This window comes from Oreochromis aureus, linkage group 11, assembly GCF_013358895.1.
Source record: "Oreochromis aureus strain Israel breed Guangdong linkage group 11, ZZ_aureus, whole genome shotgun sequence".
NCBI classification, from domain to species: domain Eukaryota; kingdom Metazoa; phylum Chordata; class Actinopteri; order Cichliformes; family Cichlidae; genus Oreochromis; species Oreochromis aureus.
In genome coordinates, this window is record NC_052952.1 from 9,068,116 (window position 1) to 9,140,204 (window position 72,089).

The following is a 72,089-nucleotide window of genomic DNA, read 5'->3' on the forward strand; positions in this document are numbered from 1 at the left end:
ACATAGACCATAACAATACAACTAAGTATGTGTCTGTTTTATTTATTTTTTTACTGGCTAGTACTAATTCTTTAACATTTAGCTATATCTACAACAAGCATCCTTCTCTTTTTTTTAACATTTAGCTATATCTACAACAAGCATCCTTCTCTTTTTTATTCATTTTTTAACCAGGAAGTATAAACATTTGAGCTCTGGAAACAGAGAAACATAAACTCGTATTACTTTGCAGTGTAGCCATATAACTGATTTACTTAAATCTAGAGTGTGTGGGAATGTGGTATGGAGTTGTTTAATTCTAAACTTCCGCTATTTGAATGCATTTTAACAGAAAAACTCTTCTTGTCTGTCTTGCTCACCGAGCATTAGCATTAGCAGATCTGTACAGCCTGGTTTTAGCTTGAGAAAGGATTCTGAAATAATAGCTTCACATATACATACGTGCAATGACATCCAGTTATTATCTAGAGAGCAACTCGCCATTAGTCATGGAACTTGCTCATTTCTTCAAACTGGAAGACAAAAGTAAACCTGAAAAAAACAAACAAACAAAAAAACAATGTAAGATTGTATCACCTTGGTTTCATTAGCAATGTTTGATTAGCTCAACTTTAAAATGCCACATGTTTATAAGGTATCAATTTTTTGATTCCATGTTTACTTCTTATTGTAGTTAATGGATGGATAATACATTTCGAATATAAAGTGTTCCTTATTAAAGATTTTACAACAAGTTAGTTGCTCGTGAACAAATGTTCTGCTCTTAAACGTGCAAATATGTCCATCTGGGATGTAGCAAAAAAAAATACTACCAAACTTGAATTTGTGCTACTTTCTTATATCTTTTTAATATAATTGGTGGTGGCAAGTGGGTGGGTGGGGGGGGATGGGGGGTGCTTTTGTTCACAGTAAAAACTTTGGTGAATGAGGACAAATGTTCCTTAGTCTAAAAGTTCCAAAGTGCCAAATATAGGCTTATCAATTATAATTCCACAACAAAAATGTAGACCCCATCATGTAAAGTCTTGTCCTGATCCATGGGAATGCTTCCAGCAGCCAGAAGATGACACTAGATCATTTTATCAGGCCACTGTGCATGCTGGAACCACTGGTCCAAGGTGATGTAAGTGAAAGGGTCTGTGTAAAAGAAGAAGAAAAAAAACTGATTGTCACTACACATTTTTGTAATGGGTGACAGAAAGGCAGACAAGATGACATTGTGGCAGAGAAGCCAGAAGCAAGCCAACAGCCACGCCAGGGGCAGGGACGGAGGGACGGGTAAGCAGATGTTGTTCATCACCCATGGGTGGTGGGGGTAGATTGTGTGGGCTTTTGTGTGTGTGTATGTGTGCGTGTGTTTGAGGAGTCACAAGGTGGAGGTGGTACATGAGTGTATATGAGTGAGCTTGTATGTAACCGTGCATTTGTCTGCATGTGATAATGTGTCTGTGTGCATCACTGAGTGCACACTGTGCCATACTTGTGTCTGTGTGTGAGTGTGTGTTCCAGGATCCACAAAGTGCTTGGGGGCGAGGCACCTACAAAAGGCATCTGGCAAGGAGAGCCAAAACAACAAAGGTAACCTTGCCTCTAGTGATGTACACTGTGTACAGCCACTGGAACGGCAGAGAGGGTGTGTTGTGTGCAGATGTGTGAGTTTTAGTGGCTATGAGTAGTGTGTGCAATTTTGGGCAGCCGTGAACCTGAAACTGAAACTTATAAAATGATTAAACTTATAGAAGTGGCGCACAGATATAGGCTACATAAAAAGAAAGCATTACTGTGAGTACTAAAGGGAAATATGTGGGTGAATTCAGCAATAAGCCCCTGACAACAGCTTAATGTTAGCAGGTCAAACCTTACATTAGTACTTCTGTGGGATAAAGCACCAGATATTGAAAATATAGAGAAAATTCTGCATTTTAAAGCAGTCTCCACCATGTTGCCTCCTTTCTGCAGAGTCAGCTTGACAGGTCAAATGTGCAATCGACCTGACTAATGCACATCCTGATACACAGATAGACTGTACACGACTGGTATAGTTTAATTGCTTTATTGTTTGTGTCAAGTAGATGTACATGAAGTGAATCATCGAGCTGAAATGAAGTGAGTGAATGGATTAGTACTGTTTGGCCCATAGTGAGGTGTGGTGTGGGCAAGATGCATGACTGATTACTCCTGTAGTACAAGTGGATGGCAGCATAGACATACTCCATGGTCATGACTGTAGCGGAGCCACAGCCAGCCTGAGGTAAAGTCAGAGTAGATTAATCTTATTCTAACATTATCTGTACCATCTAAACTGTGCAACGCCGTGTGTGCGTTTCATAGTGTTAGTGCGAAATACCTCTAAGCAGGGCTGATAGCTGACCCACATGCATTTGAAGGGTCAGAAAGCATAATGGTCTTCTCACTCATTAATCTGAGATCATCAATTAATCATTAATTTTCCTTGAGATTTCTGACAGGACCCTGTAAACATAAGGTAGATATAAACAAAAAAGAAGAAAAATGCATTGTAGCAGAAAGATAAAGCATGTTACTGTGACATCAGTGGGGTTTTTTTTCTGTTTTCTTGTTCATGCCTTGCATTTTATTATGTTCCTTGGCTTCAGATCACAAAGTAGAGTTGTACTTTTTCTGACATTAAAGAAAAACGTACTAATAAAATGTAGTTGTTAACCTTTAATTAAGAAAACACAAACCTTCAAATGAGTCATTTTATTGTTTTCTGTGATCATGACCGATGAACAGGTGGAGATCAGACATTTTTATAATGAGGCAGTCCTCCTCTTATGAATCACTGAAGGAGCTGAACCCTTTACTTGTTTGTTAATCTCTTTTAAATAACAGTTTTGAGTAATGTCTTTATTTGATTTTGGATAGCAATCACAGTAAATTCACTGTGTGATGTAAGGTTTACGATCACCTCGAGTACATCATAGTGAGTTTAACATGTTATAATTAACTCCAGACTCCCCTCCTAATGTCTCGCCAGGATCATGAGTGAAATTTGATTTCAGGGAGGTGCAGCCACACAGTCATCAAAATTCCAAAAGTAATTGAAGTGCTCTAGGGACTGACCTGCTGAAGATCACACAGCTTCAAAAAAATCACTTAAGAAAAATGGTGAAAGAAAATGACACCTAACTGTTAACTAATTGAGCATTTGTGATTTCAAAGAGCCTCACTCAAGCTCTCCCCACTCATCTTTCCCCTCAAAGATAGACTGACAGGTATTTCAAGATCTCAAGTGTGGGAACCACTCCTACATCTTTTTCATGTTTCGCCTTGAACGTTTTTCCAGCTACAACTAAAATTTACACTGTAGGGGAAACCCCCCCCCCAAAAAACATGTATCTTAAGCATCTGAGCTTATCTTTCCATCAAATATCCTGCAGGAGGAGTGCTTGTGGTAGAGCATGTGCAGGTGGGGAGGTTATCAAACTCTTGGCGTGAGGCAGTGTTCAACACAGTCAAACTACTCTGATGCCCCGCGCAGCGATTTGTCAAAATGAATTGTGGTCAAGAATCTTATTAATAATTTCACAGGTGGGGAAAAAAAAGAAGTCACTGATCTCTCGTGTTTTTACTTGTCTATCTCTGTCTTACTCTCATCTCTCATGTGTTGTTTTTACTTGTGAGACGAACAAGATTTGAAAGGCAGGGATTGATTTGGAAATTGAGCTTTTACCTCAATTCATGAGTCATTCTTTAAAAAAAACAAAGAAAAAATGTGTCCGTGACTCGTAAATTATTCTCTAATTCAATCAGCCAACAAATGAAGTCGGTCTCACTTTCTGTCTGTTTTTGCTCTTACCAGGCTTCTGTTGTGTTTTTAAAGCAATTCTCGGTGAAATACGCCAAATTCCATCACAGGCAAACGGCACCATCTCAGCTGCAGGGCTTTGATAAATAGCTAGCCAGGTGCTGCTTCAATTTGTCTTCATCATTAATTTTTAGTGGGCTGTAACCTAACTGTCATTGAGCAGAAGCCCTAAGCAGAGGTTTTGATGTGTTCACGAGTGTGTATAAACTTAAACAGCTTGCACTTGCTTAAACCCTCCATTAACGGAAAAGGCCTGAGGCGTTTGGAAGAAAAGTGAACTAGAAATACTTTTTTCACCCATTTTAGTTCTCTTTTGTGAATGTCTTGAGTGTTAGTCGTTGAGGTTAACATCTGCACAATCAGGATGTAGTCACCTGACTTTTTTTTCGTTAGATGAACAGAAGAAACTGACATGATGGCGCTGGTTTTCGTTAAACAGAAGTTGTTGCCAGAGCTTGATCACCAACATGGGACAATGACTACTTATTGCTTGTGCAATCACTAGAATATAATGTTCTCAGTGTGTGTGGTCTATGAGAAAGCATATGCTGTACTTTTGTGTGTGTATTTAAAACCTGACTTGCTGGATTTCAGGACTATGCTGGCAAGCACCTCAACTTTCATGTTCAAAGCCACTGAGTGATCCATTGCACAGTCAACTATGAATGTGTTTGTGGTGGGTGGAGGCCTGCAAGTGTTATGGGGTGAATTAAGGTAATGCCAATTCAGGTACGTAGAATGAAGCAGATGCACTCCACATCCTTGTGGTGTTTGGGTGTGTGCATGTGTTTTTGGATCACATCAAAGATGTGGATTGTTAAGGAGAACAGGAGGAGGAGACATAAGTGGGGGAGGACAATGGCCCGGTAAAAAAAAAGCTGGTGTCACAAATGCCTGTGCACACTTACACACACAATCACACACACCTATACACACACACACACACACACACACACTATTTTGCATATGCCTCAAGAAACACTTTCGGTTAGCTAGAACAGGTTATAAAATGTGTGGATTTGTATGAAGCTGCCAGGGAAGAGGAAAATAGGGAGACAACAAAAAAGATTCATAAATGCTAGGAATAAAGTGAGAGGCAGATGATCCACCACAGAGCAGCTGAAACAAGAACACTGACACAATGGCATCACACAGTTGCTACAGATTTGTCAGCTGCACATCCATGATGTGAATCTCCTGTTCCACCACATCCCAAAGGAGCTCTGTTGAGTTGAGATGACCATATAGGCCATTTGAAAGCTGTTTGAGGTTAGCCTGCTGGAAGCAGCTATCAAAAGATGGGTACTCTGTTGCTAAAAAGGGATGGACATGGTTAGTGAAATGATTGGGTTCGCTGTGGCGTTTAAACAGGCTCAATTGGCACCAAGGTGCCCAAAATCTGAAAAGACAATATCACTCCCACAATTACACCACCACCACCATCTTAGAAATGTTGATAAAAATGGACAAATTCATGTTTTCATGCTGCTTTAGCCAAATTTGGACCCCAACGTCCAAACGTCACAGCAGAAATCAGGACTCATCAGAACAGGCAATTTTTTTCCACTCTTCTGTTATCGTATTTTTATGAGCCTGTGCAAATTTTATCCTATTTTTCCCGCTCTTAGATAATAATGTGTGGTGCCCAGTGTGGTCTTTTGTTACTGTTGCCCATTTGCTTCAAGGTTCCCTCGGTTGTGCATTCAGAGATGGCACTTCTACATATCTTGGTTACAATGAGAGATTACTTGAGTTGTTGTCGCTTTTGGTTGATTTCAACCAGACAGATTGCAGTAGTCTGATTGTTCTCCTTTGACCTCTGGCAACAATAAAGTATTTTCGCCCAGAGACCTGCTGCTGTCTGGATATTTCCTCTTTCTCAGATCATTATCTGTGAACCCTAGAGATGATTGTCCAGGGCAGTTCCAGTAGATCAGAGGTTTCTGATATACCCATGCCAGCTACCAATGACCATGCCACATTCAAAGTCACTTAAATAACCTTTCATCCCCATTCTGATGCTCTGTTTGAACAGGTAGTCTTGTTCATCTACATTTACCGTTGTCTGCATCCGCCAAATGCAATGAGTTGCTGCCATTTGACTAATTACATATTTGTGTTACTGAGCAGTTTAGCAAGTGTACCTAACTGAGAAGCTGGTGAGTCTATATTGTACAGCTTTATACATATAATGCATAACGCTTCACATAATGGGCTGTAGTAAACAGACAAATAATAAAAATTCCATGAACAATTGTAAAGTTTGATTATTTTTAACTTAAAAGAATTGAGTTTTATGGTCGTGTAATATTGATGTCAGCTCATTGTAATGCACATTTGTATCTGGCTCATGTTTTCAATATTACTCGTTAATACTTGGACTGGTATATGTGGTAAACTGGGTTTATTTTAAACTGTGACCTGCTTAACCAACTGTCTGTGAATATGCCTAAACCATGTAGAGAACAAAATAAATAAATACTGAATGTGTGTGATGAAAGCTGAAGGCTGAAGACATACAGGGATATCGCTTTTATAAATATATATATATGAATGCATATATTCATGCATGCAAACATTATCAAAGAGGCAACGTGGCTATATCCAGTTTAATGAACTCAAACAAAAGCATTCTTCCACCATTTTGTTAATCAGGCCTGACGGTTAATGAAGTTTTAATTTACACCTAATCAGATCTTGTAAAGCATGCCCAGTCGCCTAGGACTGTACAGGGACACATAGGATCCAAGAGACTGGCTCTTCAGAGACCACCACTCCACTCTCATTAATGTTCAAAGGTCTCTGTTCCTACTTCTTGGCACAGGAATCTTCAGATGTGTGCTCTGAGCAAGTCAGTGTGTAATTTAAATGTTATTTTATGTCAGATCCTCTTTGTTATATCATTAACAAATGGGGTTGACAGACAAATGGGAAAAAGAGGGGGTACATGCAGAGCCATCAGTTGGATTTGGAATGTCAAATATTTGCACTCCAACCAGATGGGATAAAATATTTTATAGGCTGTTACTTTACACACATTGTTCTCCTGATGTTTGACTGTTGATCCATGACTATCAGATATATGCTAAAATATTAGAAACAGAGCTGGTGAGGAAAAAATTAAATTATGAAACAATGTTGTGTAAAACATATACATAATTTCACACACACTCACAAAAAAATCCCCAATAACAAAATACCTGTTTGTTATTTACTGTAATGCCTTCTTCATACTTTTTAATAAAGCACATCTTTATTATTATAAGATAAATCAAATTTGTCTCTTTTTTTGGAGTCTATCCCCGTCATAGAAGTGAGTTAAACCTTAAACAGATTTCTGGTCGCTCCATAGTTTAATATTACCATGTAATGAAATATCTGGAACAGTTGTTTAATGTGCTTTTTGTCACTACTCCCCTTCAAGAACAGTTCACAGTAATTGCAAATACTTTTTTTTGCTGTCACAACTCTGAGATATTGTTAAATATCAATATTGATCATTAAAAATTTTGGAGAGGCAGTTCTTGTCTGCAAGATGATTTTATGAAGGTCAGATTCAGTTTTTCTCTCATTTACTTTTTTATGGAGAAACAACATTTTCCTCTTAAAATCACCTCCATATGGGAAATTCTCAGGCCTCACTAATTTACTATATTTTACAGTACAGCGGGTTAAAGACTTTTGTGGATTATTCAAAATAACAGCTTGACTTTAAAAGTAAAGATGTTCGAACTTGAAACATATTGCAAAACTGAATGCTTTCAGTTCTTGACTTAAATGTCTTTGTTTTTACATTTACATTTTACTGTTTTCATATTCACCAACTTTCAAAGCATTTGTAAGACATATAGTGAGAAATGCATTAAAACAAATCAGGCACAATATGTTAAATAAGTGTTAAATAACCCCTGTTAAATTGTGATGGAGAGTCTGTTACTTGCATAACATAAGAATATTTGTAAACCAAATCACATTAAAGGAAGGGATGTGTAGTACTGGCTGGTGACTTGTGACTGTAAAGTCCCCCTTATAAACCTTTTAAGAGTAGTCATTTCTATTAATATGTTATATGTTGTGAATACCATAAAAAAAAAAGTTATTATGGAAGACTAACAACTGTGTTATGGAGCATTATTTTAAAATAGAAGTACTCGTCTGGTAAGTGTACATTCCAATCTCTAAAACAACTCAGTCACCTATACTTGAATAACAGTGCATATGTTTCATTGATATTCAATCCACTCTGTGGTCTCTTGCTGATTTTTGGTCTCTTCTCAGATGTGATTCAGAGTATCATGTAAGTCATACCTCTCATAGGCCAAATGTCCTAACTGCATACTTTCTCATGAGAGAGAGAACTCAATCTGTGTATAGTGTGAAATCTGTGATATGTCATAGCAGCTCTATCAGCTGTGCCGTTCATTCACATGCTTTATTGTTGACTTAAAATAAAGAGGTTAGTTTCACTCTTCGTAAAAAGAGGAGGGAGAGCGCCAAGGTCAGGTTCCAGTTAAGATACTGTCAACTGAAAAATGTTCTCCAAGTGTACATGTCCACTGGTGTACGTCTCACAGGTCAAACATATGATATGTGAGATGTGCACTGGTAGAGGAGGATTATCATTATCAAGTGAAATACAACAAAGATATCTTGTCACGGAGATGGGAAAATGCAATTGTTTCTTTACTTATTTTTTAATAGTTGGCTACTTCCCTTCCAATGACCAAACTACCTAACTGTAAAACTCCGGCACCACAGTGATACAGTTATTAGCACTGTTACCTTGCAACAAGAAGGTCCTGAATCCACCAGCTGGCTTGGGCCTTACTGTGTGGAGTGTTCCTTGTTTGCATGGGTTCTTTCTGGGTACTCTGGCTTTATCGCATCAGTGGATTAGATTAATTGTTGATTGTAATTGGCAATAGGTGTTGTGGTTGTCTGTCTTTCTATGTTAGCCCTTTAACACTGTCATACTGGCAGCTCTATGTCAGTCAAGACCATTGAACCTTTCCGATTCTATGGAATCAGCCCATAAAAATCAAAAACCATGCCTGATTTAAATTTCGCCTTCAAAGTCATCTTGTCATGATATCGGCTCAGCAGCTATTTTTTAGATTGCTCCCTGGAAGTCCCCATAGATGAAAGCCTTTGTAATACTCGCTAAATCCCATCTATAACAGGATAACTTCATTTTCCAAATATGAATGTGGAAGAAACTCCAGGAAGCCAAATCTGGCTAGTAGGGCTGGTGGTGAGTGGAGATTATATCAATGTGGCCAAAAAGAACTCCTGTCTTGGCAAATGATGGCAAGCACCACAGTCCTGTAGCTTTCTGCTGAATGTTGTCCTTCAGCACCTCATGATATTAGGGTGAAACTCTCTCTTATGTTTGTTATTTTGTTTTCTTTCACTTGTTTCTGCAAATAAAACATAATTGTTTAAAGTGAGGACTGAACAGCTCGTTTCGGTCATTTGAATAAATGCAAGTTTAATAAAGGCAGTGGTGTTGACACCATGACCCCGATGGCACCGGGGTGCCATTTAAATGACATTTTTTGTACTTTGTTCTTTAAAATGCAAAAGCACTTTTTAATTACCCAGCTAAATGAGCTTCCCTTGCCTTGGCTTTAATAGTCTGAAATAACAATTTTGTTAAATAATAAAATACAAGATTGACAATGTATGCTTTATATCAGTTGCTAATTAAAACACTGTGCCATTGTTCAGTGAGGAAGAACTTAAATAAATTAATACGTCTAAATTCAATCTCAAAGAAATGAGCCAATTTTAGAAGGAAGAAATGAGAATGAATTTCAGTTCTTGAGCCTGTAGGGGTTAAATAATCAGAAAATATAAAATGCCAACATGCTTAATCTTTCAAACTGAAAGCACTTTCGGGCTTAGCTTCTGATAATAAACATAGCTTTAGGACAGTTGAGTGTGGCATCTATCTTTCTCTCGCTCTCACTCTCTCAATTTCTGTTCATTCAAACAGAAGTAACTGCAAGTGCCAGCAACACATTTTGACATCTGCTGATGGTGGCAGTAATTCATGACAAACATCCACACTGCCTGTCTACATCCACATTTGACACAAATGTGTAGCCATCATCACTGCTTCCACAAAACAGATACAGGCCGGTAAGCCGCAAATCCTATTTTTGACCACAGCCGATAATTCTTGCAAAAACCAGAGAGTCAATATTTTATCACAGGGGTACAGCAAACACATGCAGATGCATTGTTGGTATGTTTTCTTCTTAAATATTGATTCCTAAGCCACTCTGCAGCCATCTGGTCTGTGGAATATATTCTGGATGTGAAACACACACACACACACACACACACACACACATACAGCCACGTGTGCAGATGCGTTGTTCTGTCTCTCAGAATATTTTACACACTCAAACATATGTGCACACAAGCAGTCATTACCAAGACTTCAAGTGACACTGCTTTGACTGACAGTTAGTCAGCTCTAACCCTTGTCCTAACTATAGAACCATAAATCAAAAAACAATTCCCAACCCTTTTAAACCTAACTTTAACTTAAACTTAACCCAACCCCAAAGCATATCTTGACCTTAAATTATCGGGTATATTGGTAATACCCAACTGCACAATGACACATAAAGGTGAGCACATACGAGTGAATGTGAAAAACACATGAACACACAAGCATCATCTTTTTTTCTTGCCAGCTCTTACACAAAGACACACAAGGGCAGACACCCTTGCACTTGCCTCTTGCATGCCCTTGCTCAGAAGGGAAACAGATTTCTTTCTAAAAACGAGTAACAGAGACACATGAAAGGACGTTCAATTTGTTTTGTTCTGGATTCCAAATGTAATTTCACATGACTGTCTCAACCACAGTCGCGTTGCCTGCAACAATGGCCTTGTTCCACTCATTTGCCTCTTTCTTCATGTGTCACCGCTGAAGTGCCTTTGGACAGCTTCAAGCTGCAGATGTTGCTAGAGCACCTCCTTCCTCATATACAAGCACTTTATTCGTCAGCGTAATTGTATTAGAATGCACCTCCAATCCTCTGTAACAGAAAGATGTAAGCCGCTTCGCTTGCTTGTGGAGGGATCAACAGTCTGTCCTTTAAAAGCCTTGCAAAGCTGTGTGTGTGTATGTGTGTGTACATATACAGTATGTGCATCTACAGTTCTCTGTGTATACACACTTTGCATCCTTCCACACATATTTCTTCACCTCAGTCACACATGCAGTCATACAGTATAAGCAGAACCACCTCTGTGTAGTGTGATTAGGTATAGCTGTCGCTGAATTGTGCTGAGCACAGCCAGGGCATTGCTGAGGATTGGGTAGCCCTGTCTCCACAGAGAGAGAGATCAAGAGAGAGTGAGAGGGAGACGGAGAGAGAACACACACAGACACGTATACATACACACACACACACAGTCTGTCTGTCTCCACCTTGTCTTTAGCCCGTCGCCAGGAAGCAGCTGGCCTGAATATCTGAGTGCCTTTAATGAATTGACATATTTTGGGTGTGAGACTTTGGTGATTAAAAGCAATAAGACTAATATTCCTGGGTTGGTTTGGAGTCAAAAGGGGATTGTCCTACGAGAGAAAGCAATGGAGGAATGTGAGGAGAGAGAGCAATGTGCTTTGCAATGTGCAGTCTCCCAGTCCTCCCCAGTACAACACTTGGGGAATAACCCCGATTAGAGCGGAGGGAGTACAAATGAAGCTTTTAAAAAAAGGGGAAGGAGTTAGAGAGACATTTGTTGGCTGGTCTTAGAGCTGGAGCCCTAGACTGCTTTGGTTTGAGGTTTGTGTTTCATTTAGTTTTTGATGGAGGCACACTGTAGAAGTCTGGGTTTGACCTTTCAAAACTAATATCTAAAACATTTCTAAAACTCATGTTAAAGCTACAGACTAAACACAACAAGCTAATGTAGCAGTTTAAACTTACAGTACGTAACATTTGACTCCCATTTTCTGGCAGCAAGTACAAAAACACTGATGACCCTTACGATGTATGCCTATGCCGGTAATTTCTGGTGGTCCTGTCTGTTTTTTTGGCTGCAACCCTTTCACTTAATGCAATTTTTCTTTTAGTTATGTGAAGCAAAAGAAACTTTTCTTGCACACTCTAGGTTTTTCCTCCACACCACCACATTTGTTGTTGCTACAGCTTACCTGATCTCCGTGATGATGGTCCACTCTTTAGTTTTGACAAACCAATCATGGCAGTTGGTAAAATGATGATAAAAATTTATAACAACTACTCATAAAAGGCTTAAGAATTTTTCCAATTTGTGTATTTGTGCACCACAGTTTATTTCCTTTTAAATGAACATGATCAGTTATCTTTAAAAAAAAAAAAAAATCACTACCTTACTATCAGTTGTAAAAAACACCCATTATGCCAAGGAACATCAGACATTAAGCTTTATGTCCAATATCAACTGACTGTGGATGTAAGAGTGGTATACGAGAGTACAGCATGTCTTAATGCCACACAAAAGACTGGATTTTGCAGACATTTTTTAATTGTGTGTTGATATGCCTCGCAATTAGTAACATGATACAACTAAAATAAATAATCCATGTTTTCTCTAACCTTAAAAATGCCACCACTTTCATGGTTAAATAAAGGATTATTATAAGCTGGCACAGGATCCAAAACAATCACTGACATTGCAGTCAAGGTTCGAAAATTTAGTTTTTCCAAAGTTGACATCATGTTGCAATGGGGTTATTTTGAAATTTTTATTCATCTGTAAATGCCTCCAATTTAATTTGAAAGGGCAAAAAATGATATTTGGTTTGAACATCCTGCTTTCTCTGACTGTCTGTTAGCAAGGTCATGTTTTGCAGTCAAAATAACTGAAATGGCTCTTTGGTCTTAAAGATGTTTCCCAACCTTTCCAAGAAGCTTTTCAGCTTCCTTTGATTCATAACATCTAGATATAATTTGAAGTGACGCAATATGTTTAAAGAATGCCTAAAGTGAACATTTTGGCAGCTAATATATAGTGCCTCAAACTGTGCCTCGAGGCATGTCTCCCTGGATATTTTCATTAAATGATCATCTTAGGTCACAGTGCTTCTTCAACACATTAATGCTTTTTTTATTTGCACACTGTGCTATTACTCTGTGGAAGCAGTTTAGCTTGAAAGCTACGGTCATGCTAAAAGTCGTGACATTAAATATTATCCTTAAAGCAAAGCTTCATTTAATTAGCCTACAAGTCTGACAGATATTTAACATGAATCACTTCCCTGATATGTCTAACAGAACACGTGATGGGAGCAAGAAGGTTCAGTGCAGACATGTTGTGATTTAAAAAAAAAGAAGCACTTGAAGCATACAGACGGAAAAAATCTATGTTTACCTCATCCAGTTGTTGCACTCAATGGTATGAAAGCTGACAGATGACAGGTCAGGGTGTGGAGGTTTAACTTTAACATATCACAATCTGCAGAGCAGCAGTAACGTACAATGGATAGACAGAATCCTCGAAACCTTACCTTCCCACATGTGCAGACAAACACACAAGTCCAAATTGAATATTAGTTCAATTACATTAAAAATTTTATATAGCATAATGCAAAAGAGCTGCTGCACATGAATAGCACATCACACATACCAGATTTAACCTCATAATTCACAGTATCATCCCTGCTGGCTTATTTTCTTTCTATAAATCTGAAGACATCCTTAGTTCAAACACAATATTGGACTTGAAGAGCTGTACTGGACACAGATTTGTCTATATCTTACAAAAACATGGAAGAAATGTCTTGACCCTACTCTTCTGCATACAGTTTTATCAATATACAGTATGTGTATGAATTCCTAAGACTCATTATATGCATGAATTTGTATTTTAAGGCTATGTTTGTTTCTTCAGCACTCAGCGACTCTTCACAGATTTCTTTCTGTGCCTTTGTTTGTGTGTGTGTGTGTGTGTGTGTGTGTGTGTGTGTGTGTGTGTGTGTGTGTGTGTGTGTGTGTGTGTGTGTGCTGGACCTATTTATGTGGTGTATTGAGAGCGTGAAGCAAAAATGACAAAGTGGGACAGTAGTGGCCCTGACTGGCGACCTGTCCAGGGTGTACGTCTCGACAGCAAAATGCCCCACAAAAAAGTGGGACAGTGGATGGATGGATGGATGGATGGGGACAGTAGTGAGGCTTACGTAACAGTGGCATCTTTTACTGTTCTGATCGTATGCTTCATGTCACCATGTTGTCACTCATTCTGTTTCTTGCGGTTAACAAAGTCCAGCACTGAGTGCACCATTTGTGTTTGTAAACAAGCATGTTGTGTATGTGTGATACTTAGATAATGTGATGTGTATCATTTAATGTCCCACTGTATAACCTAGAAAAATAAAAGGTGTAGCACTATCAGTGGAATTTCAGTTAAAGTATGCATGTAAACGCAATACTTCTCATAGTATTGTTAACAATATATGTTGTCTTCATTATAGTGCATATACTGTATGTAAGTATATACTTAGATATCGAGTTGTGTTAGTATATACAGTATTATGAACTTATTTTTGAACTTATGGTGTAGTTATGAGCAAAACGCTGTCAAATAAATACACCTATGTTGCGTGTGTTTTCACAAACTACTTTTGACAAACACACACACACACATGCACACACAGAGCCTGTAATAGTTCAATAAATTGCATCACATGTATGTTGCACCTTACCTTTTATGTTCAGCTTTGTAGGAGATTTCACAGCCGCCTACCAATTTTTGCATGATTGACAACCTAAAGGTGGAGTCCACTACTGCAAAGAGTTTACTCACCAAAGGCATTAAACATAACTGTCAATTAAGAGTGGAAGTCAAGGCTCCTAATGGCCTTGTTTAGACTTTTGTGTGGACATGTATTAGCGTGTCTCAGTCTAAGAGCGAGTGTGTGTGTGTGTGGAGTGAGACACGTGAGGATCACTATGAAATCCTGCACAACTTACTCTCCCCTTGATCATCCAGAGTAGTGAACATTTCACCTGACACCTTTACGAGAGGACAGGACCCTGGACTCATTTTTAACGTCCCCCCTCTTTCACTTTGATGTGTTTTATTAAACACAACTGCACCTGATTTGTACGCCTCTCTCTTTGGTCTCTCAGTTTTTCCCTGAATATTTGTAGTACTTACCTTTGACTCTGAACATCAGCAGTATTTATGGATAGGTCTTAATGGGTGAGTTTACCATGGAGGGTTTAATAGCATCAAACAGGTTAAAATAAAAGACAGGTTAAATTAAAGGCTAATGGTGCTTTTCATATTATTTTGCCTTACTTTTACACAAGACCTCAAATTTGCTATAAGAAATTAAGTGGTATTGTTTCTGATATAGCTCTATAAAGCTAAGATCACACCTTGGAATTTCAGCTGGTTATTTTTAGTGATTTATATGCGTTTAAAAAAAATGATCTCACTGTATCATGCAAGAGAATGGCTGCATTACATCCTCAACGCAAGAAAAAAGGCTAATTATTCTTGCTTCTGTCTGCCCATGATAGACACAAGTGGAAGTCCATGCATACTGAATCTAAAATAATACGCAAGTGTCAGTTCTTCTTTTAACATATGGGCATCTGTAGCAAATCAGTCAACTGCCTAATAGTCTTCCTTAACATCACGTCAAATTAACACTGCAGCTCCAGTAAAACACAATTGTAAAAGAGTAATTGGCTACAGTGAAACTTTAGCTTCAGCAGGTGTGTATCAGAGATAAACACTTCAGCCATTTTGGAGGAGAAAGTGTTGATAGGAGGATAAAAGATACACAGAGCTCATGAATTATCTGCATATGCGAGCTACTTATTTGATCAGCGATAAGGGGAATGAGTCCACTTGCTCTCAAGTCTGTGCTCGCATGAAGCCTATGAGCCCTGCGATAACATCAATGTAGTTTTCAATGACGACTAGTCCTTAGTAACGATCACATCCTTGTTGGTAGGCTATTTGATGGGATTATGTCTTTATTTGGTATGCAATGCATGGAACTAAAGAATATCTAGATTAGTTTAAATCATTCCCCGACACTAAAACATTGCTTTATGGTACTGAGCAAACCGTCTGTTTTGCCCTTGAGGATCAATATCGAGGCCGTGTCAAGGTTACCCTAGTTTCTTCCACAAATAGTCTGAATGGATGTGGACCAAAGAAGAGCTATTTCAAAAGAGTCAGGAATTCCTCTGCACAATTGTGACTAATTGTGGCATAAATTCACAATGGTTTCATAAGGGGTTTCACAGCTTGAGATTTGTCATGTGCAATGGCCGCCTTGTTCCTATTTTCACCTGCCGTTGCTCTCAGTCAAACAAAGAGGAGGGGTGGAAGTTTCTTTTCATGTGTTCAAAGGTGACTGGTTGCCGAGCACTTTCTCTTTTTTTTTTTTTGAATGAAACAATAACACTTTTTATTGCGAACAAATGTTGACATTTGAAGGGAGCAGCAGCAGGTGACAGAAAGAAAAAGCGAGTGAGAGGCAGGGCCCCTATGTGCTCTCGAGACTGCCTCTGGTGCTATTTGACAACAGTGCCGTGTCCCTGGGGGAGCCCACCTGAGAATAAAGTATGCATTTCAATAAATCAGCTGCTAATGAAAGCATTTGGACTGAGGAAGAAACTGGCCAGGGGCTATAACGTTCATGTCTTCCGTCTACTGCAGCAGTCTGTTAGTGAGGTAGAGGTAAATGATAAAATATTTCAATTCACAGCACTGATGAACCAAAGAACCTAAAAAACAAAAAAACAGTGATGGTTTCAAAAACAATCCAAAAGAGACTTTTACACCATGCTGGCAGTGTAACACTATTTACTCTTAGAGGAAAGTATGCATTTATGTCACAAAGACTTATGTTAACTTAAAAGGTGGTCTAACTGAGTTAAGGTAGGTTTACCCTCCACTGCTCCCTTGGTAGCAGCTAAATATTACGTCCTTGGTATGGGGAGGGGTGGGGGTCCCATGACATTTGGACTCCAAAGCACAAATTCAACTGGAAAATGAAGGATTAGCTTTTAGTCTAGCTGGGAGCAACGATGGGGGCCTCTTCTTGGAGGATGTCAGTATTATATATTTGAGTATTTCATACCTTATATCACAATAAAGTGACAAAATATTTCAATTAATAATAATAATAACAACTAAAGACTACCTTTTTTCTTTCTAATTTGTTCAGTTAGATGTGTCATATAATACCCAGCCATGATGAAAAGCAGTGAAAAGCCTGTCCGATTAGGGCCCATCACACAGCCCATTGGAGCTGGCAGATGCTTAGATAGACTTTTATGGATTGCTCAATGCCGTGCCGTAATGAAGCAGGCAGTGCTGACCCATCCTGAACCAGGCTAAAAAGCTCCAGGGACGGCCCCGCTGGGAGCCCATAATGCCCGATGCGTCCCACGGCTGTATTAATCACACTGAAAAATAAATGTGTGGCAGGGAGAGGGAAGCTGGGAGAAAAATGAAATAAAATAAGCATCTCGTTTATCCCCATCAAGGTCCTGAATATGTGACCGAGGGAGATCCCCTGACCAGACGCTTTAACAGAAAATGATTGTCCATTTAGAAAGAATGGATTGTGCAATCTGTGAGAACTCATAATCTTTATGAAAAGTGAGATTCATCAAACATCTCCCATCTGCAACTGACAAAACAAAAGAATAATGAGCAGAGAGAATAAAAAAAGGAATAAAAAATGCAACAGTGTTAAATGCGCTTCTGTTATGAATAAAAGAAAGACTGCCAAAGATGAATGTAATAGTTGGGAAAACAGTTTAATATTTTCTCATTTGAATAATGGATGTAATACCCCACCAGTATATCTTTACCAGCGAGTTTTGATTTTATTTACATTCAAAGATATAAATTAGTAAAAGTACTCCTGATAACAAGATTGGGTCGCCTTTTCCCCAAATGCGTTTCAAATAAAAACCGTCCATAATATATATATATATATTTATATATATATATATATTTACAAAACAAACAGACGATGTCAGTTTCCCATTTTTGCAATACAACTTGCATAAATTATAGGCATCGTTTCGCCATCCTTTTAAAAAAATAAATATCAAATGTAGGCTATTCCACTTTGAAGTCCTCAAGTTCACTTCAGTTCAATTCGGTCCACTTTGCGTCCCCAAGACACCTCGGTTTCAGGCCAAATTTTAGTTTTTATTTTCACACTTAAATATATACTGAAATAATATACCGTGGCAAATAAGCAAACTAGAGGAACCTGAGAAATAACATGTAAATCACATATAATGGGAGATCGGTTTCAAACCAGCATATGTAATTGTCGTCCAAATTGCCTCAAACAGAACGGCGGAAATAATAACATTCTGACAAACGTGAGCTAAAGAAAAAGTCCCAGTCTGCGTGGGGCTTAGAAAGCGGTAGCAGCTGTCATTCCGACTAAATGGTGGCACCAGATCCGATTTGGAGTAAAGGTTATGTGGGTTAAAACGTGAGGCTAAGGGGGTGGCGTCCTTTGTCGTTTTATAGTCAAAGCAATTGTGACACCTACCTGCAGACCATGGAAATTAAAAAAAAAAAAAGAAAGTCCCACACGATCAAATGATCAATTTCTTCCATCACCACAGAAAACATGAACAAAAACACCTCTATACTGCAAGTGCTCATTAAAAATGAGAGAGGGGGGGGGGGCTCTGCTTATACTGCTACTAAAACGTCCTTAAGCTATTCGTCGGCGTGTAGGGAAAGCTTTAAATGTGCGCAAGGAAAGTAACCACCACAGCTACCTAAGTGACATTTGAAAACGTGAAGTTCCACGATGACTGCACACAGCAAACAAACTCATTTGTTTGCTTTTGGCTGACCCTGTGTAATTAGAATTATTCCAGGCTGAAAGATAAGGTCTCGGGCCCGCTGCGCGCGCGCACACACAGGAAACATTAAAAATAGGATTCCTGCTCAAAACTATGGCAACATTTTGTCTGCTTATTGGATTCACAGGGTGCCCAATGTGTGTGTGTGCGTGTGTGTGTGCGCGCGCGCGCGCGCGTCTGAGCGCATGGATAAGCTTATTTAAGGCCCGTCCTTCATAGTGTTGTTTTAATGTGTATCTGTAGACGCGATCTTGTAAGTTTTGTTTGCAATTGGCTTGTATGTTATATCCCTACTGCTTTGTAAGGCAAGATTGTTGCAAATAGAAATCCCGTCACCGGATTCTTATGATCCCGTGGGATCATCGGAAAGATCAAAATATGCGTAGTTTTTTTTTTAAGCGGGGGTGGGCAATTATAAATTGATTACTCCGGGAGATTACTGCAATGAAAACGATTAACAGGCCATAGTGCGCGTTCATTTCCTTACTGCGCTGAAAAATGTCCAACTTAATAAGTCATTTAGTCTCATATTCAGTCCTAAAAATGTACTCGTCTTAGCACAAGTGAAAAATCACGTAGTGTTAGCTGTTTCTTGTGAAAGATCGCTTGAATATGAAGGCTTCATTTTGTTCTGTTTTGTTGCTATTTGTGTTTTTGTTTTTTTTCTTTCTCGAAACAAGGCTAAAGAATTCAGATCATGCTTTGGTGTCATTGCAGTGACACATGAAAGTGACAAAGAAAACCAGTTAGTTTGCATTGGAAACAAAAGTGAGCTCATTTTACCTGTAGCGTGGCGACATTTCCTTACAAGGTTGAATTAAAATACAAATTTAGGACTCAACACTAGATTAAATAAGTTTTCATAAGTTAGTCTCTCTTTTTTTAATCATAATGATTATTTGTTTACCGCGTCATATTTTACGTACCTTTCTTTGCTTCTAAATTTGCGGTTCTGAAATGCTGTTGCTGCTGCTCAACAACAATCTGGTTTGGATTATTTTTAACGAGGGGAGAGTCTGGCCTGTGTTTGGGGTTTGTGCTGGCCTCCAGAGCCTGCTGAGAAGAACTGAGACCCTCGTTTGCAGCAGCAGCGGCGGCGGCGGCGGCGGCAGCAGCCAGACTCACTCCAGATGAATTAGTGTACCGCAGGATCCCTTGACCCTGCAGGGGGCTGAAGTTGCCATAGTTTGTGTAATTGCTATAAAAGGGTGAAGTGTAATAAATAGGTCTTCCAAGGATAGAGGGGGGCGGGTAGAGGGAGGGCGAACTGGCAGCCGGGGAGGCTGCGGAAGGCGTTGGGGAAGTGAGAAGTCCACCGCTGGAGGAGGGGCAATTTGGTTGCCCAGTTGACTGCCCCAGTTGCTGTTGCTGATGTTGCTGCTTTTGGTCCGAGGTAGCAATTTCCGCCAGCGACCACAATTTGGGTTTGACCGTGGGGTTAGGAGGCGCTCCCGAAGAAGGCCTGTTGTCAAGGCATGAGGAGGATTTATTGGTGTTAATATTGTTGCTACTGACAAGGCTCCGGGCTAAATCCTCGCGTTGGCTGTGGAGGTGGTGGAGATGGTGGAGGTGGTGGTGGTGGTGATGGTGATGGCTGAGAACTGGAGCTTCTACTCCGGTCAGTGGTGATGACGTGACGGGTTTAGGTGAAAGCTGAGCCCGCTGGTCGCGGTTTGGGTCCTCGCCGTCCTCTTCGCATTTGTCGCCGGCTTGTTCAGAGCCAAGCTCGCCCACACAGCTGACCTTCTCCCCGTCTGACTCTGCCGAGCAGGAGTGGTCCGTCAGGGTGTCTACGTGCAAGCTGATGCCTAAGACGAGCATGCAAATAAATGGAAAAGAGTTACAAGTGCTAAAGAAAGTGAGAAAGTCTCAAAATTAAAATGTATAAAACTTATAAAGTCCATTAATCGTTAATGCTTTACAGCCAGCCGCACTTAAATAGTGGCACATGTATAATTTATAAAGTAGGCTGGATTTAATGTATATTTTATACCATAACAATTGTGCTGTCTTTTTTTTTCTTTTCTTTTTTTACATAATCATACACGTCGACGTTTTCATCGTAACAATATTAACAGTCTAGTTTTATTGAGACCACTTATGGCTACTGCTATGCTCGGTGTCTGCTTGCCAGTGACCTGTCATTAATCACGCTAAAGAAAATAAAATGTTCCTTCTAACAGGTCATTACGTGTAGCTTGAGTCTTAGAACCTCGTTTTTCATTAAAAATTGATATCAATCAACGTGGCTACCTAAATAGTTCATGGACTCGACTGTCTTGCAAACATATTTAAATGTTATATATATATGTGTGTGTTTGTATGTGTGTGTGTGTGTGTGTGTGTGTGTGTGTGTGTGTTAGAACTATAATTCACGTAACTGCGTTAGAATTTCATCTTTTTGATATTTTGACAAAAAGCAGCAGTGCAGCACATAACTTGTGAAGTAAATAAAAGGGGCACCCCCCTCCTTCCCATCCAACTCTGAATTGATCATGGCTTGGTCGCCGAATAATACCCCACCTTCATCCTCCGCTGAAGCCTCGCTGTTATCCAGCGTTTTTTCTGAGCGCTCCACTTCTTTTCTCTCGCCGTCTCCGTCCTCTTCGTCCTCGTCTTCGCTCTTATTCCGGGGTGCCCATGTCATCTTATTCTCCTTCTTGAGCCTCCTCCGGGCGTTTGCGAACCAAGTGGAGACCTGCGTCAGGGTCATCTTGGTGATAATTGCCAGCATGATTTTTTCTCCTTTCGTCGGATACGGGTTCTTCCTGTGCTCCTGCAGCCAGGCCTTCAAGGTGGCCGTGGCGTCCCTGGTGGCATTTTTGCGGTAAGCCGGGTCGTTGAGCTGGAAGGGGTATCCTGGGCTCCCGTAAGGGGGATAACTCAAAGCCCCGGCCATGCCTGTGGTGTGTGCGTCGTATGGAGAGGACTGGATAAAAGTTGGAGGAAAAAAGAAAGAAAGAAAGAAAAAGTCAAAAGCTGAGTTCAACTGACATTAAAAAGAATTTAAAAAATCGGCATTAATGTGGCTTGTAAAAAGTGACTTATATAGAAAACCAACTTCCTATACGTTGCACAACATCACAAATGTGTATATATAAACTTCACATTTTGATGAATAATAATAAATGATAAGACAAAAATTACATCATAAGTAGCTATAACTATGCATGTTTTATTCAACAGTGATTTTAAAAAAAAGTAGGCCTATAACCATTCCTTTTTGAAAAACGTGTCCAAACAAGTGAAACATGACGGGACTCAAATATAAAAGTAGTACCAGATTTTATCTTCATTTTATATCAATTATATATTATAAAGTGATTTAAATATCGTCGCAGGATTTCGGACTGCAGTGGACTGCTTCAAATAAACAAAGCATAAATAATAACTAATTGTTTAAGTATTATTATTGTTGTTATGGTTTAACCCACTTGTCGGGTTGAATAAAAAAGGAGTAATTGTAAACAGGGATGCTGAACACATCGCAGGCAAAAGCAGGCCACAGAAAGCCGAGGAGTAATGGTTAACTAATGGTTAGGATCATTATCGGATTAACTAATAACAGGGTTCCCCTTTATATAGCAGTTAAGATAACAAAAAGGAAATTTTAATTTTCTTTAATCACCTATTAACCAACTCATTTCCTTTCAGTGGCTGCTTTTTGTTTATGGTGGCAGCCCCAATGTGTTAACATATCGTCTCTTTGCAGCATTAGAAATCCCATTAGCGAATCACTTGATGTGCACCTTTCCTAGAACGCTTGAGGTGCCCTGTGTCATTAACATTGCGAGTCATGCTTTTCGTGTTAAAATTTAGTTTATTTAACCAAGAATTATACCACCTCATCCATTCCTGATTTTAGTGCGTGGCTGAAGAAGAAAAGGGTCATAGTTTGTATTATATTCAATTTCTATGGCGCATAAAGTCGATGCTTAGAAGCCAGACGCTTAAATGGAAATCCTAGGTATTCCATTTTATACAATTAACTCCGGAAGTGTTAAGCGTCAACAAAGCCATTCCGATCTGCGGCTCACGATCAAAAATCCCATTTAAACCAAGGAGGTCAAAGATTTTTTTTTAGCGAGGACCCCTCTAGGAGGCCACCAGATATGAATGTATAGCACTCAATGGAAAAGTTCCGCAACTACTTTCTGTGGAGTGAATCATGAAAAAAAACGCAAACCGATTTATCGGTGCTGTTTGCCTGCGACTTTAAAACGACGACAATCGCCTTCTTTGAAGCTTTATCATAAAGAAACACATAGAAGATGTTTTACCATGTACGATGGGAATCCCGTGGTTGGATCCGTGGAGTATGACAGTGGAGTGGAGAAGCCTGCACCGGCCGAAGCGGAGAAAGCAGCTGACCCGGGATATGGGCTGAAGGCTGAGCCAGACGACGACCTCGCCAAGTCTTCGTTCCGCGGGGCGGCCAGAGCTGAGGCCCCGTAAGCCGGACATGAATACAGAGCCAGAGAGCCCGGGGGCTGGTAGAGGTAACCCTGAGGATAGGACATTGGTGAGCGCGCGTTAGGTCGCCGAATCCAAAAAGGGGGAGGAAAAAACGCACAAGGCGGCAGACAACAGCGGCCAAAATAATAAACAATCAACTCAATAATCAGCCGTGCAAACAGTCATTAGAGAGTGAAAATAAAAAAAAAGGCCTCCCTCCACTGCCCCCTTACTGGGAAAAACCCCCCGAAAGATCTGTTAAAGTGCCCACATAGAGGCAATGTGGCATGCGTCTTGATCCCCTAGCGTCCGATGTTTTTAGTACGCAGCACTATGAAGTGAGGAGTTAGGAGGGAACGAGCCAGTGGAGTTTCAGACACACAGAGCATTGGGGGAAACAGGAGCTGTCACTCCGGCTCATCTGAATATCCCATCCCCGCCCCCTTTCTGCCTGATAGAAATGGAGCCTCGGAACATAACCAAAGAATCCACACGGCAGAAACGTAGCGTTCGTCCTATGAATAGACGTTTGACTTGGAATGAGGCTATTTAAAACTTTTTTTTTCACCCCCTTAATATCAGACATATCCTCCAACTAAACGTTATAGTGATCTTATTGTTGGCAATGCAAATTACTAAGTCCAAGCTGGGCAGTTATAGCTCATTTTCCATTTGTTTCAAGAGAAATTCACCATGATTATAAAATCGACTCGCAACGTCCGTTTCAGTTTCATTATTTCAAAAACGTTTAAATCCAATTTAATTGGCTTCTTAGGCTGGGTATTTTTGCAGCACATGACATGCGGAGAAAGGGAGGAGAAACAAAAGTTCATCTGTTTTACTGACAGGTTTTTTTTTCCTTGTCGTTTTATTTTGCTTTAAAACTAAGTTGATTGTGGTACATGGTGTCTGTGTGATTAAATCCAATCCAATAACAAAGGAAAGGCTGAGGGGGGAGATCGAACAGGAGCGAGAGTATAAAATCGCCAATGCTCTCCACTTGCACCTGGTTATTTTGCCTGTAGTTCACAAGCCGACACATCCGTGAACGTATGTGGACTCCGATGTGTACGCGCTCTCCTCACGCAGTGCGCGCTCTCGCCGGCGGGAGGCGTACACTGCTCCCCAAGTTTCACTACTTAGCGCATCTACATGGCCTCCGCTTATTATTACAATTTCATTCATCGCCAGTAATAACATAGGCGGTTGTGGGTTGTTGTCGCTTCATCAAGGGTGGTGTTTCCTCTATGCAGACACCAAGATTAACCACCAACTCCAACCAAGCTTGTTTACTTGGTCAGTGCGTTTGGATGCTCACCTGTCTGCGTTGTAGTATATCTGTGTGCACTTAGGCCTGTCTTCTTGCTAATTAATGCATAGTCATTTGTGATTACACGCATTATGACCTCTGTTGGAGAAAAGAGATACAACACGCCGTGGCGACAACCTGAAACCAGTTTTGGAACAGACAGTCGAGGTGGCAGCTGTTGGCGGAAAAAAAGTGTAGCCTGGATTCGTTCAAATGAATGTGTATTCATCTAATAAGTTACTTATTCCTTCGCTGCATTGTGGGGTGGCAGTGTTGTAAAACAGTCTGTTCTGGGGGCATAATAACTGGGAAATAGTGATGTTTTGTGATCTGTTTGTACATTTATATGGGCATCAGTTTAACTTATTTCACTTGTACTAATTCGTCTATAGCAGGTGCCCTGTTAGCATGTGTGAATAATTTATATATAGGCCTCACACCTAATTAACATAAAATCTAATGTAAAATAAGTATAGTTTGATTAATACTATATATGTGGATACTACTACTGGTACTACTACCAATACCAATAAAAAATAATAACAACAATCTGTCATAAATTACTCAAAGTGTCCATATATTTAATCATTAAATATTTTTTTTAAAAGAAAAAAGTGAACAAATCAGTCACTTACACACAGTGTTGCCCAAAAAGTAAAACTAATAGAAAATACTGAATATTGGTTTACAATGCATCTACTGTATTTTCACATTTTGATACTGTTTATAACAGCATATAACTATACCGTTACATACGGTTATAGCATAAGGTAGGCAAGTTACCATTTGTTAATTTTAACCACATACTCTATTATTATCATTTTTTTCAACAGAAAATTACATTTGATTATTCTTAAAATTAACACCACCTAACATTGTTGTCCTTAAATTCCATAGTAGCTGGACCTCTAGAACACTTTTTAAAAACTCTGTTCACGGAAATACATACAAAATAAGGGTAATATAAGTAAAGCTTTACTGTAGGTACCTTTTTAAATTGTTTCATTGTTTGAGGAAGTTTTACATTGTTTTATAGATTACAGAACTACAGATTATTTAATACATCCTTAATTATTTCATGATCTATTTGAATTTTACAGAACAGCTTGTTTTTTTTTCTGCACATGCAGTTGGTTTCCATGTTTCAGGCAGGAGTAATCAATCCCAGAAGAGTAAATGAGTGCTCTCAAAATAGATCGGGTCAAGATATTATTGACCGGGAGTACTGAGTGGCCCACACCAGGGGGCACTGTCTCCTCTACACACAGGGCATGGGCTAACTGTTAGTACTGTACCAACAAGTGTGTATATGTATGCATGGTCTGTGAGGCTTTATATCTGAAGGCATATACACTGGTTAAATTATATGCACGTGCATCTAAATCGTAAATGCAAGTCTGTGCCCATTTGGTATTGTGAAAGCACACCTGTTAGCTGGCTAAAGTGCATAAGTTTGTGTGTCTGTGAGAGTGTGTGTGTCTATGTGGGTGCATGTTAAACTCCACAGTAGTGCATTCCAGGTCTCAGTTTCAGAAAGGCTCCAAAGATATTTTAGTCCCAACTTGATAAAGATACAGGAGATGGCAATGAAGAGATTGACACATAGACAGAGCGATGAGGTAGACAGAGACAGCCAGAGAAAGACCTTATAGATCCAACAGAAATTAAAGTAGTGAAGAGGAACAGAAAAGCATGAGGTCAGACAGAAGCAGAGAGGAAAATGATGTGGACCTTTCAATATGAACTGAACACATCGCCAGTTTACTTGACTCCATTATAAAAGTACCTTGTTGTGATGCCAAGACCTTTACTACCTTTACTTTTATTAATAATTATAAAAGGATAATACACAAAAAATCTGTTTTGTGTTTCTTTTTATTATTCAATGCCTTTTTATAAAAAAAATCAATAGACTTCAGGCCTAACTAACTGATGCTTTTGCAAATGATTGTTTAAAGGCTAAAAGCAGCTGTAATGTCTCTGCTCACTGATGATAGCCTAATATCAGGCGCCATTTTATAAGAAATCTTCTCTTCCCTTATGAATAAAAGAAACAGTTATTGATTTCCTCTCTCCCAGTATTTCTCCTCAACAAAATTTACCTTTAAATAACAATGAAGTGGCAGAGTTGCTTGTAACAATGATTACCAGCAGCTAATTCTTTTCGTAGAGTAAATTGCTCAGAGTTAAACTAAATAGCTAAAGGATAAAGCCTTTATGTCATGATATTTGTTCTCAACACAAATGACTTAATATTGATTTCTAATTTTTCATACACTCTTGAACCTCTGGGATATGGCTGCTGTAAACTTTATTTGTATGGTGCGCAATGAAAGCAACTATTGAGGCTTGTGTTCACAAATTGTGTACATTTAGGGGCAGAGTTAGCTGCAGCTGGATAAATGAAGAAATATGGATGTATCTCCCTTACTGTAATTATCTGTAGCTCTAGGTGCATGGCAAGAGCTAGAAATGGACTTGTTACGTAGTCATATTGAGCTGATGTAAAATCTCAATTGAGACTGGAATATAGCAGAACGATTAAAGGCAGAGTGCACTGAGTTTGTCCTCCCTGAAAAGCGGCTTTTGTCTTGTGACTCGTACTGGTGATTTTGTACTCTGGGCAGTCATTATTGCTCATCTAATCTTGTGTCATTAAAAAAAAAGTGTGTAAAATGCTCTAACAACATTTATAGTCCCAAATTTTGAAACACGTTAAAAAAGCTCAAACTATTTTATTCTCTGTGGGCTGGAGAAAGAATGTTCAGTATCCCAAGCTTGCCCAAAGTACAGCATATGTGTGTTTTTTATGCTCATGTTTGTGCGTGGGTGTGCACAGGAAAGCAGAAAAACTGCATTGTGATCTTTCCTTCAGCAACTTAGTTAGCTGAGCAGACTTGAGCTTTATGTGATCAAAACAACTCCTCAAAACTCCTGAGATCAGTTTGAAAAAAAAAAACAAAAAAAACAAAATGCTGAAGTACACGACTTTGTTTATCTGTCAGTGTGTCACAATTGTTGAATTTTGATGCGCTACTACAGTTCATCTCCTTCCCCTTTTTCTTTTTGTACATTGAGGGGGAGGGGTCAGTAAGGGAGGGGGCAACTCATGGCTGATGTGAGGGGTTGGGTGGCAGGCTGGCGACAGGCCGTCGTCTCTCTCCCCGCCTGGCATCTGCCCACTGCTGCCAACCCTCTTCTAATCAGCAGCCGTCCATGTGCTTGGCAGCAAAGGGGGTTTCAAATCAGCTCCTCGCCCCGAGTTAAAAACCCTAAGCCCTATCACTTTGTAAACGGGTACCTTTAGGGTGACTGAAACAGGGATGCCTCTGATGTGCTGAAGTGGAGAACATCGGTTGCCACGTTGCTTCAAATACATTATGCTGCTAGCGCTGTTGTTGCTGTTCTTCTTGTTTATAAGAAACTAAATCAGTAGAAAGCTCTTTCTTTATAGGTTTGATTTGTCTGACATGCTGCTAACTGACATGCATGTTGGAGGAAACTGTTCTCAGGCAGGAAAAGTGAAGAAGTAAACCGATGGGCTTGAAGTGTAATTCCTCCTGAAAAAAAGAGAAAGAAAAGCAGGGAAACAACAACTGCGCTTGTACTGAAAACACAAGTCTTTATTTTACTTTTATTTTGACATGCTGTCTGAGTTGGTAAGACATGGAGAACAATGCGGCTGCTATCTAATTCATGGGGAAAATGCCTCCCAAGTGCTGTCTTGCAAACTGCAAGAATAGAGGTTCTTCACTAAACCTTGTCTCACCAATTCAGAGTATTCAACATGAAGTAGTATACGATACAGAGTAAAACTTAAAAAAGTTACAGGATGATTAAACCAAAACTGTTAGATATAAAAGTCTTCTTACTATTTGTGTTTGAGAAATGATCATTTCAGAGTATGTTATGTGGTCTATAAAGCGTAAAGCTACAGGGCTCATTCATCTGCAGGCTGGGGGATTTAGGTGGAATGGCTTTTGGCTTCAGAAGTAACAAACACAAAGAATGGGCTATGTGGAAGAGGAAGACGAAAAAAAAGAATCCACAAATTATAGGAATTATGTGCAGCATGGGTTTCAAACACACACACATCCAGACAGACTGATTGATGAACGAAATGAGTTGCCGAAAATCAAAGGGGGAAATAAAGGGAGACACAAAGGGGGAACAATTTGAAATGGACTAACCCTCTCCAGTGGCTCTGTAGCCAAGGGTCGGGCAGATAGGGTTGCCTAGAAAGAGTCTGCTGACAGCCAGTGTCACTGGGCTTTGTAATCATTGTGCTGGACCTGATAGGGTTACTAACGGCTAATCCAGGCTGACCTTGGTTAGGTGCCCTGATTGAGGATGGCTTTGTACAGTTGGGACAGCTAACAGTATGACGGTGATGCTGACATATAATGTCTGCGTGGGGACTTGCCACCACAGCTCTTTTGTTGTGCTATCAAGTTGCAAGTCCCAGTTACACACACACACAGACACACACAAATGTTTTTCTTTGTTTTTTTTGTTTCTCCGGGTGGAAGAAAGGTGGCATTTAAATTGTCACAGGGGAGAAGGTGAAGTTGTATCTCAAAGTTCACGAGGTCAACTCTTGTGTTGGATGGTTTTTGCATGACAAATCCAACTGCGAGGAAAATATTTGTTGTTGCCACATAATTTGTGTGTCTGAGGTGGACATTATGAAAACATCACCACCCATCTGTGACGTTGCTGCAGGAGTATCTCTGAGACATCCCCAGATAGATACAGCATTTTCTGTCCACAGAAAGAGCAAGAAAAGAAAGCGACATCTTGTATTAGGAGAAGGAAAAAGGAAGAAAACACTTCTTTTTCACAACACGAGAAAGTGAGTTTTACATGAAATAGCATACATTTTTTAACAGTCACCAAAATTTTATGTTGAATAAAAACATGAGCGATGCTAGATTAAAAACTTTGAAAAAAATTCTTTATGTATAACTGCTGCCAACTGAATCTGTGCTTATGTAAAATAGATGTAATGTAATCTAATAAGACTGGAAGAAAACTCTAATTAATGTTAAACAACATACACACATCATACACATCCACAAGCATCCATTTCACACACAGAGACACAAAAAAACTCAGGCACACACACACAAACATACACACCTTCAGGCTCCAACTGGTGTGAAGGCAGGGGAGAGAAGGCATCCTTGCCTTTCTTCCTGCCAGGGAGAGCTGTAAACGGGAATGGGATTCCCATCCCCTGGAGCCTGCTACTAATCCACAACAGGCCCACTGCTGGATTACTGGGGACATCAGCTGACATGCCAGCTAGAGCACACACGCGCACAAGCAGGGCTACAAACTAATATGCACGCTCACCTATACACACACAACTAACAGACACACATCAGTGCATGAACACATGTGTGCCAGCAATGCAATATGTACAGCATACACTCGCATGCATAGACAGTGGTACATGTACACACATAATCAAGACCTGGAATGCAGCTCATGGCTTTAATACATTGGCAGGACAATATAGAGATTGCCATATTTCTGCAGTCAGGAATTGGCAGTAATGGCTAAGTCTGTCCTCTATTGTCCCTGCTAGTCTGGTTGTGCATTTACGTATATGCTTGTGGAGTCCCCCACCTTGTAATTATACACATCCATCCTACATTAGGTATGGTCATAGCGAGTGTGAGTCCTCGGACTATTTTTGAACAAAGCAGAATTTTAAAGCTATGATTTTGAAATAGTAATTCACCAGATATGTATTTAGCATCTCCTGTCTTCACAACCAGAAAGAGAAATTTGATCTGCCCAAGTAACTGCATCTGGAAATCAAATTTAGAAGCTTGGTCAGGGACAAAATTTATTGTTGGTGGTCAGTAGTTCGTTCTGCTTATAGCAATCAAGCAGAAACATTATGTATAACCACAGTTAAACACTGTAACTCTGTTTCACCGCTTCATAAAAGAGATAAAATAGTTCAGTAGTGTAGGAATAACCTTTATCAATGTAAAATTTCAAAAAATTTGGTGATTTCATTATATGTGGTGAGAATATGAGCTCCGGGCTCTCAGATGGCACTGTATTTAAAATGCATATACTTCATATATGTCTTAAATTAATGCATAGGATCATGAAAACTTTGAAAAATCATTGCGAGTGTTCACAGTGTCACTCATTTACAAAGAACTGTGGATTAATTCTGGTCTAAAGAATAACAATTCAACATTTTGGAGTAATTTGGATTGATTTTGGTTATGCATTCCAAAAGTCGAATTCAAAAGCCAGTACTTGTGGTTATATTGGGGAACATGGCATGAGCGACTTCCACTTCTATTACAATGCTAACTATTGCCATATTAAAACACAACAGTGCAACAAAGTGTAATTTGATCTTGCCTGCTATGTCTGCTGTTAATGTAACAAAGAGATGCTGGACAGAAATGATAAAATGCAGTCTAAATCTCCAGAACTCAAAAAATTGAACCAAAGTCCCCCATAAATTATGGATATGTGTGATGCTGTGGTTCCCCGTGATTTCTTATTTCTTTTTTTGTTATCATAATAATATATTTAGAAGTTATCATACTATAAACAGTGTTGGTTACTTAAAAAATGAGCATACACAGTGAGAGAACTGCTAGAAATTATAAGCTCCAACACAGAAATAAGCTGTAATGCATTTCAGTGTAGTCAGGTAAATCTCAGCCACTGATTAGGTCAAGCGTGGTGGCAGTATTTGTGGTAAACACTGTTCCGCTCTGGGGGCTAAACGTTTGTGTCAGTAAAGAATAATTACACCTTTCGACACTGTATCTATCATGTTAATCTCAGTCCACAGCAGTCACTTTATTTTCTCATTTGTTTAATAGCTCACTAGCAGCTTTATTGTTTCAAAGTGCTCAATAGTAAACCTGTAAATTCTCTGTTCAACATTTGCCCCTGTGGCATTGTGGTTCACCAGCTCTGAATGCTGAAATAAAGCAAACAGTCATTGATCTGCAATCAAAGATCCAGAACAGGAGGTCATTTACATGTAGAGAAGGGGACTATTAGGGACTTTGCTGCAAGGCATGTGTGGGGTGAAATTTATTTAGCGGCGACTTACTGACACTATTGATTTACCTACATTATGTACATGGGGAAAAAAACACTATTACTCTGCTACTAATACTACTAGGTGTTTTTAAATATCCTATAGTAGTTCTAGATTTGCTAATTAGAAATACATTTGCGTGTGTTGTTCAGAACAAAGCCAAGTTAATTATCTAGGGGCGGATGGAGAGACAAGCTTTATACTATGGGCCTTGATATGAGGAAAGGAATTAGATAGGAGGCAAATGGCTCTTGAAAATTAGGCACAACCACTTATTGGCAGTTGGTCAAGTTTGCAACTGTCCCAGGAGTCCTGAGTGCTTATGCAATGTGTTGCAGCTTCTGTTAAAATTTGATGATTAAATGGGTAAATACTTCCTAGATTTGTAGACTGAGAGCAGGGCCTGTTTATTTTATTTATTCATAGCGTGAATATGAATAATTTAATGGTCAGCAGTTTTTCTTTGAGGAGACTCATGATTGTGTGTGGCAGGCTAAAGGTTTGTGATTTTTACATTTGGCACTCTTCCACTGTATTGACAGCTGGCAGCTTGGGGTGTCTAGAGTTCCTTAAAAAGAAGTCAGTCACTAGAGAAGCTAGTAAAAGAGGATGTCATACACTACCAGTCAAAAGTTTGGGCACACCTTCTCATTTAATGGTTTTCCTTTATTTTTATGACTATTTACATTGTAGTTTCTCACTGAAGGCATCAAAACTATGAATGATCACATATGGAATTATGCAGAAAAGAAAAAAGTGTGAAATAACTCAAAACATGTTCTAGATTCTTCAATTTAGCCACCCTTTGTAGTAAATTTATAAGTAAGTAAGTAATTAATGATGGAGTGTAACACAACTGATGGTCCCAACCTCATTAAGAAGGCAAGACATTCCACAAATGAATCCTTGAAAGGCACGCCTGTGTGTTGAAAACCATTTCAGGTGACTACATCATGAAGCTCACTGAGAGAAGGCCAAGGGTTTGCAGTGCTGTCAACATAGCAAAGAGTGGCTACTTTGAGAAATCTAAAATATATTTTGAGTTATTTATCCATTTTTTTGCTAAACAATTCTCTATATCTTGCTTCAATATATTTGACATCTTCAGTGAGTATCTACAATGTATAGAGCAGTAAATATAAAGGAAAACCATTAAATGTATGTGTGTGTGTGTTTGTGTATATATAGACCAGTTGCTGTATATGTATCTTTATATCATATGGATACTGTGTTGTTTTAGCTATGCTTAATCCTTTTTTTAAAGTATTTTCCTCGAAAGTAGAGACATCAAAGAATGCTTGAATAAATGGTGAATAAATTATACGAACATGTTTGACATCCGAACAGATGCACTGCGTAATGAAATATTTTATTTATGTTTAAGAAAGCACAACAGCATCTCCAGCTTATGTATGGTGAGTGCTGGAATCTGTGCTTTAATTCTTCAGCAGTATTGGAAACTTACGTAGCAATGATGGTTCATACCTGCAAAACTCTTGTAGCACTCAGGATTCACACTGATTAATCTTTGTGTCCCATATATGTAATTGCTAGCTTGATTATCAATAGTGTAGCCCTCCTTGTGGAGTCTGCATGGGTATGAAATACCTTAGATGTTTTTCAGACAGAATACCATAGTTTGCACTTTTTTTGTGAGCTTTGTCTTATAAACTTTGTTTTATTTGGCTTTCACTCTAATTTATTTAATTTTCAACAACTTTTCACTTTCAGTTTTACTTGTTCAAAATGGAAAGTAAAAAAAAAAATGTTTGGGTTTAATCACTGAAAGCAGAAATGGTTAGGTATAGGAAAAGACTGGGGTTTGGGTTAGAATATACCTCTTTGCGGCTAACTCTATATGTTGAAAAATTACTCCTACTCATTGTTTAAATGTGACACCATAAGGTCCTTTTCAAGCACTGATGTGAGTGGAATAGACCCAACTGGCATCTCGCTAAATCTTGTTTGTCAGACAAAGTTTGACAAAACAGTGTATTTAACAGCATGTGAATCAAAATAGCATGGTCAGTTACAATAATAATAATAGTAATAATAATAATATGCCAATTAAATTAAAATAAATAACTACATAAACAGCACAAATTTCATATTATTTTATGGGTGCTATGATATTTAAATTTACCTACCTATCATATTCAGATAGTATGACCAAGTATTCTCAAGTAATGATACCTTAACAGGCTGGTGGTATGGCAAAGAATAATGTAACAAAGACACAATCACCATGTACTATTTGTTGCTGGATGTTTGTCTGACCAAATAGGAGAAACTTAATTAACGCTATAAAAGAATAAAACAAAAACTGATGTAAGTTGGGTTTGAGCTAATCATTAATCAGCAATAGATCATGTTATAACATAAGTTGCATAACATCATCTAAGATTTTTTAGATTGACAGGGGCACTCTATTATCATTTAAAATGTATCGTGTCTAACCTCAAATGATTTCACCAAAAAATGAATCTTAACAGACCCACAGCTCTGTTACAATTACAACAATGTAAGTGTGTCATTTGCAAAAAACAGAATAGACAGACAGTAAGTGTTAACAGTTTCCTTTGCCCTTTTTTCCCCTCAATTTACAAGTGTCTACTCTCCCACACACAGTCAAGGTCAATTGAGTTCTCCAGTCTGTTATCAGCGTGGTTTTTGATGAAATTGTGCAGATAACAGAGTAGGTCTAGTCAGAAAAGATGGAAGGAAACAGGAGATCAAGAGAAGCTGCTTTTCAAATAATTATGGAACCATCGCCACATAGCAACATTTCTAACCTTTAAAATTCCTATTCTGGCATTAATTAAACTTATCTCTGTTCATTAAAATTATGTATTTCAACTGTTTTAATTTTTGCTTCTTTTTCATGGCAATAATCCCTCCATGTCTTAATATGACTACACATATGCAAACTGGCCCAAAAGATGCCTTACAGGACCACAAGTACATGCACAATAGAAGCAGCCCATACTGTCAAAGTTAGTTTTTTTTTAATAAGCAGGAGACAAAAATAAAACCAGAAAATCTGCTGTGACTGAAACCCACTGAACTATGACTTGACTGGAACTGTTCAAGCTCAGCTGCAATCACAATAATTGTATTAAAACTTGCAGAAGTGAAATAAATTGTTGTAAAGTCAAGTAATGTTATCTTCACTTTATCTGTCTCTCCTTGTGTGCCCTTCACTCCATGCATCTCTGTTTTACCATAACACATGAGATGGGAACATAAATTAAGCAAAGAGCAATTGTGGGAGAAACATAGCACAGAAGAGGAGCGAAACAGCAGTAAAATGTCTTATACTAACCTGAAATGAATCGAGTGCACACATATATCATTGTTCTTAGTCTTGAATAAGCTGAAAAGTTAACGTGTTAACCTTGTTACTGATTACTAGCTACTAGTTAGCCCTCATGACTTTATCACAAAAATTCCTGAACCTGCTTTTGGAGCATTTTTAAGTATTTTAATGAAGTTATGCTACGAACAATTGTGAATACATTTTTTTATTTTCTTAATGTGCACTAATTAGCTGGTGCACTGCTCCCATACACCATTAGACTTTATGGATGCAGTCTGTTAACTAGGCTTTATAGCGCTAGCTGATAAATTAGCTCTCCACCATATTGTCACTTCTGGCTCACAGAGTATTCTTGTGGAAGTTCTTGTGCCAACCCTAAAATTGTTATTAAAGGGGATACTATTGACCAGCTGAGGGATGAAGGTGTGATGAAGATACTTATTGCTAGTCCTACAACACACAGAATGGTGGAGGAAGAGGTGGCATCCTTTACTTAACAGAAATGACAGATGGTATATGTGAAAACTACTTTGTTATAAAAATATTGAATGTTCAGTTTGAATGAGTATACCGGTGCCGTTTTAGGCACTATATGGTTGAAAATAACATTTGTTTTTGGAGGTTTTTTTAAGCATATCATGATATATATCATGTATTGTGATATAGCCAAAAAATATTGTGATATATCGCACAGCCCTAAGGACATCCATTTCATATCTAAAGAAGACTCACAAGTGTTAAATCAGATAAAAATAACTTTGAACATATGATAATAATGTAAAGTAATATAGGCCAGTAGAGCTTGATATGATATGACTAGATTACTGAAATTCCAGTTTTTCCTATTGCTGTAATTTGGAGTTCCAATTTTTGTATACAGTAAGTAAAACAAGTAATCTGATAGTAATCTGCTCTTTTACATCCAACACAATACGTAAACCCCTCCCTCACACACCAACATGAATTGTAATCAGAGCCTGGCTCAGCTGATGGATCATCACTAAAAAGTAGCAACAACATCCTGACCGACCTCAATCTAACCAGGTCTTTTTTCTGTCAAAGCAAGATTATGTGACTAGCCCCAAGTTACAAGCAATAAAAGAAATGTCTCTCTTTTTTATTACATCTCCCAATCGTGAACAATGGAACTTTTGCCTCTGAGCCATTTATTCAGCTCTGATGTATGATTAGCACAGGGCAGATCAATACCATGTTGGATGATCTTAAAGGGAAAGTACTATGATTTCCCCTCTGTCAAAGGGCCGAGCGCTGATATTTGTCTGTCAGCAGTGACATGCTATCTCTGGCAGGGGCACTGGGGCCAAAACACAGGTATTGATTCTGTCAACATTGATGGTCCTAATGGTATGGAGGACTAGGGAAACTGCCTGTCACTGGAGATGTAATGCACTGTATGAAACAGCCTCCTCCACCACATAAGGAACATCTTGTTTATATCTTTACAGTGAATTATACTGAAGATCCAGAGTGAACTCTTTGCACAATAAATATAAGTAAGATTAACTTGAAGTTAGCATATATTCTGGAAAACATGCCTTTATCAGAGACTGTTCTCTTCCATTGTTGGGTCACACATGTTATAATTTTATTTCGATTATGGTTATGTAAACAGTGAAGAGAAAAATAAAGACTATTGAGCATTCTGACTCAACTCAGGTTGCTCAGATTGCAGTTAATGAACCAAAAAATATTAGGTTTTAATTTATAAGTATACTTATGGATGTCGGATTCCTCTATGTATTGTATGTTTGTTTGCATGCCGACTTTATCTGTCTTGCAATAAACGACTTTAAAGACAGATGGAACAAAAAAAAATATGGCAGTTGCACTCTGGAGCTGTGATCTACCCCAATCCTACACATACAAATGCACTTCCTGTCATGTGTTTATAAATTCATTCAAGTTAAACTCTGAACAAGTTTGTTGAGAAGTTGGTAGAGAAAAAAAATCAGCAAGGAATTCAGGACCCTTTGATTACTTTAAGTAGTTGGCTTGCTGACCATTAATGTTCTAGTGTGTATGTTTGCGTGTGTGAAGGGGAGAGACTGGAGTGGGGACTGCATATGCAATATGTCTGTGTGTGTGTGTGTGTGTGTGTGTGTGTGTGTGTGTGTGTGTGTGTGTGTGTGTGTGTGTGTGTGTGTGTGTGTGTGTGTGTGTGTGCGCGCCCCTGTGAGTGGGTTTGTGTAGTCAGTGCCCCTGGCTAAGTCTCTTCAGATCTTTTCTTGTTTATGCATTTCCTTTCCTAGACTGAGGCCCCAGGAATATGCTGGGGGCTATACAGACACAGAAGAGTAGGAGGAACATTTTATTTATTTATTGTCAGCATAAATATCAATGCAGCCAAAGGATGGAGAGTTCTGATAGCATGTAAAATGATGAAGAATTGCAAGTTTGTGGGTTTAAGCTATGATGCACGGCTGCACTACTTTACAGACTTGTGTGCTTCTTGCACTATTATGTGTTCATGTAAACGGACCAATAGAAGGTTTTAAGGACAACCTTAGAAAGGAAATCAAACACATTTATTGCATGATTGTGCTTGAATCACGTTTAAGCTATTCCAACATTGGCAGGGTGTTGGTATAAGTCGTCTTACTGATATTAGTAAATGAGATATGTTCAAATTTGGATCCCCAATAGCAAAAATCCTATTTTCATGTTGAGTGCCACTTATCATTTCTGTTGATCAAAATGTGTCACTTTACCATTACTGTTACACTACAAATACAAAGCAACATTACTCATTTTCTTATTAGCCATTGCACCTGTAAATCCAGCTGCTCAAGTTTTCAAGGGACTGCATCATTGAGGTTAAGCTACAGTACATCACAGAGAGCACAATGCCATCAGATAACTTGTCAGTCACGGACAGCTGAAAAAGGCACATACACACTAATGTACACACTAAGATGTGCCAACACATAGTCTGAGTGCTTCTGGATAGAAACAGAGAGTGACAGTGATAGAATTTAGTATGATGGTATCAGCAAAGCAGCCATCACAGCTTTGGCAGATTGGAAGGCCATCAGGACCCATCTCTCTGGCTCTGATCAGTGTTCGCATCCTGACATCGGCCCGCAATGTTAACTCCAGGCCCTGAAAGGGGGCTATGAACCATGATCAGTGATATCAAGCCACCAGAAATAGAAATCCATTTTCCTCCCTTGAGGAGACAGGCAGGCTGAAGGAATATCAGTGGCCTCCTGGTCTGGTCTTAGTTGGGTGTCTGTCTTGCTCCCTCTGCCTCACCACGTGGGGCCCTTCAGCTGTTTTTCCCTCTTCTCTTGTTCTGAAGGTTAAAGGATTAGAGCTGTGTTTTCAAACTGGATTGCTGTCCTGGCATGGATTTAGATTTTGGCCACACACTAGAAACTAAAGCCCCAGCACACATGCAGGTGCACATATGTACATGCAAACACACACACACACACACACACACACACACACACACACACACACACACACACACACACACACAACACACAAACATACAAACCAGCACCACCGCTGAGCAGGAGGTTGTGGGGATTAGCAGGAAATACCACAAGATGGTGGCCAAAGCAATTTTTTTTCTCTTTCTTTATGGCGCTAAATAACAAAATGAGAACAAACCAGAGGTGCTTGTACAAAGTTGTTTTTCAGACACCCCCCGCACTAGTGCTCCTGTCTTCCACTTCCCTTCGTCCCGTCTAAATGTGCTGACCAAGTGTGTTGTGGCATTTCTAGAAAGAAAGAAAGCCTTTAAATATAAACATGACGAGACCTGTGTGCGTGTTTCCTTCCTTAGCTTTCTGCTTTCATTTTATTCTCTTCTGATTTGCTTAGAAACTTATTGAGATGGTTGTATAGCCAAGCAAAGTTGTGATGAATTATTGATCGATGACAGCTTCATCAGAGCGCCATGTTATACACGTTCTTGGCATTTCTCAGCACTGAATTTACAGAGACCCGACACTAATGCGTTCATGTCGTCCAAACGTGTTTACAAATTGGGGCAAGTCAGTAGACCTTTTCCTTTAAAAACAACAACAAAAAAAATCTGACGTCCAGGTACTGACAGAATTGCCCTGAAAGTGCCAACGAGTGCAGAGGAGAAAGTATGTCTATGTGTATGACGGTATGTGTTTGGGTTTGCATGAGGGAACATACACCAGACTTTAAAAAATGTATGAAGAACACAGCCTTTTTCTTTCTGAACACAGAGAAAGAGAGCAAACGGTTCCCAGAATGCCAGGGGAAAACACAGTTCAAATAGTGTGAGGGCGAAGGGAGCAGATCAGAGAGAAAGCTGTTTGCAGTTCAGGCCTACAAGGCAATTCTTCCCCCGACTCCCAGGTGAGAGAGCTCAAAGAGAAATAAACCTGAGGTACCAATTTGCTTAGTTTTGTTCAATAGATGGGAGAGCGCCTAGAGATTTTACCCCGAGTGCACAGGAGCCAGGGCCAGTAAACAAAATTACTTAAGGATGGTTACATATTCTCTCTCTGTCTTCCTTCATGCTTGAAGGAGACAAGCTCTTTGTCTTTGCTCCGGCCAACTTGTGTTTCATGCGAGTGGAAGCAGATAGAGCACAGGCGACATTTACTCTATCGTTTCAATCTTGACAACTTCTGGCCTGTTTCCCTTGTCTCTTTTACAAATCTTATTTTTTCACTCAAATGAAGAGCAGACTCGGAAGCCAAATGGAAAACTTTATCAAAGCAGGTTTAACTTTGGCGGTCTGTGAAACTGCAGGATTAATTTACACTACACGCTGAGTTCTCTGCTGCTTTGCAGGTAGCATTTCTTATCAACTGTGAGGTTTTATGTAGCTGTGTGTTGATTTTCATAATATGATGCTGATTTATGTGTAAAACTATGAATAACTTTTCATGCGCCATATTTTCTCCTCAGTGCACATAAACACAGACAGGCTCTATTCGAGTTTTAAATAATTGCGGCAATGAATATTCCACAGGAAAGATAACACGCAGTGTCGTTTCAAACCCCGGAGACACTTGATTTTCATCATGCTCAAGATAAAACTGACTGTGACATACATCGCAGGACACCAGTCACCATTTTTACATTATGCCCTTCCATGCTAAATAGTGAAATGACTTTCCACACATCACAATTGCTAAACCTTGGACCTCTCTGTATGCACCAGCCCCTTGGAACAATCCATTAATTTACCCAGATCAGACCATCTGCACAGATTTAATTATTCCTGAAACCATAACCATAATACAGAGCTTTGACAGGGCTATATATTCAAACCAATATTTATTTGTAATAATGCCAGCACATTCAGTCAAAGCTGCAGAAAACAGGTCACAGTCCATTGAAAGGCCCCGCAGATTTATAAGTGCTTCCCCATTTAAGAGTGACTTCATTTTTCAGTACCTTATGTCCTCCTACACTATACGTGTGTAGGTTTGTTTTTGTGAATATCCACAGTAGTGTTAACATTTTCCCGTTGGTATGCATGGGCTGTATCATTTCAGCACACAACACAACAAACTAAAGGTTCACACAGATCTGAGGACATGAGGTTTCTATTGCTTAGGTTTAAATATTTTGATGAAGCTTGGATACTGGTGATGCTGGAGAGGCTAGCTCATAGCTGGGCTTTTTTTGTGTGATTGACTGCAAAGGGGGAAAGAGGTGGGGTGGAAAAATAGCTGTGAATAAGAGAGAAAGTGAGTAAATGCCTTAGAGACCCACAATGCAGAATTCAGAAGTATGGTAGCAGATGGCAAACCATACAGAAATCAAAAAATAGTTTTTGTTTTTCTTTGATTTTGCAGTGGTAATATTAGATGCAAATGGAACCCATACTACAGAATGGGTAGTCTCAGAAACAAAGACAAACATTGCTTGAAGTTTGCTTTCCCTGGCACCACATTTTTTTTTTTTTTTTTTGTTAAAATGAGTATTGCAGATTGCTTCACCTGTTTGTGTTCAGTACATTCATTTGTGGGAGCTGGAAACTACAGAGGAACAGACTCCAAACAATCATCTGTCAAATGCAGAGAAGGTCTGGAAAAAAAAACATCATTGTTTACACTTGACCAACATTACCAAAGCCACATGAAGAGTGAACAAAGTAAAAAAAAACAAAAAAATCTTTTAGGACACACGCACACACATGGGCACACAAAGCGATATCACTTCAGCATATAACTCCTCTCCGAGTTGTTTGATCCTAATTGCAATATGTCACCAAAGCCAGGTCCCAGTACCGCATAGTTGTTTTCAGAGTAAGAGAAATTAATTCTCATTGTGTGGCGGTTGTAATGTCACAGATGAGGACCACCCTGACCTGAGCTTGAACTCATCAGTTGAAATGAAGTTGTTCACTCAGCTGTAGAAGACAAACCATAGTTGCTGCGGATTAATCAACCCCATCAGGGCATGTGCAATAGACGGCTTCTGCTGGAAATGACTTCCACTCACTTCCACTTTGACCCCAGGAAATGTTGGATTAGAGGGAGCGTGCATGAGTAAAGAGCAAGACCCTGACGCATGTATGATATACTAAATTATACAGAGACTTAAATGAGATGTCTCACCTAATGTGTGGCTCGGGATCAGTGTGCTTTTATGTGTGAATGTGCTTTATGAAGTGCAGTTCCTGTCTGCCCTCATTTCTTTTGGTTATTCTGTCACTGCGTGCATGTACGGGGGAATTTTTACGATGCAATTTCGGCACTGGGCATGTTATGATTTCCTTACAATTTCTATGGTGTGCCATGTGCGGCACAGCTGTTGAAGAAAGCATCCATGCAAAGATTATATTCTAACATTTTCTACAGTGCTGCTTTCCAGATGTCCTTGAAAATACACTTCACAAGAGAAAAAAAAAGAGGCAAGCTGGTTTTGGAAAGCGTTGTCATTTCCACTGGAGTTTGGGGTTGGTATTTGTCAGTCAGCAGGAAATATCCCTGCTCAATTTGACTGCTTGTAGGACAGCCAAATGGTGGGATTTTATATGTAAGAAAAGGCTATAATGAATCACATTATCTGATGGCGATGTACATTTTTAATTTGTTGTATGAAAATATTTCCACACTTTTCACATTAACACCCACCGTTAATGGGAGATCCATTGAAAGTCCGTTGAAACTTTAAAAGCAGTTGACTTTTGCTTAGCTTACTTTTACCTCAACACTCTGTTTACCTCCTAAAACAAACTTCAGTCCTTTGCCTTCTATCCAATGCAACTGGCAGCGTGTGTCGGTAAATCAGTGTAGCTGTGGATCCACAAGCTCAATACATTATGTAGCTGTCGAGGGATGTTGATTTGTCAGAGTCTTTAGAATTTCCTGGGTATTGAAAGTAGAGGCTTTTTGCTATTGTATGAAACTTTGATAGGCGGAAGAGAATGGAATATGATCCCGTTATTTTCTGGCTTTGCACAAGCCTGACCATATGATTTACTCACCGCCTTCTAAACACAGAAGGAGGAAGCGTGAGCAAAAGAAAAGAAACACGAGAGAGAGAGAGAGAGGGCGAGAGAGAAACAGGCAGCCCGCTCGACTCCTTGCATTTGCACGCATTAGAGTTAGCAAGACTAATGTTTTGGAAAACAAGAATAGGGAAAAGTAGAATGCAGCAAATGGCTCCGCGTGACTGGATTTGCTTTGAAAAGAATATGTTCGCTTCTGAGGCAAGGTTCCCAATGATATATCCAACTGAAAATTTTTAATCTCACAGCTGAAAACTTTAAAAAACGAAATCTGCTCTTTAGGTTCACTCACACTGGCACTGGAATCACAATTGCCACAGCTTACAGTCTTAACAACTGATTATTCATCATCATTCAGACAACTTATAGTAGTGTTTGTGTAAACTTAGACAACATGCTTGTCTTAAAATACTTTTTTTTTATTTTGTAAACCACACAGATTATTTTTTATGCTTATCTTTTCTTTGTCATTCTTTCTGCTTCCAAACAGTTATTTAAGAAAAAAAAATAGTGACACAAACAGTTATTTCCACAAGCTGCTGTAATACAGTATTTTTCCCATTACATGAAAGAATCAGTAAACATTGGCTAAGGATAAGTGCAGTTGGATTGTTGTTTTCCAAAGCTGTTGGGAGATGTTACAATGCAGGGAGCACTTCACGTCTACAATGCAGGGAGCACTTCACGTCTCCATCCAGCACCATATCTCATCCAGTGTTTGTCATACACACCATTGTTGAAGTACTTACAAAGATTGAAGATTATCTCCCCCTCACTGGGCAATGCATGTTTGCAGCAGAGTCTCACATGTATAATTCATTGAGAAAATAAATTGTCACGACTTTAAAGAACACAATGCATTTTGTACTGGGCAAGACTTTGCTTTTTACCCTCCAAATTATTTATTGTTTACTCCACTCCCTTGGGCCCTGGCCTGACCTTATACAACTTCTAATTGGCTCTGCTGCCAGAGTGCTCTGTGTTTACCCACCCCTCTAGTGTAAGAGCTATGAATGTTGGAGTACAAAAATCAACCAAAAAAAAGCCTTTCTTTTTGTTGCTCCAGTATCAGTTGATAGATTACTACGGATTGCCTAAAGGCACAATAGTCACGGCTCATTGCCAGATGAACATTTGACAACTTTAAAAAGTACTTTAGATGTAAATATTGCTTACTGAAAATAATGTCTACTGTGATAAAGAGCAAAAAAGATTTTCTTCTGAAATATTTAACAATAACAAATAATAAATATACAAATACATAATGGTGATTGCTATTGGCATGGGAAAAAAAGTTAGGCAAACGTATAATTCCACACCCGGCAGACAAATGGGCAGCTATTGCATGTTCTATCGCTTGATCTAACTGTTATGATAAACTCAAATTAACTAATCAGTGTTTGGTAACATGCAATAGGGACTGACCTTTCATAGAACCAGTGATTTACTGATTAACTGAAAAATATAATCATTGGATTAGAAAGAAAGAATGTAATGAATAGATTCATACTGTATCTGAGAGAGTGGGAAGGCTGTAGCTGGCATTACACCACAAGGCAAACTAATAATTAGGACCCAGACATGCTGTTGAGATAAATTTATTGATGTATGCAAATGATCACATTTGGGAACAATGCCTGTCCTGAACGTTTTTTTTTGTAGTGCCGGTACACTACACTACATGCTGTACTGTATATCAACACACACACACCAGAAACTTTCTTAGTTAGTTACCTCTGCAGCGACTGGTTAACAGAAACATTGATTCAGCCAGTCACTTTGCTGCTAGCCAGCGCTATTAGCCATGTAGACATGGTCAAGGTGAAGTTCAAACTGAGCATCAGAACAGGAAAGAAAGGTGATTTCAATCACTGTGAACGAGGCATAGTTGTTAGTGCCCAATAGGCTGGTGAGTTTTTCAGAAACTGCTGATCTACTGGGATTTTATTGCACAACCATCTCTAGCGTTTATAGAGAATGGCCTGAAAAAGAGGAAATATCCAGTGAGCAGTAGTTCACTGGATGAAAATGGCTAGTTGACGCCAGAGGGCAGAAGAGAATGGTCAAATTAAGAACAAGTCAAATTACAACCAAGATATGCAGAAGAGCATCTCTGAATGCATAGCATACTGAACGTTAAAGCAGATGATCTACATAGCAGATCTCACTGAGTGCCACTCTTGTCAGCTAAGAACAGGGCACTAACGTTTGTATGGGCTCAGAAAAGAAGATTGGGAAAATACTGTCTATTGCAATGAGTGTTGGTTTCTGGTGCACCGTTCAGTTGGTCAGGTCAGAATTTGGCTTTGATCGCTCCTGCCTTGAATCAGTGGTTCAGACAAGCTGGGCACTATAAAAGTTGGTGGGATATTTTCTTATCACAGTGTGGGACCCTTAGTTCCAGTGCATTTAAATCCTGAGTATTGTTGCTAACAATGTCCATTTCTTTATGACCACAAGGTAACTTCTGGTGCTTTCTTCCTGGAGGGTCACACATTAAAGTGGTGTCTGTGAAGGTTCTCAGTAGTCTAAGGAGCTTGGAAAGAAAAGCATCTGGACTTTTTTAAGTTCCTTGAAGACATTTCACCTCTCATCCGAGAAGATTCTTCAGTTCTAAGACTCTAAGGCTTAAAATCTGGGGCTCTCCACCATTTGACCTCAGAAACTGAAGAAGCTTCTCGGATGAGAAGTGAAACGTCTTCAAGAAACTTTTTTTTCCAAACTCCTTAGACATTAAAGTGGTCCGTCTTCTTAAACATGTGTTCCCTCTACTCAAATGGTCCCCACAGCCACCATGTCTCAGTCCAATAAAGCCCCTTTTGGCTGTGATGGAATGAGAGACTTGCATCATGGACCTGCAGCTGACAAATTTGCAGCAACTGTGTGATGCTATCATGCCAATATGAACCAAAATCTCAGAGAAATCTGTCCAGCACCCCCTTGAATCTACTCCATGAAGAATTAAAGCAGTTCTGAAAGCAAAAATGGGTCCAAACTAGAATGAATAAACTAACCAGTGAGTGTAGTTAGACAATAGGTTTTTTCTGACCAATTTCATGTTAGGAAGTGAGACTACTGCTTGTGTCAGACATGAATTGAGCATTACTTGAGTAAAAGGGAGAAAAAGATAATATTCATAAACGGGTATGCTTCAAACATATCAAACAACCGAGTGAGTAAACTGTATAAGCTAATAGAATTATCTGTGCTATTTTCCATCTATTGTTTGATGTGAGAACTCATCAGTCATGCTGCTTTTATACTATTACAAACACAAGAAGAGCAGGGGGAGATTGGGAGGGATGTTGCTGGAGCATCTCACGCAGCGTAATTACATAAACAATAGTATGTGATATGTTATTAGGAGTGGAGAGGGGGAGTTTGGGGAAAGGGGGGCTGCAGAATCCTCTGAGTTCTTTGTAATTCCCTATTTGATAGTAAGGCTTACAGCAATTAAGATGTTTAATTTAAGGATTTGAGCGCTAAGGATTCAGACAAGAAGAAAAAAAATAATAATCATGGGTTGTGGCTAAAGTTTGGGGTGGATCTGACTACATTTGAATGTTGATAATTCTCTTTCCCCCACTTCATCTCCTCTAATTCTGCTACACTCCCCACGCCCCCAACCCTTGCTGCCACCACCACCACCACCCACCCCCGCCGCTTCATCATCGTCTGTTCCCCCCGCACCCACCCACCCCCCATCCCTCTTGAAGTCTCCAAGGGAGTGAGAGGATATGAGGAGAGTTGATCGTTGCATTGCACTGATAAGCAAAAATGTTTCCAGAGCGTAAAAGAACTCTGTGGTGTGTGAGAGGGATAAACTATAATCTGCAACCACACACTGAACTTGACTGCTAATATTTGCATTGGAAATCAGACAGAAGTTATGCTAAGCTTTCCCCCATTATAGCTCGCCGTGTGTGTGAAAGGTCTTCCCCTCCTTAATTTGAATATGGCCTCTCATGCATCAGAAAAATACACATTGGGCGAGCAGTGGATGGGATGACAATTTATGAGGATGCATTTTTTGAAGTGATCTCTTTAAGAGGTGAATCCCCCCTCCCCACCCCCCACCGCCACACACACACACACACACACACAATTTCTTTCTCTCAGTCCACCTTCATCAAATTCATAGAATAAACCTTCTTAAAAAGCTCAGTAAAATGCCTTATATGCAAAATAAAAATAAGTGCAATTTTCTTTTCACTTACTTGTTTTTTTTAGTATGCTCTTTATGTTTTGCTTTACGTTTTGCTCTCTTGTAAATTGAATTAATCTATTTTACATTTTTGGTTTTGATTTTGTGTAGGGTTTTTTGGGGGGGCGGAGGGGTGGGGGGGTATTTTGTTGGTAGTTGCACACCAGTAAACCAAGGTGACCCGATCTGACCCCTGCAACTCAGAAACCAGCACACCAATTGGAATTCAGACCCACTTCTGTCATATTAGCTTATTTTTTCCCCTGCCTTTTTATTTTCCCTCTTAACTTTTACATTTTCTCAGACTGCCTTTATATTTAATAATCCAGTATCCCCCCCCACCAACCCCCTTTGCTAGACCCACCACAGGAAATGCATTCATTTGATCAACCCTATGTTGTGCAGCATTGATAAGATTAGCTATCAAAAGCCTTAGTGGTTCAAAGCATTATAATTAATGTTCTCATTATACAAAATCTGTGAATTAAAGGCCTTGTTTATGGAGGGGGAATCACACTGACGTCGTCATCATATCTGGTAGCACTAAGAAGCACACAGCACAGCGCGCAGCTGAAGGGGAATATGACGGTATGAAAACTCTTTGATATGTAAACTGTTCTGTCATTGATACCAACCATTTTTCTCCTAATGCTGGTTAACCAACAACTGCCATTTTTCCCCGTGCCACTGCCTTCATCAAGGTGTAAAGAGCACTTACAATACACCTGCATCTAATCACTGTTTATGCCCGCTTTTAAAACTGTCATTGTGCTTTTCTGTCCCTGGTTTTAATGGGGACATTACACGAAGTGACTTTGGACCACACAAGGAGCTTCCTATATGCTATAGTAATTTCCTCAATGACTTACCTTATAATCATTGTTTTCAGTTGCCTGCCCAAAGGATGTTTATAATAACTCGATGTACATTGAATTTAATTATACCATCTGGCCACCTTTCACACTTGAGCATAAACTATTCTACTTTTCTGTTATTAAAGACAGCATTCAATTAGAAAATGTTAAATGATGTCTCAGCCCACTTGAACACAGCACCTAGGTGCATTCAAGCAGCATAAGAACTTTTTCTTGTCATTTTGAGAAAATCAGTTTTCAGCCATAAATTGACCTTTATCTCTTTGGATTCAATAGAGCAATGGATACATATGAATTAGTCTTTGAAATCTCCAAAAAAAGAGGCTTAATAACTGTTTAAAAATGCCAAGTGCCCACTGTTTTTACTGGTCAAAAGTCTTTCATGTCTTCAAAATTCTCTGTGGTAAAATATATCAGGTCTTTTCATGGTTTTATGTACTTGAGTGGACAGGCATTTAGAAAATTTCCACACGATCAGGCATTAAGACTTATACCATCTGAACGTGCTCTGTGCAGGCTTTAAAAAGTGATTAAAAAAATATTTTTATAATGCAATGCCATTTAGAATCACACTGAGAAAAAAAACTGTGTGAAATTGTGCAGATAATCAGCTAAATCTCTCAACATGAAAAGATAATTGCTCCAGAAATTAGCTGTACCTGAGGTCCATTTGTTTGGTCATGGCTAGTTTCATATACTGCAATGATTGGATATGAGCACCAATTAGAGGCAGGTCAGAGTTCTTGAAGGTCGAACATTAATGTGTAGGATAATTGAAATGCTAATTATGAACAGATTATAAAGTTATGGTGCTTTATAGGGGGCTATTTGGTAATTTGAGCATTGGTTTTCATGTAATAAAGGATTATCCGCCAGCAGATGAAAGAGGGCTGCACATTTTTCCTTTTCTTTATGTAATTGATTTTTTTCTTTCCTTGTTTTTCTTTTCTAAAAATGTATATTATGGCAGATAGGCCATACCATTTTTTTTCCAGTTTTGATATCCATATATTATTTGCATTGTGGAAAATTGTCATTGGGTTTAAAAGCACATTTACGATGTACAATGGAAAAAACAACAAACAGAAGTTATCTTGTTTTCCATAGTTATCTGCATCTTGAGACGCTTTTCTGACCTGATTTTAGATGTCGGTGGTGTTGATTCTTGTAATAGCAACACTGATATTACTCAACTGTCACCTTGGCAGAAAACCACACTGGCCCCTCAATTCTTTCTCTCTCTTTCTCTCTCTCTCTCACGCTCTCTCTCTCACCTGCCCTCTTCATCAGCTCTCTGGCTCTCCTTATCAGCAAAGGAACTTCTGATTCGGGGCTAACTGAAAACCGTTTATTCACTGCTTCCCCTAAAGCCCAGTGTTTAGAGCAGAGGAAACCACAGTGTGTCTGTGCTCCTTTTGTCTAGCATGTACTTCCACGTGCACATCCACACACGTACAAAATATGCCACCTATATTTCAGCCTTATTCTGCTGAGGTCACCCAAACAGGCTCTGTCCTCATTTTGAGTAGGATGCTCATGAAATACAGAATGAGGAATAAACAACATGATTAGCATTCATATGAAAGATACACCGTATATTTTGCCTTTCAAACGACTGTTTTGTCAGTAAACTGATCATAAATGCAAAGCACCTAAAACACCTAAATATTGCTAAAATAATGACCTTTGCTTTGTTTTCAAGCTTGGACATTTTTAATCTGATGAATAATCAAATAAGTCTTATAAGCCTGTTTTTTTCCTTTACAATTTACAGTTTACAATACCATAATAATAATAATGCCTCAAGTAAGATTGATTTGGGCAATTTTTTTTCTTTCATATAAAGCTTCAACAACTTTCAAATCATGCATGCAAACTGTCATAGATACCCCGCCGCTTCAACCCAACCAACAGGGTGGAAAACAAAATTAAGAGAAAAAAATTAAAACATCACAAAGGTCTGTTGACTGTCCCCAGACCAATATCTGTCCTTTTTGTACTCTATTTCTCCCATCACATTCTCTCTTCTTCTGCACTCTCTGATATCTAGTAAAGGCAAAACATCTTAAGGGGCTTGGGCTGACTCAGCAGATCAGAAGAGAGAGGGGGAAAAAAAGCAATGCTGGTAGCCGGAAGGCTGGCTGTGTACATGTGTGTACATGTGGTTTGTGTGTGCTTATGACTGTGTGTTGTCAGGGTGGCACCGTGTCTTTTTTTTTTTCTTGTTGCGAATGTCTGTCCACTCGTAGCCAGGAGGTTCGAACCATGCAACCTCCCTCCTTCTCGATGAAATTGTCATCAGGAACATGAAAGCATCAAAACATCAAACAGGACCTTTAATTGTGCTTCTGTGTGTGTGTGTACGTGCATGTGTGGATGTGTGTCGAGAGAAACAGCGTTTGGCATCGCGTGTCTGCAGGCCTTTGATTGTTAGTGGATGTTTCATCAGGCCCGCATGAATTTGTGTTCTTCTAGATGTAATTTTATGTTTTGTACAAACTGATATGAGATGAGCAGCTTCATAACACTAAAAAATTACTGACAACTTTACATAAAAAAATATGACTATTCAGACAAGTTTGCAGCTATTTGTCCTTTTTTTTACATTTTGGATGTGTCTATCAGTAATGCCACCTCATCTGCATTTCCGGCCCCTTGTCTTCCTCAGTGCCTGTTTCTGCCTATCATTCGGTCCCTCTGTCCTTCCCTTCCTCTGCCTGTGCAATCATTTGTCTGCCCGTCAGTATGTCTGTCCACGACAAAGACAGACAAGCCTGTGCATCTCTGATCACACCACTCCCACACACACCCACCCCCTAAACCACCCACCCACTAGTTCTGCCGAGGCGAGATTAAACAACAAAGTGGCTCGATTAATCCATTTGAAGTGATGTGGCATTAGGGCTTGGAAGGAGATGGGCTAACAAACACACTGTGCCGCAGCTGTGTGGGCTGCAGATAGAGAGTGGGGGGGGGAGTGAAATTAATTGACCTCCACGGTAGCAATTAAAAACAAAGAGAGGGGAAAACAAAACAAAACACGGGCTTGTGCCTGTGAAACAACATGCTACTGCTTGGGTGAAGAGATGGAAAGAGACCAGGGAATGAGTCTAAAGAGTGGTTAACTGGTTATGGGGGTTAATCATGACTTGCATAGCTGCGTGTGTCAACGTCCTTTAACCTAACAACTATATAGACATACTGTATTTATAGTAATGGTAACAAACAAATGCACACTCCTCTTTGTCAAAAGAAAAACACAGAATCTGATTACCATCACATAATCACTAAATTTCTAAGAAAGATCTGAACTTTGATTTATAAAATGACAAATAAAGAATTTAAAGTTAATCAGTGAGCATCACCTTCTACCAGGAAACTGTCTCAACAGCAAACCTTGTTCATACCTTTACATCTCAGCAGGTTTTAATGGATCAACAATAAAAAAAGCGCGCTCTTTGAATGCAATGTCAGCGTCTCTTCAGGCCTTTTCACACCAACCTTCTCCCTCAGACTGAGCACTCAAATTGAAGTACAGAAGGCCTCCCACATCTCCAGCTTGTTGTTTCTTGTGTAAATGATGTTGTGAGTTCAAGCATTTGTTTATTCTTAATCCTTACTTTATCTCCCCTGAAATAAACCTAGTGATTTTTTGGCAGCAGGGCCGGCAGCACAGCAGAGGCATGCCAGTGGCAGAGTCTGCCTTTGATCCTTCATCTCAGCCACACACCTGAGTGATGATGGCTGTGCTTGTAGCGTTATCCCCCTGTACTCCAAGTCTTTCATTACATATCCCTCCCATGAATGCTGTCATTGATGAGCAGCGGAGACACCCATGTTTAATTTGCTTATAGGCATTTAGTGGAGATCATTTCAGGAGCTTATGTTTTGTCTTGCAAAACTAAGCAGTGATGGGGGCTCTAGGGGGTTTTCAAACTCTTTAATAGCTTCTGTTTCATAAACAAAGCTCATGTTTGTAATGTACATATGAATAGATTCAATATACTTTGAGCTCTGCCACATAACGTGTCTCATTCTTTTATATCTAGATAATGCTGTCTGGATTTTTCACTAATGACGTAAGTGTTAAGAATTTACAGATATTCTAACAAGCTTGTTTTCAGGCATTTTTTAAAAGGTCAATTCTGTACTGTTACATTAAAGAACAAATTTCTCCCCTAACAGCATAACTGTATAAATAAGTACCCTGTCTGAAGACTACAGTGGTAGGTAGGGGTACTGCCTCACTGCTATTGTAAAAATAAAGGTACAACAGTACACAAATATAAAACGGAAGACAAGGTGCTAATCAGGTTTATGCTCCTATTTGGGTATAATCTGGGGTTTTTGGAAGCCATTTATCCAGCATCAATGATTTTCATTTGTTGGAGTACAGAAATGCTGCACATTTTGACATAAGAAAAAGGGCAACATCTGTTTTCTATTCACATTCTTAATGCAGTTAAGCAAGCCTTATATTATACCCCTTGACTTCTCAGCTGACTCAAATGAGAAATATGTACTGAGCTTTCGCTTCTGTTTCCTCCCATTTAAGATTATGTCATTTTGATATACGCAGAGTGAAATATGGAAAATATCAGCCCTCTCCCTTAACAATTTAAACATTTTTCATTTCTTATGGCCCCTAATCTATCTCTATTTGAGCATCAGGCTATAATATTACAGACATATGTCTTTAGTCTACCCTCTGCTGAGAGGAGGAAATTGGATTTATTATGAACAAAATACTGAAAAAAAGTTTAGAAAATTGTATACATTTGTTCACTTGTTACTGACTGTCATGCTGTGAATGACCTGAACAACATGAAAAAGCATGTTTTAAATGCATTTAATGAGGGTGACATAGAACAGAATTTGCACATTCAATGTGAATTAAGAGTTGAAAATACATATAAATATATATATAAATATATATATTATATACACCGGTGCATAGGTGTGTATATATAACTCTTCACCATGGACAAAAAGCATGTTTTGGTTTTACTCAGCTTGGCTCCTTCTTTGTGAAACAGCACCCTTTAGATATAATCCAAACAGGTACCTCTGCTACCAAATAGCAAATGGTGTGTGCAAGCACTTATTATTTCAGCACTTAATAACAGACAGCCCTAATAGGTCCCAGGTGAATGCTATGTCTGTGTGTGTGCACATGTGCAAATGGGTGGGTGGGGATATGGAATGGGTAACTGACAACAGTCAAAGAGGAGAAAAAAAATGAAAAGGGGTTAATTTGGTTTGGCTCAGGTGAGGTAATTATTCCTTTCCCCCACTTCACTGCACACCCATAATGATTATTAACAAGCTTAAAGTACTTGAGGAGCACTGGGAGCTGGTGGCTAACAACACGGGGCCCAGAAAAAGAGGAAAGCAGGGAAGGAAGGATGGATGGCAGGATAGAAGGAGAGAATAGGGAGGATGGGAAATCATTATGCTAATAAGGCTGGCCTTAATCACACAGTGCCCATGATAATCTGCTGGGAGGAACTCAGGTTACTTGGGTCACTGGTTTGTTCCACACCAGGCACATTTTTTTTCCTTTATGTGTGTTTTCTCTCTCACTAATTTTACCTTCTACTCTTTTCTCCAGGTTGCGGTTTTATCACTTCATTCCCCGTTTCTTAAATTTAAACCCATTTATATTTAGTTTCCTTTCGGAGGGTCACAAGGTTGTACGTTACAAGTATAAACATATATTATAAAATGTGGCAGAAAAACAGTTTGGCTAGATTAGACTTAGCTCACTTGAAATAAAAGCGTATAAATGAAGGTAGGGAAAACATGGACATATTTGAATATGGGGCAAAGGTTTAATGCTCACTCGTATCCCTGGTAACACACATATTCTTGGAAACACAAAGAAAATGTAATTTAAGCTAACGCTGTTTTTGCACATGAATTCAAAACAGTACCAGGAAAATTAGGTACTCTGTTTTTATAATCAATATAACACAACAACAGGAGAAGGTCCACACAGAGTGTTCTCACCAATGCAAATATTCAAGTGGAGGTGCCCAGGTAGAGCTTGCAAGAAATATGACACATTGCTATCGGATTCACATATTCATGACAGCTACCAAAACACTGGCTCGACAGGGCCAATGTGAAATAGACTATCCGTTATGTTAATAGGCCTCCTTGCTTTCTTTCACTCATGTCTCCTGTCATCCATGCAAGGTTAAGCAGAAGAGATTCAAGAAAAAGCCACAAGGTCAGTGAAACCAAGCTGCCAAGCAAGAAATCCTTGGCACTGAATTCACTCATGTGCCACTTGTGGATACATCACACAAGTGAATGCAGATCTATCTTATACGTTAGCATCATACAGGGTGAATTTGCATTTCATCACTTTAAAAGCACATTTAGGAGTCTTCTTTCCTTCTTTACGAGTTATGTTAGATTATCAGGATGTATTTTTGTAAATTCATTGATTGATCCAATTGATCCCTATTTCAAACAGTGTACTTTAAACAAACCTAGCAGGTACATAAATACCAACTGTCATACTTTTTCTCAAATATCACATCATACCAGAAAGAAATTATCCTACATATTAATATATCCTGAATGTCTTTTATCAAAACATTGGGGGGAAAAAAGAAGAAGAAGAAGAAGAAGAAAAAAAATGTTTGTCTCTATGGGAGTTACATGTACTCAAAAGTTTAAAAGAAATAAAAATATGGTTATCTTTTAGAATCTGTTTGTGAATAATAATAATAATAACAACAACAATAATATTATTATTATTAATAATAATATTTTATAATAATAATCCCAAATGTTGTAGGAACACAAAAACCATAAGCTTAACAACACAGGTTTTCAAATCTCTGAATGAAGTCCCACATTTCCAGACGGTACCAGAAGATCCTACGGTTCACCTAATCTGCCTCCATGTGCTTCCTCTCTCTTTCTCACTACTTTTCTCTCACTGGGTTGGTATTTCTTGGACATCTGTTCTTGGCAAGCATAGCGGCAGCACTAGTACTGCACTCGGTCCCTGGAGGACAAGGAGGGATGTAGGCATAGAGGATGGAGGAAGAGAAGGAGGGATGGTGGGAGAACAGAGAACAAGAGAGTGAAAAGGATAGAGAAAAAAGAAGAAGAAGAAAAAGCTCATACCACACACAGAACCATGCAGCAATGAAAAGTGAAAGAGAGAATATGGAGGCAGCGAGGCAGGTTTTGAGTAAGTCTGTTAGCTGTAATTGGGAGACAGGAGACTACCACTGGGGACCAGCCCTCTAGGTCACACAACAGCACTGGGCAAGCTGTCAGGGACCAGCACAGGAGTTACAGGAATTGGGATGATTGAGATTTGTGCAGTATTCCAGAAAAAATACTTCTCATGGAAGGGTGGAGCGGAAATTAACATTTAAAACTTGCAATATCCAGTTCTCACTGAGGAGCCAATGTAACTTACAAAACACTGCATGCTAAAAAAAAAAAGAAAAAAGTAATTGGTATGCTTGTGAAAGTGGAGCTACAAAGAACAGATAGCAAGTGTAACACTTCCTGTTTTTTATTGAGTGCATACTGCTAATTTCCTTCATTTCTTTTTCTTACATTTGGTATTTGGGTTCATTAAAATAAAAAAAATTAAAAAAAAGATCTTCAAACCCTCAATCTCAGAAGCAACCTGAAACTAAGCTAAACACTCAGCAGTCAAAAAAGTTGAAGGTTCAAAGTAACTTTTTTAAACAATTACAGATGGCAGTTCGGAGTAAGAGAAAGGCAAGAAGACAGAGTGAGAGGTTGTCGAATTGTCTGGACATATAATTGACAGGGAAATCAGCAAAGGGAGTGAGACAGAGTGGTATCTTGACAGGCTTCAGGTTAAAATGATTAATTACCTCCAAGGCTTCTGTGGGCCTGGCAACTTCCTCTGGTTACTGAGGTCTTGTGTGCTGCAGGGGTTTGGGCCCAGGGCCCAAGGTGATGCTGTCTGAGTTGCTTCTTTTTCCAATCATAGTGCAAAATCTGCCTTTATTTGCCTTTTCTCCATCCATCTGTTTCTCTCTATGTGTCTTTGCCATCTTTCACACTTCTCTGTTTGTCTGTTCTGTTCTGTTGTTGTTGTTTTTTTTTTTTTTAGCAGGGTCAGTACCGTCACACAAACATCTTTAAACTAAATTAATTCACCCAGATGCAAAATAGACATGCTTTTATTTTCTTCTTTTTTTAATCCAATTTGAAGATTGAGCATTCTTTTTTTAGGTTCAACCTGCCTACAATAAGATGGCAACGCAAGCTCATCCAATTTCATAAAATTAAATTAAATAATCACAGATGGCATAATATTTCAACCAAATATGGAAAAGATTTGCAACCCAACAATTTGTGTCCAATACTCAATGTGAGATGTAATTTAAACTTAGACTTCTTCACACCTCTTTCCGTTCTAAGGTTTTACATGTTAGGATATATTGAGAAGTAATCCAGCCAGGTGATTTTTTTTAAAATACAGCATTCACCTGGGCTGACGTTTGTCCTGGGCCATTGCAATACTTTGATTCCTTTGCTGCTATGCTTGAGATCATTGCCCTGTTGCAAGACTTAAGAGTTCACGGTTGACTTAAGATCCCGTGGCTTCAAAACAAGTCTGAATCATCACCTCTCCACCACCACCTCATAGTTACACAGTTAGGATGAAATTTTTGTACTGATATGTGTGATTTCTCCAAATCTGCCACTATGCAGTATGGCCAGACAACTTCAGCTTGGTTTTGTCTGTCTAAAGGATATTGTTTCAGAGGTCTTGTGGTTTAATCAGATGCAATTTTGAAAAGATAAGCAAGCTAAGCTATGCTGCAAAGTTCTTTTTAGAGACAAGGAGCTTTCTCCTTGCATTCCTTCCAAACAAGCCTTAATTGTTAAGGCCTTTTCTTTCTGCCATGAGCTTTAATAGTTACCCTGTTAACAGAGGCCTGTAAAGTCAGATATAGCTCTTAGTTTTTTGATGTTTCTCTGACCTTAGGGTGTTGTTCCTGGGACATCAACTTCTAGGAAGACTGCCAAGAGTCTTGAATGTTTCCAATTTGTTAGTCCTTCTCACTAGAGAAAGATGAACTTCAAATTGTGTGTAAATGACTTTATAACCATTCCTAGATTGATGAGCAGCAACAGTTACTCCTTTAAGATCACTGTTAACTTCTTTCCTCATTGGGATTGGATTAACACACCTGAATACAGCAAACTGCCAAAACTTCTGCTTTTATAGAGGTAGTTACTGCTGATCATTCATCAAGTGCATTGTTGTATTTATCAACCAACATCTGGTTCCTTCTCACTATCCTATGGAAGCAATAAGGTCATTCTTCATGTTTCACACAGTGCTTCTTTATTTTAGCAATTAAAAAAACATAAATAATAATAAATAATAATTATTATTTATTATATTATAATAATTATTATTTATAATAATTGAACTTCAGCGTAGGTACTGCAATCTGAGAACAGCAAAAATTAAATCCTTTAAATTACGCCTGGAAGAGCCCAACAAATGTGTTTTCACAGCACAATATGGAGCAAATACGGCATTGGACCTTGTATTTTTTGACTACCGGCTCTGGATGCAAAATCCTTGATTTAAAAAATGAAAGGAATAAAATCCTGAAGAGGAAAGGGGGAATGAGGGGGAAAGGGAACTATGACTACTTATTTATTTATTTTTTTAATCGTTTTTAGTATGTGTTCACCTGTGTTTAAACAGCATGACTGCAAAGTATCCCTTTATTTTCCCCTGCAACCTCCCTTTCCTTACACCCACAGACACAAACACACACACACTTCTCCAATCTCCCTCTCGAACGTTTTCCTCATATACCCTCATACCTCCCTATTATTTTTCCTAGAAGAATTTTAGGTTTGTAATTTATTATTTGCAAGAGAAACTGTTATCAGAGTCAGTTTACTATCGTGGACCACTTCATTAATCACCTAGCCCTCTCTCTTCATTTGTTACCAGATAGGTTGTGGTTCGCTGGGTTCCAGGCACTGATATAAATGTGAAGGTAAGAACACCCCCAATGTTTATTGAATAATAAGAAAATACAATCCACTAAAAGAAAACACAAAAGTTTTGTGATATATAAAGAAGAAGAATACTTCCTTCTCTTTAATCCACTAACCAAAGAGAAGATAAGTTAAGTACTGTTAAGCACCGTATTAGAACATGTCGAAGAAATTACATTTAATTTGTGTTCCACTTACTTACATTGTAAGTAACTGCACTATCCATGTGACCCTAGCATGTGGGACTGATCAGGATTCTGGGGGGTGTTTACAAAGAAGTGCAGCAAACAGAACAGAGATCCCATTTCAAGTCTGTTTTTTTGACAGAGTAGTTTCAGAATGAGATAATAAAAATATTAAAAGGTATCTTTTGTATGATTTAAGGAAAAATGTTTAATACTTTAATATACTGCAATGTGGGATGTTTAATACTCATCCAGTAAAGCAAGAGTTTATAAATCCTTTGGCAGACATATAATCACATTTCATGAAAAAAAACAAAAAACAATATTTACCACAAAAATAAAAAATGCAAGTTGAATGTGCTTAACACTGAAGATGTTATTACAATAAAATGCACTAAAAATATTGTTTCATATATGATATATGTATACTAAGCCAAAGATTGCTAGCCAGAAAGCTTCAGTCTATGTAACCAAACTCTATGTTTGTGTGTAACCACTAATCCATGAGGGATTATGGGAGGGTTAATAAAAGGTGGTCTTGAACTGTCAGGGGAGAATTTTATTGTGATATGCCATGAAGTACCATAACTAAATTAACCATGTTTACTACCAGCCTGGCTGCCTAGTTAAGAATTATTTAACTGTTGTTTTTCTGTTTTCTCTAATTTTCTTGGTTTTTTATCCTATTTGTTTCTGTACAACTCTGTGGCAGGGGTGTGGTCTCTGGCTCTGCTGCAGTGGAGAGGTGCTGCAGCGGGCTCGAGGGGCAGTGCCAGGGTGGCCAGTAGGGCAGCTGCTGTCACTTAGTAATCATGATCTCCCCTTTTTGAGTGACGCTGGGACCTGAGGGGAGAGAGCAGTGTGGAGTGGGAAAGCAGCTGGAAAGCTGACTGACCCGGCATTGAAATCGAGGAACAACGTTGTCATATAAATAAAAACCATTGCAAACTGTCACCTGAATGCTGTGTGGGTCCTGATAATTTTACATACTCTTTTTACTGTATGTCTTAGCAACAGAGAAGCAACTGCAAGATTGGGTATCTAACTTTCATCTCATTGTTTTTTAGATTATAGGTTTTAAAAGGAATCTCTAGTCAAATGAACCATCCATGTTGTTATTTATATATATAAAAATTTACAGTTATTTACATTTGTAAACTGCATGCTTTTCTTGACCAGTTGCAGCAAAGCAAGACTGTCGAATGGTAAATTGTTCTAAATTGTTCTTAACAGAATTAAGAGTAAATAAAAAAAAATTCCAACTCTCAACTGCATAAGTAAGTCTTAACTGCATGGTCACCAACTCAATGCTGCTACTTAAAGTAAAATAAGGTATTGCTCTACTGCATATGGAGAGAATTAGGTACACATTCGCAGACAATCTTAGTAATTTCTTTGATGTGTTGCAGCCATTTTTAGATCATGTAGTAAAACAAAGTCCTGTTTGATCGATCGCAAATAATTCAGCCTACCACCTTAGCGTTTTATTTCTGTTTATTGCCAGTGTTGAAGTAGTATTTTTGTTGTTGCAGTGTAATCTTTTGCCTTATTTGTGTGCTTTTGCCCTTGCTGTTGTGTTGTCTGTTGTTTTTTTTGTGTGTCTTTTGTGTCTTTTTTTTCCTTATATCAAAAAATCTCAATAAACATACTTAAAAAAAAAAGTAAAATAAGGTAAATTGTTTATTTGAAGTAAATCTTAAGGTTATTATCATGATGTGACGTGTCAGATATGATCATGTCTGTCTTTTTTTTCTGCCTTGGTATGAGAGCTAAAAATCTGACTGGAAGTTTGGAGAGCTCAATCTGCTCATATCAAGGGGTCATGAATTCATTCATAGTCACACACATAGACTCGTTCACCTGGGATGTGATAATGCCTGTGTGTGTCTGTTAGTGTATTGGAGGGAGGAGGTGGAAGATGAGATTGACTGTTTGAGAAACAGATCTAAAATGTGATATTTTTACATGCCTCTAATAAGACATGATGGACTTTTAAAACTTGATACTTGCTGTTAAAGGAACAATCTAATGGACTCTGGAGGAGAGCAGCTCAAGAGATGTTAAACTTTAAGAGACTATTCTAATGATGGGATTTATTGTGCCACTGGAATTGAAATAAAACTTTAATTCCCTTCACTAAGTCAGTCTGTAGTCTGTGTTGCGTAGTCATTATATAGGAAGGGCGGAAGAGGATAGAAGGAAGGAGGGAATATTGGAGGGGGTGTTGCTTGATAGTAGGATTGGGACATGGGGGGAGGGTGGTGAAAGTGGGGAGGGCTGTTCAGTGCAATTCCCAGGGAGCTCAGAAGCTGCAATTTTATAGAGAGAAAAAAACAATCTCTGCTGCTTTCAGTATGCAAAGGTAATGAGAATCTAATGAGGCTTGACTTCTTTTTTTCCCCTTCAGCGTTAGGAGCCATTCAGCTCTCAACTCTACAACAGGTTCCCTAAGGAAAAGCATGCAGGATGGGAGAAATGCTTAGGCCTTTCTAGTCAGGGTGCGTTGATGGATAGATAGAGGGATGAATGGTGGAGGTTGTGAGAGAGGAAGGGAAAGGAGGTGTGAGGGGTCAAGGTATGAGTGCGGAGTGGAGTGAGAGCAGGAAGCAAAGACAGACAGAGAGGGGAAGGGATTGTGGAAAGTAAGGGGTATAGTTGGAGGACTGTGGGGCTTGAGCCAGCTTGACAGGAGTGTGGATAACCTCTTTTCACAGCAAGGGTGTATTGTAAGTTGAGGAAAGCTGGTGAAGCGAAGGGGATCGTAAAAGAAGTGTTTGGAAAGGCAGAACTAAACAGTTAAATTTACACAGTCTTTGATTCAAAGTCAAGCTCCTGTCACAGTAATTGTTACTCATCCTGATGATGTTATCTTAAAATGATATCTAGTCTGAGGTAATAAATGAATGAGCTATTATTCCAATAATAATAAAATTGGCCTTGCTTAATAATAATAAAGTAATAATTAGTGTCCAGGATGTGTTCTAAATAATCTGATTGGTTGTATTTGTGATGTCTTTACTCTGATGTCAAAAAGTAGACAGGCTTTCGACTGTTCTTAAAATGAAAAATAAGGCATGAAAAAACTGAAACATTTTAAATCTTATGTGTTGAAATAAACACAAGAGTTGATCTGAAAGAGATAAAATCATCTCTACCATCTGAAGTATCATTAAGAGTTTTACATATTCCTAAATCTTTTGAAGTCGTCAACTCTAAACTCGTTTTCTGTCTGAAGTGACTTACTTTTTTTCCTCCTTATATACTTAATGAGGAGGCCAAACTCATGAACAATTTTGCTGCTTTGTTAGTTTGTGAAAAATTCCAGGAAATCGCATGAAATGTGAAGTTTATTCCACTGGTGAGAGGTAACAGAGGCTGGTTATACTGGCACTGCATTTTTCACTACCTGGCAAATCATAACATTGTAACTAATGGCTGGAGTAAAATTGCAGTGCTTATTCTTTTACTAAATCATCATTATAGTGCATCATGTTGACATATTGTTTCTGACAAATATACAAGTCTATAAAAACATTATTAAATCATTGTTATAATTAATTAAATAATTAATTTTGTTTTCTTGAGTTATCTGATCACCAGTGAATAAACACACACACACACACACACACACACACACACACACACACACACACACACACACACACACACACACACACACACACACCTATATATCTATGGCTCATTTGTTCTGCGAGATGCTCATGGAGTGCAGTCAGCATCTTCAGCCAGTCGGCATGTAAGCATGTCAGGGCCTGGTGTTGTCCAGCTCTTCATACTGGAGACCTTCTCTTGGATGTCTGCCACTGTGATGGTTACTGCACCTTGTTTAGGGAGGTTGCTCTTAGATCGCCATCAATCTGGATTCTGGGTATCAAAGATTCCATAGGTCCCACATCCTATTCATGGAACCTCTTCTGCTGGTGTTACTTGCATAGTAGCATTCCAACAGCACACTGTTCTCATCTTAGTGGTTAGCACTCTTGCAAGCATATTCTGCTACATAGCATATATATATTGTAGGTTTACTTTTCTATTTCAATAAATAAATAAGTTTGTTAGTAAACTGTTAGTTATACAGAATATACAAACAGATTGAAATTAGCCTACTGCTGAATAAGTGTATATGTACATAGATTACAGTTGAGTATCACATTTCCTGACCGCTGAGGTTAGTAATCAATACAAGTTGAAACACATACAAATGTTTTTATGTGAAGTCTTTTGCATGCTATTTCTGGAGCCAGTTTCATAGCTCTTAATCCTCTCCAGTGAGTAATTAATGCCATTTTAAATGGTTCACTGTAAATCCAGTTATAACTAAAATCAGCTGACCATTCTTATACTACACTAGAGGTTAACCTGTGCAAAAACTAAAAAGTAGACTTTACCATAAGGGTAAAGACCACTTTTTATGCTAACCTTTCTCCTCTCCTTTAAACCCTGCTGAAAATGTTAGACTCAGAGTTTATCAAGAAAATTAGCCTGATGAAAAGATCTAAGATGGGCAATTCCTGTCTTTACCTTGTGTTACTCAGCCAGGCCAGGCTGACTCTTCATCCCTTATTTCCCCCACCACCTGCTCCTTCTTTACTTTGACGTTTAAAGTCAGAGGTACACTTGTGCTTTCAGGCTGCCTTAATGAGGTCTAGTGGTACACTAGTGATAGGACTCCTAATGAGTGAGACGACTGTAAAAGAGGAGACATTGGGTGGTGGTAGTGGAATGAGGGAGGGACGGCTATTGAGGGAGTGTGAGATGACTGTAGGGGAGGAGAAAGGCAGAGGAAAAAGAGAGTTAAAGACTGTACCAGGTAAGCATGTACGCTGCTTTAGATCTTGAGTGTAATTTAAGCAGGGCTTTTTTCACAAATTGTTTGAGCTATTAGTTTAGTCCTTTTCTATGTGTGGGTGCGTGTGTGTGTGCATGTAGGAGACCTCGGGCCCTTTCGAGAGCATTTTGCTGGCGTCCTCATTGAGAATTGATTGTCTTTGTTGTGGTAATCTGAAATTAATTTGCACTTGAACTCATCTTTCTTCTTGGCTCAATTTTAAAATGCTGTAATAATTACGTGCACCCCACATGAAAACCAAGAACTAAGACACTGATATGATGAGCTGGAATATTTTAATTCCCCAGATACTTAAGAGCCCCCACCCCTCTCTTTTTTTGCTCACTCTGTCTTTTAGCAGCCCTCCCCCTGTCCTCACTCACGACTTATCTTGCAAGGTAATAAAACAAAATGTTCCCCTGCGTGGGGCTTAAGCAAAAGGTATTTGCCTGAGGGGGAACAGTAATAAGCGCTGTATTGCTACAGATTTACTCGTGTATGTTCTCAGTAGGTCATCTTGTGCTCTTGAATGAGGGGGAACAGTAAGTTAATGCAAGCTGATGCCTGACTGAGTGCTGTCACTGTGAAGACACTGTGATGATGAGCAGAGAACATTATGGTGCGCAAAGGTATATGCAAACACAAGGGTATTTAATTGCCAGTCTAACAACTTAATTTCCCCTTTTCATAAATTTATTGGAGTTGCACTAAGATTGCTAAATGTCCCAGCAGGAGCTCAAGCTCATTCACACAAACACTTGTATTTGTGGTATAAAGAAAATTTGTTTTGCATTAGTCCATCCTGACAGGGGGTATTTGTACTATAAAACTATTTAAGACTACCTGCTAACATCTGCTATTGATCTTAGCTGTGTGTGTCAACCTTTGTTCCCAGTGTGAACTGCTAATAACCTTATCAGCCATCTTTTAGTTTTAGCCCACGTCTGATGTTTGTTGTGAGGGATATTCAGTGGGAGGGGGCGTATTATCTCACTAAATTCTGCAGGAACCATCTTCAGTGATTTCCTGCAGTGCTGCCTGGTACTTTAAGGGCCTCACAGGTCATTGGCCTTGGGCTGAAATTCTTTTAGTGTGACACCTCATGTGGTAATCACAGAGATAAGCAAACAGAGAGTTAGACCCACTGCCGAACATAATTAGTAAGAACAAACATTTCTCAGATGGTTACATTATTGCCTTTACTGATGTGTGGGAACTAGAGAAATTTTGCTTTGAGTGCTGAGATAAGTGTTTAATGTAACCATGCAGATTTACTACGTGTTCATTGTTTTTATTGAAACATGGGTGGTTTAAATGCTCAAAAACTTGATTTTCATAAGAAACAATTTTTTTTTTATCTACTCAGTGCATGATGAGTCAAATATATTGAAAAAATAAACAAAAAATCTGTTGAACAAAAAGAAGGAAGAAGAAGAAGAATTTTCTGCTAGTACATTGTTTTCTTGTAGAAGTTTATGGGTGTTTCTGTAAATGGTAAATGCTAAAATTCACTCTGTGGTTAACAAACATGTAAAGCAAATTAAAAAAAACCCCAAACATATATATAGAAAGTTAATGTAAAAGTTTGAATGTCTTCAGACTGCAACAGATGTTCAATACATTTTAAACACTTCATCTACCTCTCATTCATGGCGAAATCAGAGTCACCAATTAGCTTAATTCACATCTCTTTGGACTGTGGGAGCAACCCAGAGTACTCAGGCAGGTACACAGTGAAACTCCACACAGAAAGGCCCTAGCAAGGTTTCGAACCAGGCATCTTGAGAGGCAAGAGTGCTGACCACTAAACCACCATACCACCCAAATCACAAGTTTTTATTGTTGTTACCACATAACATATGTTATTTTTAAGCAAGCTCATCATAACCTGTCTCCTCTCCTGTTGTTCATCACTCTTTCACCTGTCTTCTCTGTCTGTCCACTCAAAATAATCTAATGATGCAAAAACGCCATGCAAAATATGGAAAACTCCGATTGTCTGTCTTCCCACTGATTGAAGGCTTAGTGCGCGTGTGTGGAGTATCCCCTACAGTGAGAACTGCTGTCTGCTGACAGAAATGGCCTGCTGCTAAAGCCATTGCAATAATCATAAAGATTAGGTTAACAGTTGGAAACGGCTGAGGAAGACAAGTGTTCACAGTGGGCTGTTATTTTTGCAATGGTACTCACAAAAATAACAACCTGCAAATGTAGACCTGTGTGTGGTTTACACATAACCCTGGGGAGCATATGTGTGAGCACTTCCAAGTTTGCAATATATGTAGATGACAAAGTGTATTTTTTGTTTATAATTATATGATTACATTTAAAGTAACACGTCTAAGTAGAAATGCATATACTACTTATGCTACACTGTGCATTATTCTGCTTTGTACGGATAACTGAGGTCGTTGTAATATAAATCCAACTAGATAATAAGCAAATTTGTGCAGTTAGTCACACTTTCACATTTTGATAATTGAGGTTCTAAAATATTTAATTCATTATCTGAGAAACAGCTAAAAGTATGCTACAGTGAACTGCATATACAGACATACAGAAATCTATGGTGGAATATATGCACCCAGTTTGCTACAACAGTACAGTGCTGTAGCAAACCCATCTCAAAGCAGTACACAGAGAGACTTGTCATGCAAATATGTGTGACTGATCTCTTCATAGAGCTCAAAGAACAAAGTAAAAAACAAAACAATGCTTACCAGAAACAAAACTTGTGAAGATGATTTTCTCTCACTAATTGAATCTGATAGCGGGACAGAAATAGAGAAATGTTGTTCATTTGTTATACAAAAACAAATTTTATTATACATAATTCACTTTACGCACATTTTGTTATTGCAATTCACACCGTGCTACTCTCTGAATTATCATTCTGAATATGCAAGAGCTTTTAATAATTTAACATGTCAGTGTTTATTTTCAACATGCCATAGCTGAAATAAATTTGTTTGAATTTTGTCTCAGTTTTGCGTTTTCCTCTTTTGATATTGGGTGTTTTCTTCTTCTTCTCGAAAGTGTGTCATTTGAAGAAACAGCTTTTCGACCCTTAAATAGATCAACAGTCGTCGTGAATTAGAATCAGAACACATTTGAATCACAAAGTTTGAACATCTTTTCATTATACATAAACTTTACTTCTTACAATTACATTTGTATGAACTATTCTGAACATGGTTGAATTTGAATATATGTTGTTGTCTCATCTAAACACTTGCTGGTATCCTTTTCATCAATTCCACAAATGGGTTTTTTTTAAGCATGCCTTTTATGTTCTTCACGTCTAGCATGTGATCAGCAGCATTTGACTGTTGCATATCTGACATAAACCTCAGCAAGTCTACAAACAATAGAAGCCATAATTTTCTTCCACTTAACACTGCCTGCTTTCAGCGATAACATCTAGCACGCATGGCTTTTGACTTGTGCGTTACTGACACCAACCGCAGAAAGAGCTTGCCACATTTTTTATGCACTAATACATACTGCAGTTTCTCATTTCTATCACTCTCGTTCAAGTGAAAAAAGGAGACACAGAGTTGATAGTATCTTCCAGCCACAGCTGGGCTTTGCTTGTGTTTGCTAAAGGCCACATTTGTTTCCTGAAAAGTCTGATACAGAAAATAGGAGCTACCACAATACAGACACTTGTGAACTGTGAGAGTGTGCTGCTGCATGTGCATGTATGTACATTCTATCTATGCGAGAGCAAAGTTGTATTTTACTTGCATGCCACTGATCGGTTAAAGCTTCTTTTCTTCAAACAGAAATACCACGGTATAAATAATGCATAAAACAAAATTATCTATGTTAAAATGAATTCCAAACAATGGAGCCAAAATGTTTTTTTTCCGAACAACCTTTTTAATTATTCAGGTAAGTTGATTCTGGCCTCTTTAGTTGAGTTTGATACAAAAAAAAACAACAACAACAAAAACATGCAGCAACAAAGGGCAGATCAACAATTTCTACACTGCAGATAAAAAGACATATAAAGCAAAAACTATGTAGTAGTAATGCAACAATGCTGTTGTTACACCTTTCCTCCTTTTATCTAATGCGATATGGTTTTGAACATGTGTGATGAAAATTAATAGCATCCAAAAATCAAAACAAATAAGTTTCAATTTGACCTTGCCATTGGCAACTAAATGGAAATGTATTCTTCTTCATTAGATAAAAAATAAATAAATAAAAAAGCACAGTCTTCTATTATGTTACAGTAATCAAAGTTACAGGATTTAAAATTCACCACAACAAAATCGTTTGAAGGGTAAGAGTTTTTTCTTTCAGTTTTAAAATCACCTTTCAAAAATTTGAAATAAATAATTTAAATAATCCAGTTTAGAAGAGATTTCTCCTTTGTACATTATTAGTACAAGATTTGGAAAAAAAAACATGGTGAAAATAGTTACTTTGATGCCACTGTAACATATTAAAAATAGGTCATAGAACATAGCATAAAAATTATGCACAAAATATCTACGTACATACAAAGTATGTAAGTTGTCATAGCTTCATTCTGACTCTTTACCAACATGGATGTGTTTTACACTTACCATGGACTGAAAGCCATGGAACCACAGCATGGTGAAAGGGTAGGGATGGTAGATTGTGTGAGCTTGTATGGATTTGCTCTCAGTTGGCCATGCAAAGGCTGTGACTGACCGATTGGTCGAGGCATCAGGTAGGGGCCAGGCCATAAGTCAACTGCTAAAAATTGTGTGGGTATGATCACTAGCAAGTTTTGTCTGTTCTTCTCTTCCTCTACATGTCTTCATCAGACAAATACAACCCTTCGAAATGTCCACTCTATGATGTACATTCAGATGGAGGCTTAGACATAAGTAACTGTGCACATGTGCACATGAAAAGGTATGCAAAAGTAAACACATACTTTAGACTTGATTGCAAAAACATGCAGTACAGATGCCTCGGCAGGAAATTATGACATGGGGGATTGCTTGTGTCATTGTCAGAATCAGAATCAGCCTGAATCAACTCTGTGTGACAAAGGAGTGCCTAATTTACCCACCAGCAATCCAATATAATGGCGCTACACTACCATATTATCCAGCTGTCTGTGTGTTCTTGTTTTCTTGTGCAACTTGAGGAATGACTGTAAATGACTGGGGTCTGGTTTTATGTGTCTGGGTTTATAGGGACTGCATTGCTTCTGTGTTTCAGTTTCAGTACTTTGCAAAAGTCTTGAGCCCCCCCCCTATATTTATATAATTTACATGATAAATAATACATAATTTGCTATTACCAATCAGTTTTCAGGTGGATTTGTATGTCTCTCGTCCTTGTCTGCATTCATAATTCCATTAATTTTGACAAGATCCCCAACATCACTGGGTGAAATGTAGCCTAAACCACGACAGAGCCTCCATCATGTTTAACAAATGGCTGCATACACTCACTGTTGTACCTCTTTCCCCTGACCTCCTTCATACATGTTGACAATGAGAGCTATTGATCAAAAAAAAAAAAAAAAGACAAAACAATCCAGCTCCTTGGAAGCAAAAATAAAGAAAGCGGTGGGTGGCTCGAGGCTTTTCCAAATTACTGTAGTTTGTGTGTTTTTTTGTGTCTTCTGGTGTATGTTTCTTCATGTAAAATAGATACACAAGTATATATGCATGTTTGTGCTAATGTCACTTATTCAAATGTGTGGTCTGGCTCAAAGACAGTTTGAATTGAGTATCTGCAGAAGCATGCCACCAGTCCTTTGTTATCCATCACATGAAGTGACACTGCTGACTTCAGTTATTGATGGTGTGTATGCTAATTCCTTTTCTATCACTTTAGAGATGAGAAGTTGATACTGTGAATAAGAAAATGTGGATGGCAACAAATCTGCTCATTTACTTTTATGAATAGTTTCTTCAAACTATCCTGAACTGTCCATCGATCTTTCCTGATGGGCTTGACAAAATATGGTCATACTACACCAATGAATTTCAAAAATGAAACATTTTAAAGGGGAAGTATTTTGATAATTTCGGTAAGTGTAAAGATGTTCATTTGCAATGCAGTGTCAAACTATTTGTGTAGTGAAATAAAAGTTTAAGATAAGCCTCTTGTATAGGGTCCTTAGTAATTCCGCTTTGTCACATGGGTTCAAATGGATCTGTAAACAAAGTACGTAAGTGAGCTTGTTTGGTATTGTGTTCTCATTTGCCCAATTAGACCAGCAACACTGTGCTCTCCCTAGGTGCTAACTTGCTAAATGGGAAATTACACCATAAAGATAAGGGAGTGTCGGAGGATAGGGTCTCAGAGTAGTGCTTTCAGCACGACTGCGCAACACAGCCTGAGCAGAATTAATGAACCCTCTGTGGCGGGTTCCTGATGCATTTTTAAACAGCTCCTTTTCATTCCTGCAATGACATTTTGATTGCATTTGTTTCAGCAATAACTTTATGAGAGAGAGCAAGGATGACAGACACAGTAAGGGAGCGAGAGAGAGAGAAAGCTCACATCCCCTAAAAATAAATACATCACTGTTCCGCCAAAGTGACTCTGACATGAGTTGTACAGACAGATATCACATTTAATATGAGGACAGAAATAATGGGTTTTTCAGCAAACTGTAATTTGATAGCAACTGGTTATTAATACTACGAGTGATTGTCATGAATTCTAAGAGCAAATGCACATATGGCCTCTTACTGAGACAAAATCATTTAAATCGTTAATTCTTTGGAAGTCTAATGCAAAATTAAAAATGAAAAATCTTGTATCTCCGTGTGTGCTTTTTTTGTGGAAAGTTGACCTAATCAGTTTAATGTGTATGAACTGATATGTCAAAATTCCTTTTTAAGTTTCCAGCAATGCAATCATAATGCACAGAGCGATATGGTGTACGTTTGATGATGAGGGCAAGAAAATGGTTTTAATGACTTCTAAAATTTATAGCGAACACAAAAGAAAATGTATAAATATTACAATACAATACAATAATACACTACTGTGAAAGGGTTACCCTGATATTTTAATTGATGAGATTTTGCAAGGTACCTTGGGATAATAAGCACCACAATGTCTGGTTACACATTGTTTTTAAATTCTTTTAATTGCATCTTCCTCACTCTCATCAGGGGTGGTGACCCTAGAAGTGGAGTACGGGGTCATTCTCTTGCAGCATCCTTTGAAGCCCAAGCACCTACCTCTCTCTCCATCTCACCAGCACTTTGTGTGGCCTTGAATTGCAAATTGTTTTAAAATACGCATAATGAGCAGGGTGAAAAAAAAATGTTGAGGATCTTTCTTTTTTTATTTCTCTCACTCGGGCTTTAGCACAATGGAGTGAGTTAAGATTACTCAATTAAATTACCAACAATTATTCTACTTACTTCTACCAGTGTATGCATAATGAAGGAGTGAGCAGAGTATGACCAGATTATAATGATGATAAGTTAGGCTATTGTTTGAAAAAGGAAATATGTGTAATTATATGCAGGAGTGAAATGTTCACACTGGCAGAAGATGCACTGATTGTATAAATGCCTTTTTTCCTTTGATAGTTGGCTCCCATGGATACAAATCCTTGGTTCTTAAAATACAGCCAGCCAGATTGGCTATCTCAGGTTTTGTGGCACATTAAGTAACAGCATGTTTTACAAGAATATTTAAGCTTATTTAGACTGAAAACAGCTTTGAGTGCCATTAAATCTCAACAAAACAACAGACAACAAAACACCTCTTACTTCTGAACTAAATAACACAGAACTACCACTGTGTTTTGGTGACTGCAGACCAGTGCAGGCCAATACTGTTAACATGTTTTAGCAATTAGTTGATAACCATAGCAATTGTAATGCTCTTTTAAAGGAGATAAACTGTGTCTGGTGGGCTGTAGGTAAGAATCCACTGAATGCAACACTGAGGCTCTTTCGATTTCTTTGCTTTTATAACACCTTCTAGTATAGATGAACCATAAATGGTTAAATTTGACCAACTGGTCGGATTTCTTTTTTTTCGAGCCGAACACTTCATGTATTCAGCTTTAAAAAACTGAGCTTGCTGGAAGAATGTCACCCCAGAAAAATGCAATGATTGAATTACTGGCTGATGAGCAAATTGCAGACTATCAAGCTACTAGTCACCAACAGAATTCAAGTAGCTACTTGTAGCATCAGTGATTGCTGTAAGGTAAGGTGTTGCACAATGTTAATCAAGGAGCTTACAAATACATTCTTTAAAACCGAAGGTTTTAACGTAGCTGCAATAACTGAGTGCTGCAGAGGCCTGCTTGCTCCAGCACTGAAAAAGTTGAACTATGATGTACTATACTGGTCCAGTCTAAGCAAACATAATGGAACCAATCATGCATTTGAAACATTTGGCATCTGGAAATGTGTATACCTAATGCACTAATGTGCAGTATGAAACTCCAGCAACAACCGTCGCTGCTAAACCATACATTTCAATTGACCCACCTAAATCGCGCAGGTAAACTCATTTACAAAGCTTGCAGATTTATCAATAACACTTAATACTGCTACACAAGCCAAGAGGTCAAAGCTCTGCCACAGCAAGCTTATTGTCTCCTCTCCAGTTTTGTAAATCTAGAGACACATTGTCCCGCCGTTATCAATAACTGACTCGACATTCCCTTTGACATCTACACACTGGACAAGATGGCTACACACCATTCTGAGAGGCGATTAAACCCGTCTTTGGGAAAGCCACAGTGACATCATTGGTGGTTCAAAAGCCGTCTCTAAACTCAAAAAGAGCATTAGAATGCATTTCATGCTTGGCTCACTGAAAAGTGCAGAGCTGAAATTTACACCTTATTTGATGTCCGTCTCCCTGCTGTTAATTGGTAAAAGGATCCCTGACCCTTTTGATCTCCTCCACAATCCCCTAAATGCCCAAGTCTGCTAAACTGTTCGGCAGGAGATATACCAGTTGCCCAGCAATGTAAAGAGTCTCTCTCTCACTCTCTCACCCCCCCCCTTTGCTTTTTTTTTTTTAACTCCATCCTTTTCGGCTTTCTTGCCTTTGGTTTACGTCCAGGCTGTGGAGAAATAAGAGATGACAGTTGTTACAGATATGCCGGTTTAATTACTTGTCAGCTTATAGCCCATATCTCTGCTGCCCAACGCTGAAGCTTAACTTTTTCTAGTAGCTTAAAGCATGACCAGCCTCCGGTGCTTTAGTATTTAGCCATAAAACCCAAGAAATCTGAAAGATAAAAAAACCACGAACAGCTTTTCTAATTTTATGGGGGAAGAGTGGGCAGTTTTCTGTCACTGTTGGAATTGGCTTTCTCTCTGTTCCCCTCTGTGCAATAGTGACAGAAGAAGAGGGGGTAAAAGAGAGAATCTTGTAGAGAATGAAATTACATCACATGAAGGAGTGCATTGGTGTAGGATAAGCAGAACATTTCTTATGGCTTGTGTGCCACTGTTGACACTTTTAAGTCTGTTTGCAAATTGATAGATGTGCTTGAGCCTTTTTTTCTTTTTTCTTTTCTTTTTTTTTCTTCTGGAGGAGGGCCATCCCAGACTCTCAAATCCAGTTAAGGGTATTTGGGAAACACAGCTGCTTATTTTTCAAGCCTCCCCACTTCGAT

At 38.8% G+C, this 72,089-nt stretch overlaps 1 protein-coding gene across 2 annotated transcripts; it reads right to left on the reverse strand.

Moving 5' to 3' along the window:
- Positions 1 to 19,082: 19,082 nt before the first annotated feature.
- Positions 19,083 to 23,489, reverse strand: irx2a (iroquois homeobox 2a). Of its 2 annotated transcripts, none has more exons than XM_031751636.2 (3): positions 22,977 to 23,489; positions 21,220 to 21,625; positions 19,083 to 20,504 (listed from the first exon to the last, which is right to left on the reverse strand). In XM_031751636.2, the coding sequence occupies exons 1-3, from the start codon at positions 23,214 to 23,216 to the stop codon at positions 19,615 to 19,617; spliced, it is 1,536 nt and encodes a 511-aa protein (XP_031607496.1). In that variant the 5' UTR covers positions 23,217 to 23,489; the 3' UTR covers positions 19,083 to 19,614. The 2 variants fall into 2 exon arrangements, with proteins under 2 accessions (XP_031607496.1, XP_039475064.1); XM_039619130.1 differs by lacking the exon at positions 22,977 to 23,489 and adding an exon at positions 21,977 to 22,097.
- Between the last annotated feature and the right edge of the window lie 48,600 nt (positions 23,490 to 72,089).

What these genes read in the sequence shown, in the direction of transcription:
- irx2a (XM_031751636.2), bottom strand. Translation starts at nt 23,216, where the DNA reads ATGTCCTATCCTCAGGGTTACCTCTACCAGCCCCCGGGCTCTCTGGCT. An exon ending in CGGGATTCCCATCGTACATG is followed by an intron (nt 21,626 to 22,976) that starts GTAAAACATCTT and finishes ACTTTTATCCAG; the next exon opens with TCCTCTCCATACGACGCACA. An exon ending in GGCTTCAGCGGAGGATGAAG is followed by an intron (nt 20,505 to 21,219) that starts GTGGGGTATTAT and finishes TGCTCGTCTTAG; the next exon opens with GCATCAGCTTGCACGTAGAC.